This window comes from Micromesistius poutassou (assembly GCF_964030765.1).
Source record: "Micromesistius poutassou genome assembly, chromosome: 6".
In the NCBI taxonomy this organism is placed as follows: domain Eukaryota; kingdom Metazoa; phylum Chordata; class Actinopteri; order Gadiformes; family Gadidae; genus Micromesistius; species Micromesistius poutassou.
In genome coordinates this window covers 3,400,119-3,470,032 of record NC_140276.1, presented here as the reverse complement: position 1 = coordinate 3,470,032, position 69,914 = coordinate 3,400,119, and the positions used below count along the sequence as shown (strand labels likewise).

Genomic DNA, 69,914 nt, shown 5'->3' with positions numbered 1-69,914 from the left:
GATTTACGGAGGAATGAGGGGAGATTCTTGCGGTGGGACCGATTGCGTTACCTCTGGCGGAGACGGGGTCTGTGTTCAACCCACAGCTGTGCATACAGCACACGTCACGGGGGCATCACATCGCCCCCGACCACCTCCTTTGAAGTGTGCACCTTCAGAATTGTCCCTCCCCCGTCCCGTATCTTTCGCTCTCTCGTTCTGTTTTGGATTCTCTCTCTCACTCTCTATTGCTCTCGCTCTCCTCTCCACCTCTCTCGCTCTCCTTCACCTCTCGCCCTCCTCCACCTCTCACTCTCTCTCGTTCTCCTCCGCCTCTCACTCTCTAGCTCTCCTCCACCTCTCTCTCTCTCTCTCTCTCTCTCTCTCTCTCTCTCTCTCTCTCTCTCTCTCTCTAGCTCTCCTCCACCTCTCTCTCTCTCTCCCTCCCTCTCTCTCTCTCTCTCTCTCTCTCTCTCTCTCTCTCTCTCTCTCTCTGACCTCACCTCTCCCTCTCGCTCATATACTCTCACCTCTGACCTCACCTCTCCCCAGCCAACCTGTCCACTCCCAGACCATAAGGTCCATCTTGAACCCAGGCCACCACAGGTTTTTTTTCCGTGTCCAAGCCCAACAGAAACACGTGTGCTGTTGGGTCATGTTTGGTAACAGATGGTGCGTGCAGGTGTGATCTCGTAATGGAGAAGAAGTAAGTGTGGGATGGTGCAGAATTTCCCCTCATATATCTCTGTCTCGAAACACGGCATGGCACTATTCTACGGGGGGAAAAAAAAACGCCCCACCCTGGAGCTCCACCTCACCCAGCCCCCGAGTAGGTCTTCGCCGCTGTTAAACCTGTGAGAAACCGTAGCGAGGAAATCAGACACCGACACCTCCGCCGTTCACTTTGTTCTGCCCTCCAGTGGGGCTGAGGGCCCCGTGGCTCTGTTCTCAAAGAGCCACGCGTGAGTCCTATGAAGTGGGGGGGGGGGGGGGGGGCGGGGGGGGGAACCCTCCCTCAGGGGCCATGTTGGATCTGTCACTGTGGCACATGGAAAACACACCAGTTCTCCCGCACATGGAAAACCCATCGCATCGCTCCTCCGTGCTGCGTCGTTCTGACGGGGGCCGGCCCGCTGGACGCATTGGTGCACAACAAAGGGACGCACGGGCCGATGTTTCCCACCGACGCGACGAGCCTAACGTATGCAGAGATAAATAAAGACTCTTGTCTGCCCTGCTTGAAGAATCAAGCCATGATTCGCGGTCTGCGGGTTTGTGTTTTTCTAAACGGGCGGGAGCCCATCCTTGAAAGCAGAGCTGAGGAGCCGCGGCCCCTGCAGACTTGCGCGGAGACGCTGAGTGTTTATCCAAGGGATTTATTACCCCCGTGTTGGTCTAATGAAGGGCTCAGGGTCTTGGTGACACACACCCGTCATAGAGCGGGAGATGAACCCCCTGTGTGTGTGTGTGTGTGTGTGTGTGTGTGTTCCCAGGTCAGCTGCGCTCAAATTGGCTGTCCCCTGAATCGCCCCCTGAGGGCCCACTCGTCGACTTTCTTGCGGGAGTTTGTGTGTTTTTGCTAAGAGATAAAGTGTGTCTCTGGGCTTGACCTCGCTTCTGTTTCGTGCGCTGACGTTTTTTCTCTTTTATGGTCTCTTCTACCACTGCTACTACTATTTCTACTTTTGCACTTCGTCTTCCTCGCGGAGGTTCCTCTGTGCCGCTCTGCATTTCCTGTCGGGCCTCATCCAGCCTTAAAACCCCCGAGCTTCTGCTTTCAGAGCTGCCACATGCTGGGACCCCAACGTACACCTTTGCCTTCCTCTCTCTCTCTCTCTCTCGCGCGCGCATGCTCTAGCTCTCGCTTTCTCTCGCTTGCTCTCTGTCTCACTCTTGCTCTTGCCCTCTCTCTCTCTCCACTCTCTCTCTCAGTCTCTCCCTCTCTCTCTCTCTCTCTCTTGCTCTTGCTTTCTCTCTCTCTCTCATATCAGAATCTTCCATTCACAGCAGTCCTTCCCTGTCTTCTTAACCTAATGTCCTGGCAGCCCCGTACCTGTTCCCATTGTTGTGTTTGTTTGGGGTCCTGTAGATCTAATCTGGCTGTTGGGACAGGAGCACGACTCCCCCCTCCTTCCCTGATTAACAGTGTTAATTTAACACCCTGATAAGCTGCGTATTCAGCCTCTTCAGCCTCAATATTAGCATTGACTGACATCACGACCGTTTCATCAGCAATTAGTGGGTTTGGGTTGCAGTTGAAAACGTGTGAGTCTGTGCTTGTCTCTACGTTAGCCTCCCTGTGTTTGTGTGTGTGCTATGTTTTGCAGTTGCGTGCGTGTGTGCGTGTGTGTGCGTGTGTTTGTGTGCGTGTGTGTGTGTGAGACCCATAGCTCTTCTCTCGGTCTGTGTGTGTCTGGTGTGGGACGTTGCCTCTCGGTGGTGTGTGCCTCTGCGTGCGTTCACCATCACAATGGCCCCCGCATTAACATTCTTGGAGTTGTTATCACTGAGCGCCTATATCCCATGCTTGGCTGGCCTCCTCCTTGCATGACGTACTCCCGGGATCAACGCTCCCCGCTAATGGTCATGGTTAAGGGGGCCTGCATGCGCAGAACCAGGATCACCGCCGCTGACATCCTCCTGCTGCAGATTTATGCGTTGGCGTTTGATTTGAAATGTCTTTCCCATATTTTGGGTTATTTTTTTTGTGGGGGGTGGGGGGGTGGGGGGTGGTTTTGCTGAATTTATTGCGTGTTTCGCTCGCGCTGTTTTCTGTGATGGCTGCCACGGTTTCTGTCTTTGCAGAAGAGAGCGGAGGGGGTGTGTGTTCGCGTGCTGTGTCTTTGATTAGGCAGGTTTGGTTTTGTTAGTGTGTGTCTCTGTCTGTCTGCACGTCTGTCTGTTATTTTTATTTTTCTGTGTGTGTGTGTGTGTGTGTCCCACTGTCTGCCTGCCCGTCTGTCTGTCTTTTTATTTTTCTGTATGTCTGCACTGCGTGTCATGCGTGCGTTTGTGTAAGTGTGTTTGTGTTAGTATGTGTGTGTGTGTGTGTGTGTCCCCTTGGCCGGGAGGGGGCTGGATGGCCTGTCAAAACATCACACCATAGCAGAGCGTCTGCACAACCAGACAAGTTTATTAGTTTGCCCTGAAAATTCCCATTCCCCTCACCCCCATCCCCTCTCTCTCTCTCTCTCTCTCTCTCTCTCTCTCTCTCTCTCTCTCTCTCTCTCTCTACAACCTCCCCTCCGAGCTGACCCCTTCTCTGTCTCACCTCCCCTGGGGCCCGTGGTATGAGCCATCACCAACATGCAGCAGTCACTGCTTGCTCAGCGGGTATGAGGGCGGCTTCCCTTTCAAACGTTCCCCGTTACAGACAAACATCTGTGGATGGTTTTTTTTGCTGCGCTTTTATTTAGAGAAAAGTTTTTCCATTCATTTCAAACGGTGTCACAAGAAAGTTGGTCCGGAATGGTATGGTGGACACCCGCCCCTGTCTTGGTTTGGGAGGGGTTTCCCCGGGGTCGGTCAGGGCAGGACAGTCTGTTTGGGGCCAAGGTTTTAAAAATGTGGAGGTCCTCTGGCAGTCTCTAATTTAATATGCAGAGCATACACTCTGGGCTTATTGGCCGATACTTTTCGTGAAAAATACTTCTTCCGATTTTTAAAAATGTGCACTCTGTTAAAAATATAAATAATTGAATAGTCTTTAGGATAGAGGACATTTCTCCTGGGCCCGGGTCAATTACAAATTGACGTCAAAATGTCCTGTGGGCTCGGGCAATTTTCCTTAATCGTATATATTTTCAGTCGCCCGGCAACACAGAAAAGCTCCATTCATCGCCGTGCCGCTTCAGACTGTAGGAAAGACGTTTTGATTTCCAGTCATTTGGGATTTCCTCCCTCCCCTGTGTTGTGTCAGACATCAAAGTCCATTGGCTTGTAATGACCAACAGATTAGCTCATTGGAGCGCACCTGAACACTTTAATACTTTTGACACTGATTGCACGTGTGTGTGTGTGTGTGTGTTTATGTTTGACGGTGATTGTGCGTGCTGATGTAGGTGTGTTTGTGTGTGTGTGTGTGTGTGTGTGTGTGTGTGTGTGTGTGTCGGCATGTGTGTGTGTCTTCCAAGGCTCCTTCCCATGGCCCTGCGTGCCTCAGGTTACAGGAAGGACATTGTCTGGGGCCCCAGCGGTTCGAACAAGTGACACAAGCGTGCAAAGGCCCCGGCGTGCAATGCGAGGAGCGCGCGTTCGGCTCTTTGACACGTAATGACAGATAGTTTCAATGCAATCGGGCCAAAGCAAACACGGCCCTCTCTCCCGGAGAGTTGACGGGGGTCCGCCCACCCCAGGGCGACCCCCCCCCCCCCTCCCTCCCCTCTGGGCTCCAGATGCTCCCTCACCACCACCCACCCACCCACCCCTGACACGCACTCACCCCATCCAAAACCACACCTCTCACTTGTCCACATGATGGCTCCATTCAGATGGAACTAGTGTTTTTAAGGCCTGACTGAGGGCCAGATCCGAGCCAAAGAGGGTTATGAAGACGTAGGGTTTGTGTTGTGATCCGACAGGGCTTTTTGCATCCGAGCGGACAGCTATCTCACCGGCTTTTGTTTCTTTGTCTTGGCGGGCTAGCGTGATGTGTGGATTAAGGTCGGCGCCAATGCAAATAAAGGGTCTCTGTGTTTAGTATCGCTGGTGAGGATGCGATCACAACGTTTTCCCCCTGCCGGGGATTGTGTGTCCGTGGCAAAGCACAACACTTTCAATGTCACATGGACGATTCATTTGGCGCCCCCAAAATATTTGGGGGATTTATATTTAGATTAATGATATGTATATAAATATCAAGATACCGCAGTTCATTAAGAGCCGGCGTCAATGGGATTCAAACGTTTAACCTTTGACCTTTTAGATGCAATGCTTCAAGGCTGTTGGACGGAGAGCCAGGACAATTTTCACAGCATAAACACGACATGGAAGTCCATATTGGCTTGTTTATTGTTTTTATTCATATTATCTCAAGAATCTAAAAAATACAGTGATAGGAATACAGCCCCAGGAAGGAAGGGAGAAGGGAGTCGTTATTTTCTCTACTTTCATAGCTTTCCGACATCAGCTTAAATCAACCCATCCAGTGGTCAGCGAAATGCACCTTTTTAACGCAAAGTGTAAACCTCTCCTCCGCCACCTGCAGCCTCGGTCCATCTGCTGTGATGTCTCCCCAGGGGCCTTTACCCCCCCAGCCCCCCCCGCCCCCCCCAACACATTGCACAGTGTAGGGTTAAAAGGGACCCTACTGTTTGAAGCCGGTCGCAGGACACTTCCTGCATAAAGAGCAGTGCTCTCATCAACGCTCCCGGGTTCCTCCTTCAGGCCACAACCCCACCCACCCATCCCACCCACCCCACCCACCCATCCCACCCACCCCAGCCCCCCCATCCCACCCAGATCTGGGTGGGATGGGGGGGGGGATCACAGAGGATTACCTGCTCTGTATGAGGCCTCCGCCTTCGTTTCCACAGCGCAGCTTGTTTGTTTGTGTTGGAGTTTTGTAATGAGTTTGTGTATTTGTTGTCACAGGATCTCCTCCCTAGGAGGAGGAGGAGGATATTGGCTGTGCCTCCAGCTGTGTGTGTGTGTGTGGTTCTCAGATTACCACCTCCACCCCCGACGATGCATTAATCTACCTGTGTGTGTGTGTGTGTGTGTGTGTGTGTGTGTGTGTGTGTGCGTGTGTGTGTGTGTGTGTTCCTCCCTCGGTCAGGCGGACATGATGTTCAGCTCGGGGGTCTTCTGGACTGGCCTGGTCTTCATCCCCACCACCTCGCTGGTCTTTGACGTGGCCTACAAAGTGTGAGTATCCCCCCCCCCCCCCCCCCCCACCCCGTACAGGAAGGGGTGCATCATGGGAAAGCGCGCTTTTAAGGAGCTATCTAGAAAGGGTCCTATATATTTTCCTCCGTTCACCAGTGAACCGCGGGTGTTTTATGGGGTCAGGCGATGCTCTGATTCGTCTGTTGTTACTCAGGGGCACACAGGGAGTAATGGTTGGGATAATTCTCCCTGTCCTGTGTGTGTGTGTGTGTGTGTGTGTGTGTGTGTGTGTGTGTGTGTGTGTGTGTGTGTGTGTGTGTGTGTGTGTGTGTGTGTGTGTGTGTGTGTGTGTGTGTGTATAGTGTGAAGAAGGTGTGTTTCAAGACCCTGGTGGACGAGGTCCAGGAGTTGGAGGCGCTGTCTAAAGACCCCGGAGCCGTCGTCCACGGCAAGAGGTACGGTGCACTCTCTCTCTCCGCCGGGGGCCCTGTAGCGGTCCCCTCTTCGTGGGGGGGGGCCCTCTGATAGGGCCCTATGTCAACCGCATAGAAACTCAAAACACATCAGGTTTCATATGCCAAAGTCGATTTCGCTATACAATTATGTGTGTTTGTGTGTGTGTGTGTGTGTGTGTACATGGCCCTTGAGTTCAGAATGTTTGAGTTGATAAAGTGTCTGGGAAAGGGTTTCTTACTGTCACTAGCAATTTGCACCTAGGTGGGTTGGTGGGTATGGTTGTTCTATACGTCTCAGTGTTCCTACACATTCATACGCGGCCGTGCAGGCCTGAAACCGTATACTTACGTACACAGGGAGCAGGCTCTGCTTTTAAAGGATTGAACACGCAAACCATTTCAGTCAGAGAACCCCCTCCATTCGCACGACTCACTCAACTCGACATGTCATAAATAAAAGGCTCGGACGTAGAAAAAACGTAAACCGCAAACACGTAGCGCCTTCAAAGCGGGGGAATTGTTCCGCGAGACATCAGGTGTTTATTTTTAATAAGTTTATTTTTTTTCAAATAAAAGCCCGGGTCCATGTATCATTACCGCGGCCCCCAGCGCCCGGCGGTTCTCTTGGCGGGGCGGGGCCCAGGGCCCAGGGCGGGGGAGCCCCCGTGGCCCCTGCGGTGGGCATTAGCACGGGGGGGCAGATCAGTGTGAAATCTCCTGCCCGCTGAAAGTGATCCGCCAGCCTGGCGCTCAGCCCAGACCCAGCAGGCCTCTGGGCCCCGGCCCGCCGCACCCTGCTCTCACACATGCACACGCACACAGAGACACACACACACACACACACACAGAGACACAGAGACTGACACGCAGAGAGACACACACAGACACACACGTGCACCGCGCCAACATCTTGTGAATCCAGCATACGGTTCATGCAAGCACCTCGGCAGATGCTCATTTAATTAGGAGCGCGCAAACACTGTAAAAGAGCCACACGGACGCATAAATCCACAAGGCTTCCTCGTAGCGCACGCACACACACACACACACACACACGATGCACACCGAGAGCCGTGCTCCTCTGACCGGTTACCACGCACACGCCGGTAGCCATTCAGACATCACAGAATCACCAGTGTGCACGTGAGGACCAGTGAGGCCCGGCGTCGAGTCTCCCTACATGGTCTCTTTCTCCGCGGCGCCTGGCTGCCATGCCTTCCTCCCCACGGTAGTGGAGACACTTGATGTATGGATCATTAAACCTGACCGCAGCGCTCTGCTGGAGGCCTAAACTCACTGTGTGTGCGTGTGTGTGTCCGTGTGTGTGTCCGTGTGTGTGTGTCCGTGTGTGTGCGCTCCCCCAGTCTGACGGAGCGGGCCCAGCTCCTGAAGAACGTCTTCAAGAAGAGCACGGTCAGCCTGTACCGCTCCGACTCCATGCAGCAGAACCTACTCCGTGAGTTCCCCTCCTCCTTCCTCCTCGCTCTCTGCCTCGCTTTTCCTTTTTCTTTTCCTTGTTCCCTCCTTTATTTCTTTCCTTCTTTTTTTTATCTCTCTTCCATTTTACGTCTTCCTTTCCTTTCCTTTCCTTTAGTATCGTCCTTTACTTCCGTTTCCTTCCTCCTTTCTGGTTCTCCTTCTTTCCTTCTTTTCCCTCTTTCTCTCTCTCTCTCTCTATCCTTTTGTCTTCCATTCTGTCTTTCTTTCTTCCTCCCCTTCCTCCCTCCTCTCTGTTTGGTCGTTCCTCCTCTCACCGGACCACCCTCGCTCTGCTCCCGTCGCCCCAGGGTGAAGGCGTCCCCCGCCGTGAGGACCCCCCCCCCCACGCCGCCTCACCCCAGGGTTTAGATCTCTGTGATTAATCTCCATTCAAATCAGGGATGGGAGAGGGTGGAGAGCGGGGGGGGGGGGCGAGATGGGGGGGGGGTTGGGGTTAGCAGGCAGTCAGGGGAAACAGGAAGCGTGTCGTTATTCGTTGAGCACGCGCACACACATACCCCCCCACCCCCCCCGCCCTGCCGACTCTGGGGGGAGAAGAGGACATCTTCCTCCTCCTCCTCCCTTCGTGCCCCCCACAGGGCTGTTATTCGCTATGTCCCCCCGCGGACCGCTGCAGGAAGTGCCCATCTATAATCCTGTCCTCAAGGCTGTTGGCTCCGACGGTGCTGACGGCTCCCTGTAGCCCGGGGGCCCCCTCGGCCCCCCCCCCCATCCCCCGCACTAACAGGGCCTCTCGTAGGATGTGCAGTCGAACGCACACCGCATGGTTTGTGGCTTTAGTCGGTTTCTGTTGTTTTTTTTTGCTGTGTGTGTGTGTGTGTGTGTGTGTGTGTGTGTGTGTGTGCGTGTGTGTTGCTCTGTGTCTGTTTCTCTCTGTTCCTTTTCGTTGTTGCATTTGTTTTGTGTGCAGTGTGTGTTTTTCGTTGCGTGTCGACGCCGTAGTGTGTGACACAACTCTTATCTTTCCCAGTCATACCAGTAGAACTACACATTCTAACCCTGTCCCAGTAGCCCCCCCCACCCCCCCCCGCCCACACTCCATTGCTTTGCCCCTCCACTCTCCTTCCCCGTGTGGAGTGCATAGAGTGCAGTTTCCCTAAAACCTTAAAAGAGCCAGATAACACAACTCACTCGCTGCGCTGTTATTTCCCACAATGCACTCCTCTCAGCGGGCGACCCTTTGAACGCGCCCGCTGGCCTCCAGGTAGTGGCCGGTGTCATTTGACCACTGAAGGTGAGTCCAGGGGGTCGAAGGTCAGAAGGGCATCCTAGACGCTAGCCTGAGCTGTAGTGTGGACCCTATTAAAGGAAGATAGACGACAGGGCCGGCAAAAAGCCCTTTACTCAGGGGGATCCGGGCCGAGACATTTCATTGTTAATTTAATTTACTTCATTTTTTAATTCATGTCGTTGTTTTCTGTTCAGCTCTGTTTCCTTTTAAGTCCGGTTGGAATACATTTTAAATGGACGCTCTGTGTTTATTAATGTTAAGCTCATGTGTTGTCATGTCGGTTTTCCCCCTTGGTTCTGTCTTGGTGCGTCTCTATGCTAACTCCCTCTCTCTCTCCCCTCCCCCTCCCCTCCTCCCCCCTCCCCTCCCTCCCTCCGTCCCGGGTCAGACGGCTACGCGTTCTCCCAGGACGAGAACGGCGTGGTGTCGCAGTCGGAGGTGGTGCGCGTGTACGACACCACCAAGCAGCGGCCCAGCGAGTGGTGAGGGCTGCGCCCCTCCTCTTTTTCGCCCCCCGGTGCCATCTTTTAAAAAATAACAACAACACCAACAACAACGTCATCGACGGCAGTCGCGTTACCTAGCAGTGGTGGTTTGGGAGCGGAGGGCCCTGATTGGTCGGGGAAGAGTCGGCCCCACCCCCGACCACGCGATACAGGAAGTATCCGATCTGACTAGGCGGGCGGAGGAGGAGATGTGAGATCTGTCTTGTTCTACTTAAAAAAAAGAAAAAAAGAAAGTAAACTATGAAAGGGATGATTGATAAGGAGGGACATGTGTTGACTTGCGTATTCACTATGCTGTAGTTGTGTGTCCAGCAGACATAATGAGCACTGTGCTTGCACTCTTTGTTTGTTTTTGTTATGTTAGTTTGTTTGTTTGTTTGCTTTTGAGTCTGCGTTCTGAAGTTCCTGACTGTTGCAGCACCATTGGTCAGGGTCGACTCTCGCCTCCCATTGGATGAGAGGAAGAAAGGTAAACAAAATCATCAATGTTGAGCCAAAAAAAAAAGTTTAGAACGCCTCATCGGATTAAAGTTCGAATTTTTAGTAACACCAATGTACTGTTAAGTGTAAAAGAGGAAGGAAGAGAGAGGGGATGGGGCATTCTGTTTGAGGTCACACAGAGCAGGGGTCCTTTCCACGGATTGCCAAAGAGCAGTCGTATATACAATCACCTCCAAGTCTCCAACAAGGGAAGAAAGCGAAAATGAACCACCAATCTAAACCAAATATAATCCCACCCTCGAGTGTATTCCAGCCCTGAATGGACCGCTTCAGACCAGACGCTTTTGACTGTGTTTCACCCATCCCTCTGTTTTGTTTCTGCACTTCCAAAAACACGCCTCACAAGGCCTTACATACATCCACCACTTGTTTTTTCCGTTGCTCTTCTAATATGTTTTATTATATCATTATTATTATTATTATTATTTAGAAAAAAGCGTGTAAATACTGTGCCTGGTTTTAATTTAATTCTGCGTAGGCCTATCCGTTCCTGAGTTTGACACCGCCAACCTAGTTGACGCCTAGTTCCTCACTATGTTTTACACAGCAGGCTGATTGCTCGTGACTAGTAATTGCATTCCACACATTACTCGGCTGCAACAATCCCAATGGTGCCTAACCAGTCCTCTTTTCCCCTGTTAGACCACCTTAGCCAAGAATAGTTTAGCGTAGCCAGCTAGCGTAGAACAGTGCTCCACACACTCTCACACACACACACACACACACACACACTCTCACACACATACACAACTATTGAGTAGACAAAAGCCCCCCCCCACCAGAGTATTGTACTCGTACAATGTGACATGTGAAATACACATTGAGTGCCTTGTGGCACATGTTATAACAAAGGATAAAGGCTAACGTTTGTTCTCACAAAGTTGTAACTGGGAACGATGGGAGGGGAGGGGGGGGGGGGGGTGTCGGTCGGGGAGGGGGGAGGGTGGGGGGGGAGGGAGGGGGTGGTGGTGGTGGGGGGGGGGTCGTTCAATGGTCTTGTCGAATTTCTGTCTGCTTACATCGGTGGTGGCTCTCTATTTCACCATAGTGTTTCCCTTGACATGGATTTGATTCCTCCAACATAAGTGCCATTAGCTTAAGGGAGAGAGGAACGGTAGTCAGGAAACTCCACCCGTGTCAGCACTACTTGGTCTCTATAGTTATTTTGTGAATTTGTATTTTTATAATGGAGATGTATGGATTTTGCATCGACTGGCTTTGTAACGAATCGTTCTCCGTACGTTTTTTGTTTTTCTTCTTCTCTCTCAAACTGACCGAATGAGAAACCTGAGCTTTCTTAAATGTACCGTGGTTATTATTAATATGGATATAGCTTTGTTAATTTATAAATTGGACTACTTGTGTCTGTGCGAATGCTTTTTCTTCTCCCCATGGGAGATTGTTTTTTCTGAAGGAATGAGTGTGTGTCTATGTGTTGTCTGCATGTGCATGTGTGCGCACATAACCGTGTGTATGTATGTGTGTGTGTGTGTGTGTTAACTCTTCTCCTTGTGCATAACATATGTATGTATGTATGTATGTATGTATGTATGCCTTGCATGTCTGTTTCCTTAATGTGAGGCTGGGAACTGTGGACTTTTCTCTCTCGTGGCAACCTATCAGTGTATTTGTGTGTATTTGTTTTGCGCGCACGTGTGTGTGTGTGTGTGTGTGTGTTAATGAGTGCACATGTGTGTGCTCACGCCGGCCTGTGTGAAGACGCTTGCTCTTACTGTCTGTTTGCACGAATCCAAGTATAGGAACGGTGTACTGCTGTCCGCTGATGCAGGACCCATTTGGGCCTGTGTCTTTAGTGAGTGTGCGTGTGTGTGTGTGTGTGTGTGTGTGTGTGTGTGTTTGAACGGGAGATGTTGCACAATGCACTCAATGTAACTCCTCAGTAGTGGATACCTGGTATCATCTGGTCATGGGTTTTTCTTTGGTGAATATTTATTTATGTTTTGTGTTCCTCATGCAACGTTTTTTGCAACTTAACAAAATGGATTCTCGTTTCGCTTCTGTTGGGTTCTGTTTATTTGTTCGGCTTCGGGGCAAAGCAAAATAAGGATTTGTTATGCTACTCGTTGTTTCGTATTCGGGTCCGGCTTCTATCTGCCGTGGAATATCTCTAAAAATGCTGAATGTTGATCTTGTGTTTGTGGACGGGCTCGCACTCTTGGCTTTTTCCGGAAACATGAAAACACGTTACGGTCCCTAGTCCCCCCCCCCCTCGTAACAGTGGGGGGGGGGGGGGCCGCATGAGTGGACTAGGATAAAATCAGTTCCTTAGTTAAATGTGTATTGTACCACTCCAATTCTCACTCAAGTATTGGTCACTTTACAAAAGAAAATGCACTTTTACATTTTTTGGTGTTTTAATATTTCGTTTTCATATGCCATTTTGTTAAATGATTGTTCTGCATGTTGGGGACTGCAAACTTTTAAGTGTTGTCTTTTACTGCCATGGAGGACTCCTGAAATAAACTTTACAAACAACTACGCTGTGACTGTTGCGGCTAATCGTTTTTCTTGTCCTCCGCCAAGCGCATGCCGTGCACTTTGGTGCCCGCCCTCGTCGTAAAAAGCGCATGTGTGCGGTCACAAAAAGGACACACAGTGGCGTGCGAAGCTAAACAGGAAAGGCAGGGAAGAGGCGTAAAAAATAACCACCGCCCGGCTCACCCAACAAACAAGTCCAGCCAATAGTCTTGTGTTCTCTTACATTCCCATAATTACTGCGGTTGCATAATTATTTCCTGTGTCAAACTATGGTAGATGTCATGGCTAACATTAAGGTAGGATTTCCAACCTTTTCTCATAATGATTTTTTACTAGATTTTGTGTCTGGGATTTTGAAAAGAGTTGATCAATACTCTGAGCCTTTGGATCAGCAGAGGTAATAATACTGTTATAACCATTTGATGCTGCATTAAAGGTATATAACAGTTTGAGTAATCAAATTTTTTTTTTTTGTATTTAACAAACACTGCCCCACATACGCCCCGTCACAGAAAATCTGTACTCAAAGGACGACCGAACAACCTCACGAAACCACAGACTAAAAAAAAATCCAAAATCGAAACCCTGATAGCTGCTGCACACACCTCCCTAACCCTTCAAACAGGCGGTTTAATACCAGCCGGCCACACACAGATCGCCGGCCCACATGAAACCAGGGGGGTGACGGCTGCGTCGGCTGCAGAGTGAGGAGTAATAACAACGTCCAGGCCACTGGAATGTGGCGGCGGGTGGAAGCATCAGCAGAATGCTCTTAAGACAGCGATTGCCAGGTCTATTTCACACTCAAATAGCCGGGGAACAGAAAGGTCTTTGTGAGCCCATGGTGGCCCGGGGAGGGGTGGGCCATACCTGTTGATGCAACCCAAACCTATCTCTGGGCCCAGTTGTTTTAGACACTGTGGCCGTGCCATGCCCGCTGAACATCGACAATGACTGATCCTCACTGCTGCATTCCTGCACTCAAATCTGCCGAGAGAGTGAGCAGCAGACAGGTAGTGAGCCGGCAGTGTGGGGTCCGCGTGACCCCGCTGCCGTCTGTTTGCGTTGGAAAAGGGAACGAACGGCTTTGCTTACGCTCGTGACTTGACCTTTCGATGGTCAAAGAAGGCAAAAAAAAAAAAAAAAAGGGATGTTTCACGGTTGACCCCCTATCTTTATGACCGCATATGGTCATGGTGCCGTTTTATTCACACGTTTTGAGGAATAGTTATTACACCCTGGCTCTGTTGTCTTTTCTCTCTGTCCAAATACCGCATGGTATTGTGAAAGAAACGCTTGGGACTGCCTGTGTTTACTATTCGACCCCGACTCGATCTCAAGTAGTTCCCCTCCTCAAACTTTGTTTTGAGTGAATATAACACATTCGTATTCAGACATATTAGTAAGAACTGAGTGAATCATGTAGACCTTTTATAGGGCATCAAAACAAGAAGAGAGAGATGTAGGATAGATCTGGGATGGTTGAAGGTGCATACCATACAAAGCCACCGCTGTGTGTGTAGTAGTTTCACTTTTATTACAAAATAATAGATCCTGCAGCTCCGACACAGCGGTACAAAACGCTCGGGCACTCGGATCTGCGATTTCAAAGTCTTCCAAGCTTAAAAATCTGTTTCAGCAGCTCCATAATCCCGGCCTTTAGTCCCTCATACCCCCCCTAATTCCAGGGGTTTGACTGCAGTAGGCTGGCCCCACTGTCTCCCCCGGCCCCTTTAGTTTCTATTTGACCGTGTTATCCCTGCCGCTTCTCCCCCCACCCGCCGGAGCCCCATCAGCTCTGTCCGAAGTCCGCGAAGCCCTTGGCCCCGGAGTAAGGGTCCGGCGGCAGGGGGAAGTAGTACTGCCGGGGCAGCAGGAAGCCCTGTCCCTGGGAGGGGTGGGCCAGCATGGGGGCCTGGTGCAGCTGCAGCTGGGTCAGGCTGTGTCCGGAGGCCAGGGCGTGCTGGTGGTGCTGGACGCAGCCCGACGCGGCCGCCATCGCCGGGGTGGTGTAGGGCGGGGGCGGCGGCGGCGGCGGCGGCGGGGGCAGCAGAGTCTGGGGCGCGTGCGAGGAGGAGTGGAGCGTCGCCGACGACGACATGGTGGCCGTCACCAGGCAACCGCCGGAGAAGCGGCGCACGGAGCTGCCGGCGCCGGCCGAGCTGGAGCTGGTGGTGGCCGTGCTGGACTGGCGGGACGGCGTGCGCAGGCTGGGGGGCGCGCTGGTGAGGATCATGGGGATGGTCTCGCCGCCCTGGCAGCTGCGCAGGGAGAAGCGGATGGGCTGCGGCGTGGGCTGCTTGGGCCGCAGGCAGGTGCAGCAGTACACGGCCACCAGGGAGCCCACCACCACGAAGGCCACGAAGATGCTGCCCACCATGAGGAAGGGCACGTAGATGGGCTCTGGGGGGGGGGGGGATGAGGAGACAGGGGGTTAGAGTAAGGCCCAGTCCCAGTCCCATTTCTCTCCCGTTAACAAGAACACTTGCTTGGGAGTTCACTTAGATGCAAGTCAGCTACCGCGCTGGCTAGGGTTCAAGGGATGATTTTAAGGGAAAACGGCACTCCCCCTTGCTCCCGAGTATTGGGACACCCTACCCCTTCGCGGGAACGTGCAAAATCTAGGGTTAGGGCTCAAATCTAGGGGAAGGGGGAGAATTAGGACAGGGCCTAAGTCTCAGTGTTTCCTCTTGGGGATGATGGTTTAGCTAGGACGACGATTGAAAGAAGCTGAATTAATGTGGTGTTAACACATCCTTTTTTCAGGTACTGTGTGTCGGTCTATTTGTAATTCTTCAAATTTGAGGTTAGTTATTTTATTAATCAACATTTAATTCCCAAGAGAAGGTTAATCTGACAGTAAGGAAAGTCAGTTTTGAGATGTGTCATCAATGTTACTTTTTGTATTTGTTTTAAACATTGCAATGTAATTTCGTTTATCATTTTCTAATACAAATGTTTACATTATAAAAGTCTTCATAATTAGTTAATTTCACTTTATTTGTGTATTACAAAAAACAAATAGAGATAAATGAATAACAAACGATAATGTACTATTGCTTAGTGTTTCGTCTCGTAGAAAAAAAATTGTCTTGTCCTTAAATAATGGGTAAATACACTCATGTGCTGCCTATGTCCTTAACCTACCAAAATGTTGCTTTTTCCTAGTGAAATCCAGGGTGAATCTCTAAATCATTCAATTCAATAATGTGCCAAGGCATCTAATCATACTTTTGGACAGAGCAGGTGACCACCCATTTTTTACATAGCTTTTCCATATCTTGAACAAAAACATAAAAAAAAAAAATCCACAACATGGTGTACAATAGGTACTCTTATCCAACGTAATAGTTTAATGAGACCCAATGAGTTGAGTAAGTCAATTAAGTGTATATTCCACACAGTAGCAGCACTAATGTTTAATCTCCCCTCACACAACTTTTAACAAGAACAAGACCCAATGAGTTAAATAAGTAAATCATATATTAAACACAGAAGCACTAAAATGCCTAATCTCGCCCTCACACTGTGATGGATAAGCCTGGCGGCAGTAAGTAAACTCACGGGCCGCGAACTCGGTGTGGTCCAGCTCCCGGTCGTTGGTGCAGGTCCCTTGGTCCAGCCGCGCGTCCACGGCGGCGCAGCAGTACCGCAGGGCGCAGGAGCCGCAGCACACCGTGGCGTCCATGGTGTCAAAGTCCTCCGGGCACTGGAAGCCCTCGTGGTAGTTCCCATGCCCGTCCAGCCACCCGTGGCAGTACTCCCCCTGCGCGTCGGATATCCGTAGATTCCAGGTCAGATAGCCCAGCAGCAGCCAGGGGAGGACCCCCCTACCCGTCATCCTTCACTGGGTCACTGTGCCCCGCCGGACGCTAGAGTGTGAGAGCTGGTGTGGAAGTGTGGATCAAAACCATCTCATTGCGATCGATTCACGACCCGACCCCTCCACCTTAAAGCTCATCACTTGGGGATCGCCATCACGTTTTGAGTTTTGTTCACTTTAGCAAGTCGATTTTATTTTTGGTTTTGTCACAAATCGCACGTGTAAAACCACCCCGACCGGACTCCTCTTCACGGCTGTCCCGGTGAATAACTTCTCCAGTCCTCCGATGACATTATCGCTCTTCTCATAAAATGATGCCAAAATGATTCAAACTGTAAATGCAGACACACACACACACACACACACGCACACACACGACTGACTACTAAAGCGGTGCTCTCTCTGGAGAACGAGTGGAAACCACTTTCTGGAAGTAATCCATGGCGTTGTTGTGGTTCTCAAACTTCTCCTCCGGGTGAAGCCGCGGTGCGTATCGGTCCGCTGCTCTCGGCGCGCTGCAGTCCGCTCGTCGCCTCGTTTGAATTCTGTCGCTTTTGTTGATTGACTCCACGGGCGCGCGCGCACTCCATTGACCAGACGTGCGCGTTCACGTCGTGTGTCGACCAATGGTCAGAGCGCGGGGTTGTGGCTTAGTGAGAACGTCTGGTTCATGCAGACACCCATGGACTATTTGCAATTATCCAATCCCACGTTTAGAATTGTAAACTATAACAAAACATAAAAAACATTGAAATAGTAATATATAGCCTATATATTTATATATTTTATTTTTTTATTTTTACTTATTGTATCGCACCTGCACAGAAGTGTATATATATATATATTTTAGGAGTATAACTATTTACTCATTAGAGTTCAGTAAATATATACTTTAGTAAATACCTTGATAAATTGGAGCTGTCAACAACTTGGTGTTCCTTTGACGCCTTTGACGCCAGACACTTGCATAACCAATTGACCAGGCGCCCCCATGCGGTAGACTGCATGAACTTTCAACTCTAAATGCATCCACGTTTAGAAAATAATAAAATTAAAATAAATAAATTAAAATGTAAGCACAGAGACCTTAACCCACACAAGATCTAAAATATAGGGCAACTATTCAGTGGTTTTGGTATTTTAAATGCCAATGTCCGAATTTAAACACTATTTTGCATTCATGCCAATATGATGAGAATAATATCATTAACTTATTTGATTTGATTTGTTTTATTACGAGATCTCTCTTGTAAGTATAGGCTAGAGAGTCTTTAAAGGAAAACTTTCTGTCTGTTCGCGTGTACGTGCGCGCGCGCTTATGAGCGTGCGTACGCGCGTGTGGTAACTTATCATCTTGTGACAAACATCCTACCTCCACATTGAGGCTTATTAACTCGGGATAAAGTCCCCACCAGACCACAGTGTAACCCTGTCCCTCTCCGTAACCCCACAGGCCTGGGTCTGTTCTGCTCCCGCGCGCATTCACAATCTTCTAGTTGACGTAGATCTAGTAGTAGTTCTGCCCTAACTGGGACAACAGTGTGTGTGTGTGTGTGTGTGTGTGTGTGTGTGTGTGTGTGTGTGTGGTGTGTGTGTGTGTGTGTGTGTGTGTGTGTGTGTGTGTGTGCGCGCGTGTGTGCGTGCGCGTGTGCGTACACACGACATGCGTACACGTGTGCGTACACACGACAAGTGCAGCACCTGCGCCCGATGCGTGTCTCCCTTCACGTCTTCTGGAGATCATACACAAGTCCAGACACATCTTCGACACGTAGGCCTTTGGATGCATTTCAGTCTCAAAACGTGTTGATACATTTTTTTTGGGGGGGGGGGACGACACACACTGCCATTAAAAAAAAAATAGGAGAAGCCTTTTACGCAATTGATCATCACTTTGTTGTCCAATAGCCTGTGAGCACAACAATGAAATCGTTTCCAAACAAAATCATTTTAAACACACGCTGGCTGGCACGGAACCCGTGAGACTTGTGCAGGTGTGTGAGCTGCAGACTGTGTGTTGTCTACGGCAGCACCATTTTAACAACAGCGAGCAGCACGGCCACGCAAGTCCCGCCCGCATCCCCCTCGGCCCAGTGGTTTAATAGCAGCGTACCCGGCTAGGGATTGGAGCCGCAGCCTGTCTGTAGATGAGCCCACCCTCCGTCTACAATGTATACTGAGCAGGGGAACCGAGCCAGACGGTGACGAGAACAGGTCCTCGGTCATTATCAGCCGCCTGTCACCCGAGGAGGACTCCACAATAGACCGCCACCACGCACCGCCAGCAGACAGACGCCTACGCCGCGACACTCATCATAATCATAATAATAATAATAATATTTATAATAATAATAATTGCCCTAATAACCACCGCGATGGAAGGAGACATGCAGCCCGCAGACGAGGGGCCCTGCGCGCCCAAGATGTGCAGACAACAACAGCGGGGTCCGTGCAGCAGCCTCAAACCCTTCCAAAGTAAGCGCTCGGCGGGTAAGTCGCGCTTTGACAGGTCGGCTATGGTGGAGGTCCCCCTCTTAGGTGGTGGCGGCGGTGGTGCTGATGATGGTGGTGGCGGAGGAGGCGGACAGCATCACTTCAGTTACAACCCCGGGCAGCCGCATCCCTTCACCTCGTCGCATCACCAACAGAGGGTGCAGCAGCAGCAGCCACAGCACCACCAGACCACCGCCACTATCAGTAGTAGCCAGCAGCATCACTCGGCTCCACCACAACAGCAGCAGCATCGCTTCCATTGTAGTGAGAACAGGCCCAGCAGTAGAGCCGCGACGTCCACCTCGGCAGCGGGGAGCAGCGCGGTCGGCTGCCCCCAGCGGCGCCCCGGGAGCGGGGGCGGGGAGCGGGGAGCGCCGCGTCCCGACCCCGGCTTCTCACCTGGGAGAGCCGCTCTGGTCGCGTCCCCAGACTGCAGCTACGGAATCAGCTCAGGTACCCGAGACTTGTTGAGTATCAGTGATTTCAAGTGTTTCAAACAAGAGTGTTTCAAACGGACTGCTATGGTCAGAAAAATAGTCGTAATATCCTTTGTATTCTCTTTTTTTTTAATGTATTATGTTTTTTAATGTATTATGGTAGTGTAGCCTATATGACACTTTTTTTTTAAAAATGATTTATAAAATATAGGTCCTATTTACAGGACCTAACTATTTATACATAGTTAGAATTTGAGACTACACTTGGTGGCAGCATACTGGATCATATGTTTATCCTCCATAGCTATCATTATTTAACTGTAGTGCCTCCTTTGTCTAACGTTGCTCGTGTTTTTCCATCTTCTTCTCTGTTCGCAGTGATTGATTTTGTGGTGCTGGTGGTGGGGCTTGGGGGGAGTGGGGGTGGGGGGGGGGGGGATGGGGTTATGTTCCACTAATCAAAAAATGAGATACTTCAGTTGCATGTGCACGTCCCCACCGCTGCTCAAGAGCATTGTTTAATGATATACGTCTGAGTGGCCTGTGTGCGTGTGTGTGTGTGTGTGTGTGTGTGTGTGTGTGTGTGTGTGTGTGTATGCGGGTGTGTGTGTGTGTGTGTGTGTGTCAAAACGAACCCGCAATGAGAGATGAAAGCGATGGACCGAATCTCTGCAGTCACTAAATTAAACATTTGACGTCTCATCAGGCTAATCAGATATTAATCTCGTTATACCGTCAGCAGCTGCAGTGGACTGGTTTAGCTGGCGGTTATCCTGTCTCCGCAGCCAATCAGACGCTCAATCTACAACAGCTCATAATCTATATTAGTCTACACATGAGACGGGGCTGTGGGTGTGTGGAGCACAGTGAGATTTAAAGAAGAGGGGAGGCCTGTCTATCTTCTAGAGAGAGAGAGAGAGGGGGGGGGGGAGACAGACAGACAGACAGACAGACAGACAGAGAGAGACAGAGAGAGACACAGAGAGACAGAGAGACAAAGAGAGAGGGGGAGACAGAGAGAGAGAGACAGAGAGAGATAGAGAGAGGGGGAGACAGAGAGAGAGAGAGACAGACAGGGGGGGACAGTGAGAGAGAGAGAGAGAGAGACAGACAGAAAGAGGGGGAGACAGTGAGAGGGGGAGACAGAGAGAGGGGAAGACGGACAGAGAGAGAGACAGAGAGAGGGGGAGTCAGAGAGAGAGAGAGAGAGGGGGGGAGACAGAGAGAGAGAGAGAGGGAGACAGAGAGAGGGGGAGACAGAGACAGAGGGAGATGAATAGATGGATAGCGACAGAGAACGACAGAGAGAGAGACACAAACAGATTGACAAAGTAAAAAAGAGACAGCAAACAGTGAGTGATCGATAGCTATAGATAGTGGAGAGAGAGAGATAAACAGAGAAAAGGAGCAACAGAGCGTTACATAAGTGAGGTACGAATGAAGGATGTGGCGGTGAGATCACAGCGACGTGAACTACATTCAGAGGCCCCCAGAACTCAGAGAGTTGAGATTAAAATAAACGGGGCCTCTGCCGAGCATGTTGTTTTTTTAATGACGTTTTATGAGGCTTCAGCACATCCACCGAGCCTGTCGGAGGGGGGGGGGGTGGGGGGGGAGGGGGGGGGGCGGCAATATCAAACACATCTCGCTGGGAACATGGAGACGGCACGCATATTAATAAACACGGCACATCTGCGGCAGTCTGATAGACACGTCCCGACGGCTGGAGAAGCAGTCGACACGGTCTCTATATCTGTGTGTTATGTGTGTGTGTGTGTGTGTGTGTGTGTGTGTGTGTGTGTGTGTGAGTGAGTGCATGTGCGTCAGCGTGCATGTGTGTGTGTGTGTGTCTGCGCGTGTGTGTGTGTGTGTGTGTGTGTGTGTGCGTGCGTGCGTGCGTGCGTGCGTGTGTGTGTGTGTGTGTGTGTGTGTGTGCGCGCGCACGCACACGCCAGTGGTTAATACCTATGTGCCACCGACCGACTCATAATCGTTAGAGTGAGGTGGACTTGTGAGATCATCTCATTGGGGGGGGGGGGGGGGGGAGGGGGGGGCGGGGGGCTTCATGCTCAGTAGCTTCATGCTGATTTCTGCCCCAGAGGTTCACAGAAATTCATTTCCTCATCGTGATATGTCATATTTTAATTTTTTTAATTTTATATGAAGGAGTGACACAGATCTGATGGCTTTTCAGTCAAAGCAAATACAGCGAATAAAAACAGTTGAGCAGGCAAGATGGACTGGGGAGAGGAAATCGTTGACGCGCAAATCGCACTGACACCTAACCTTTGTTGTTGCTGTCGTTGATTTAACTGTGGTATTAATATGGTACAGGAAACCGACCTTCTGTGGTCTGTAAACACACCCGATGCTTCACATCCTGAGCACAGGTCACACTTTTTGCATGCAGCTGACAAATAAAATGACAGCTTTGTCATTTGAACAGCACCACTGCATTGTTAGAATATGTGTATAATAATGAGCAGGTAGGGGGTTTCAAACCGAGAACCTTATGAACGGCAACCCTATTAACCACTAGACGGTGGTCAGGCCTGACAATAGACATCAAAGTAAAGTGTGTAAAGACTGAAAATACACAAAAAGCAACACAAGACAACCCTGTTGCAGAGTAACCAGTGGCTCTTGTTCCTCCGTGCCTCCGTCCCCAGAGAACCGGCTGATCCTGGACGCCTTTGCCCAGCAGTGCAGCCGCGTGCTCAGCCTCCTGAACAACGGACGGCTGATGGAGCCCTCCTGCTCCACCTCCTCCTCCTCCTCCTCCTCCCCCCCCACCATCAAGCAGGAGGACGGGCCGGGGGGCCAGCCCCACGACGACCCCTGCCTGGGGACGCCCCGGGAGGAGAGCTCCTCCACCACCGACCCCGAGGGGGAGGCCCGGCGCAGCCAGTGGAACCAGCAGCAGACCTCCGCCTTCCTGCGCATCTTCACCGACTCCCTCCAGAACTACCTGCTCTCCGGGCCCAAGCCGCCGAAGAACCAGGGCCCGGCGGGCCAGCCGGGGGGCCCCGAGGAAGAGCAGTGCCCGGTGGCGGAGCCCGGCTCCGGGGTGTCCCCGCAGGGGCACCAGGCCCTGGGAGGCTGGAGCTCCCCGGCTCCGTCCGAGTCGTACCTTCACCCTTCGTCCACTCTGCCCGGGGAGGAGGAGGAGGAGGAGGAGGAGGAGAGCTGCTGTCCGCGCTGCCTGGAGTTGGAGCAGGAGGTGCTGTCTCTGCAGCAGGAGAACGAGGAGCTGCGGAATAAGCTGGAGAACATACCAGGTGCGGTGGTGTTGGCTGTGTTGTCTGTCAGTAGACCCGATGATCCCGTTGCTTCAACAGGTAGAGATAGGTCGGACCCCCTTTAGGGGTGTAGGTGTCCGTACAATTGACACAGAAAGGAAAGACAGGTTAGGTTGATGGGTTCCTACAATTCTACAATACAATACACTTATTAGATCTATAACGCATTCTTTCTTTCACCTCATCTTCTCATCTTCTCCTCTCCTTTTGCATGAATGCCCTGTCAAAGTGGAGAGACAATGGGACACATTCCCGCTGAACGGATCGTGGCTTTGGTTAGAGGAGAGAGGAGGCGAGAGGAGGATATAGGAAACGATATTAGGAGGCCCTCTCTCAAAGGCCCTTTTAGGGGAACTAGGTTGAGGAACTAGAGAGGGGACAAACGGGTCACGTAGAGGTGGACTATAGTTAGTAGAAATGTGAGACACTACAGTTCAAGTCAGGGTTAAGTCTCAAAGGGTTTCAAGGGCCCATTTCCAGTTCAATTAGCGGGGAACTCCTAACCTAAGGCTGAAAGAGCCAGTGGGAAAAGGAGGGAAACCCTGGAAATGAGTGATCCAATCTTCTATGGTGGCTAGGAACCTATTTTATACCGTCTATTTTGGAGACGATAATTACACTTTTATAATTTGGCGGCGCCTAAGGAATACAATTGGGGCGGTATTTGATACCTGGCTGCCATTCAATTCAGATTGGATGGTAAAATAATGTAGATTAATAGTATGTGTGCCCCAGACCTTGTTATCTATTTCATTATCTTCCTTCTTTCACTGTTCATTGGTTTATGGCACTCTAACACTAGGGTAAAAACTAGCATGCAAGCTAATGGGCCCCCTAATTAATTTCATTCCTATGCGTACATTTACAGTCAGCAAAACACATATTGACAATCATAGCAAAATGGTAAAAAAAAAAATCCTTGAATGAATAATAACCTAGGAATAAACGGTGTATTTTGATACAGCTCCATGTCAGAATGTTCTGGACTACTTCCGGTCGGTCCTGCAGTTCCACAACCAGCTGGTTCAGCCCATTCCAGAGGAGCCGCTGACAGAGGTAACATCAAGCATTACCTACCTCTTTCAAGCTTTTCCAAATTCATACCATTTTGTACATGGAATTGGACCACGTGCATTGATCGGGATAGTCTGTTGAAGGTATCTGGCTTATTTTTACAGGAAGAAGAACGTCAAACAGTCTTCGAGGTTGGTGTTTTATTTTTATTGAAAATCACTTGAATGAGAATGAGAAGCCCACATATTATTCCAGTTAAAGAGTTTGGTTCAAATTTAGAGTAAAAACATTGACGTTTGACAGTTCTGTAAACACATATTCATGCAAATTGAAATTGCAATCAATGTGGAGTATATAGACATTAGCATTTTATGTTATTTTTATGTACATACAATATAATTGTATTGGAAAATATAGTAACACAACATATTGATGGTTTTCTTCTACAAACAAAACTGCTTAGAAAACACAGGGACAAATCATTTTTAAGGACCATGAACGACTTTGAGCTGACTTCCGTCACACCGTTTCAAAGTCTGAAAGCCAACCGAGACTCCCTGAGTCTCTTAGAAATCCTCCTCTCACCGCCCCCCCTCCCTCTCACCGCCCCCCCCCCCTTCCTTCTTACCGTCCGCTCCCTTCCTCTTCAGGGCAGCAAGCAGCTCCTGGGGAACTACCCTCTGTTCATCACCAACAAGCAGTGGGACGAGGCCGTCAACTCCTCCAAGAAGGACGGCCGGCGGCTGCTGCGCTACCTGATCCGCTTCGTGTTCACCACCGACGAGCTCAAGTACTCCTGCGGCCTGGGCAAGAGGAAGCGCTCGGTCCACTCGGGAGAACCCGGCCTGGAACGCCGTCCCCTCAACCCGGTCAAGGTCAGCTGCCTCAGAGGTGAGGATGAGGATGGTGGTGAGGATGATGATGATGATGAGGATGATGGTGGTGGTGATGATGATGATGATGAGGATGATGATGATGATGATGATGGTGAGGATGCATACGATGATGATGATGATGCATATGATGATGATGATGGTGGTGGTGGTGGTGGTGGTGGTGGTGGTGGTGATGATGATGTAATGCTAAAGGTGATGGTGTTGCTAACCTTGATGATGTTGATAAGGATTAATTCATTCATTCAATAATAATTAGTAAGTACTCAAAGATACATAAATAAAAGTCCCAGTAGTAGAGTAAGTAGGGCCTATCAAACAAATGTCTATAAAAGTCCCAGTCGAACATTAGTAAGGTATATCAGAAAAAAAACAGAGATAGAGAGGTAAACATTAAAAGCTATTTAAAAAATGTGCGTCTTGCCCGATGTTTTGAAGGAAACAAAAATGTATATAATTTAAAGCTGCAAGCAGCATTAACCGGTGTCAAGGACGCAGCTTTGTGCAGCCGCCTGCTGCACACAATTAAGGAAATTGTGAATTAATTGAGTCTACTATACAAGGTCACTTTAGGTTATAACTCATAGTCGAATTTGCGACCCTTCTGCCTATTTTCTGAGTGTGAGATAGGACCCCCAATTAAGCCAAAGCGCCCCCACTGCTGGAAGTAGTCAACCTATGATGGTGATTTTATTTCATGCAATTTCTCAGACCCGACTGCTGAAAACGCAGACCAGCCCATTACAGCCAACGGCCCCAAAGTCAACACAGTGTGTGTAGTGCAGGACAGTGCATGGACAGTGCATCCTCTGCTGGTAGTAGAACACCATTGCTGAGTAGTAGACCATATGCTCAAGGATTGTGCCTTCACTGCCGGAAGCAGTAGACCACTGCTTAGTAGTAGACCATAGACAAGCTGTTTACTCAGACCATATCAGGTATTGGATGGGATTATCATTCGACCCATGGATCTTCTGCTTGCAGAAGTGTGCTCTAAACGCAGAGCTATTGATGGACAATTACCAGCAGTGGGAGAACAGTGCATGTTTTAGAAATGGGCATTTTCCCCACCCTAAGTTTCTTAATTTACTCTGGCATTCGTTTGGATTTCATGGCAAAAATGGGATGCATGTAGGGTGAGGTTGATTCTGTGATAATTTTTTACATTTTGAGTTTGCGTCCTCCAAAATGTAGGTCTTGTTGAAGCCGTCAAAAAATGAGGTCCCTTTTGGGATTAGATCTTTGACATTCTGCCTTTACGGCTGGTGCTCTACCCACAGAGCTATTAACAGACATGTCAAGTAAGTGTGTGTTTTAGTCAAAGACATTTTTGCAACGTTACAAACGAATGAAGTGAAAACCTATTTTATTTTGATCTGAATGCTAGAGGACATGGGGATAATCTCAAATCACTGCAGGCCGGCTGCAGCTTTTTTCGCCGCAACCCCATGCCGCGGTTTAAATTAATGGTTGAACGCATGGCACTCACACTGTCTGGTTTTAATGGAAATAATTTCCATGTAGGGTAAGATTGATTCAATGACTATTATTTTTATATGTATATTGATGTATTCATTCGTTGACTTATTCTCCAGGTGCCTTGATTTCCCTCGCTCTCTCTAACCCCACCCACCCCCTACCATCCCTCCCTTCCTCCCTTCCTCCCTTCCTCCCCTAGAGTTCATCCGGATGCACTGTGCCTCCAACCCCGACTGGTGGATGCCGTCGGAGGAGCAGATCAACAAGGTATTCAGCGATGCGGTGGGCCACGCCCGGCAGGGCCGCGCCGTGGCCAGCTTCCTGGGCGGTGGCGGCGGTGGCGGCGGCGGCGGTGGTGGCGGAGGTAGCAGCGGTGGCAGCAACAGCAGCACCAGCAGCCTGTACATGGAGGGCTACGACGCACACCTGTCCCAGCCCGACGAGCTCTACCTGAAGGGCTGTCACAACGGCGGCCAGGCCGACTAGAGGCAGGAGTCAGGGCGGATTCAGACCCAATCAGGCTGAGTCAGGCCGAGTCAGGGGCGAATTCAGACCCAATCAGGCCGAGTCAGGGGCGAATTCAGACCGAATCAGGCGATGTGGCGATTAGAGGAAACTGCTGCAGCGATGTGGGCGTGTCAGTTCATGACCTACTTGTGTGACAGTCTGTTGTTCGTAGAATGTTGTTATGTTGGGTACTTAAACCACTCCTTCACATCAGGGCTGTACGGCTCTGAAAAGGACAACAGGGCGGCGATCAGTCTCTCTTCCATCTTCACAGTTGCGCGGCGTGCTACAATGCTAACGCTACAATGTAAACAAGGTCCTTCTTCCCGTGGGCGTCTTCCGGGTCTGATCACCGGCTTACATTGTTGGTCCTCGCAACGTGACGTCAGGTTGCCTTGCTCCAAAAGTTGATTTGGTTTCAACTCTTGGCCTCAGTCGGCTGCATTTTATTTTTAGAACCAAACGCAGAACGCACTACTCGCAGTAGTGCGTTCTCTCAATTTGTATTTTTTTGCCTCAACGCCTGAGTTGAATGAGCCCTTTAACATCCTTGCTTTGCATTCACGGTTCTTCTTACGTCAGTGATTATGCACGCAGACTGCCAGACAAGATTTTGCGGTGCATAAATCCATTGCCATCGGGTGATTTTTATCATTATGAGAGGATGATCGGGTTAATCCTGCTAATTTGATCTACCGAACCAGATCCACAATGATCTCACTGCTGGCATGAATCAACCAGCAAACGTAGCCTGTGTAGCAGATGTCCCCCCCCCCCATCCATGGCAACCTTCCAGTGCCCTGCAGTGAGGGGAGGTGTGTAGAGAGGGCCGCATCAGCTGCAGGGACGCAGATGACTTTAGTCGTGTTCTTTAGTCGTCTTTGTGTGTTATTCAACACAGGAGTATGAATCAGCCTGTAGGAGTTGGAGTACACTTTTGAACCTGAACCGTATTATTGTATAAATAATGACCGTTATCTGTCACTTTACATGGGGGAAAGGGGAGGGTATCGTTGAAGCATTCCAGAGACACTCCGATCCAATGTATCTACTTTTACTGTTAAGAACTTTTCAAAGTTGTCCCTTTTTTTTTTTGCGTAATTTTGTACATTGGTATCTTTTTTTACATTATTTTGTTACAAGGGAGCCTTGGATTTTTACATAAGAAAGATAGATTGTCTTCCATGTGCATTTTCTTTCATGAGAAGTTGGGTCATATCAGTGTTTGGTAAATGTTTAACCGGACCAAAATAGACAAGTGAAACTGTTCAATCTATTCCTTTTTTCAGCATTTTAAAACTATGCCTTGAGAGTATTACAGTTCATAAGTCATCAAATGACTCAAATGGGAGTTGAGTTGTTTGAGTCAGTGTCATCCATCTGAAGCTAAACACTTACTGTAGACTTACACCTTCACTGAGCTTAAATAGCATTTGTGTATTCTCTCAGTGCACGATCCAGATGGCTTTGGTCGATTGACCTCCTCAGCGTTAGTGCCTGTGACAACTGAAAGAGCGACACAACATGTTTTCCTACCACCTACAGTAAAAGTTCAACATAAAACACGCTGTTATTTAGTTTACTTTTTATGGAACAAACACTGACCCCTGGAGGAGTTTAAGAAAAGTGCATAATTAGGTAGATTTGTGTCTTTATTATGGAATCAAAGAGAATAGGTTTGAGAGCAAAACTATCGACACTGCAATCAAATGTTTTATTGCAAGTAAAATAAATGTGATTAAAAATGTATTAATGGGAATCCAAAAGTTTTGTTTGCAAATCCAAAAGTTTTGTTTGCGAATCCAAAAGTTTTGCTTGCGAATCCAAAAGTTTTGTTTGCGAATCCAAAAGTTTTGCTTGCAAATCCAAAAGTTTTGCTTGCGAATCCAAAAGTTTGTTTGCGAATCCAAAAGTTTTGTTTGCTGTTGAGCTGAATCTCATGGGCGGGACCTACGGCGAAAGATGTAAGACACGTCTCTATTGGCCAGTCTCGATCGGAGTAACAGCTTGGCAACATCCACAGTTAGTAACGAGAGAGGGCGTTTTGAAGTCCATGATGAGACCGAGCGGGACTCGGGAGAGGAGTTGCCAAGCTGTCACTCCGATCGAAACTGGCCAATAGAGTGTCTTACATCTTTCGGCGTAGGTCCCGCCCACGAGATTCAGCTCAACAGCAAGCAAAACTTTTGGATTCGCAAGCAAAACTTTTGGATTTGCAAGCAAAACTTTTGGATTCGCAAACAAAACTTTTGGATTCGCAAGCAAAACTTTTGGATTCGCAAACAAAACTTTTGGATTCGCAAACAAAACTTTTGAATTCGCAAGCAAAACTTTTGGATTCGCAAGCAAAACTTTTGGATTCGCAAACAAAACTTTTGGATTCCCATTAATACATTTCTAATCACATTTATTTTACTTGCAATAAAACATTTTTTGATTGCAGTGTCGATAGTTTTGCTCTCAAATCTATTTTTTGATTGCAGTGTGGAAAGTTTTGCTCTCAAACCTATTCTGTTTGATTGCATAATAAAGACACAAATCTACCTCCATACAATTCCCTCTTGAATCATTCCAGTAGAAGGCTAGTGGAAAACAGATTTTTATGAATCAATGATAACGGGCCTCCTACCATTGTGTTACATAGACTTGAATAACAAAAACATTGTTTTATATACTGTGTGTCTTATAATAGTTAGTGTATAAGACATGTATCGGAGCTCTTTCACAATGATTGTTGAGCCCAGAAAAACAGAACTGGCAGTTATACATACGATTGTATTTCAGTTCCATCATTTAATATTTTATTTAAATAATTGTATTTTTGGTTATCATGGTTGACATTTGTTCTATTCTATAATGTATTTGAAAAGGACTGCAGTTTATATATTGCTTTGTTTTTATCACTGTGTTTAACCAAACTTAGCTTTTGGAATCTGAAATACCTTTTAGACTAGAGGTTATTGAGAATGTATGTGCACTCAACGCAGTTTGTTTCTAGTCTACTAGGATGCTAGTACTAGTATTCGGGACTGCCAGACTGTAAATTATTAATGATATTTGTTTCGGAAGTATTTCAGCTAAAGAAATGTGTTGCTCTGGAAACATGTATACTGCCCCACCACCACCACACACATCCTAAAGCTCTCTGAATTGTTTTATAATCGTTTGGAGAGAGCAAGCAAACAACACACACCACCATGGGACTAATTAGAAACAAGATGGTATCTTGTTTTTTACACCCAAATTTGTCCAATGTCTGACTGTCCCAGATTTAGTACTGGCCTTCATGCTGATAACATAAACCCATTTACAAGGGGAAAATAAACACCAGTTCCTTGTAAACCATATATATATATTATATTATATTATTGTGTACAGTGTTGCTGTATACTACTGAATGAAGTAGAAAAGTGCCACAGAACTTTTGCCGATTAGTTTCTGTAATCATATACTGTTCTGAATGTGAGCATTTATATGTGCTATCTTTTATTCTCCAAAGTTGCTGTTGTCAACACTGTGAAATGTCAAGTTGTTTTTTTACGAAACAATTTAAATAAGACTTCGATTTTTATTTATTCTGAAATAAAAATGTAATATCTATCAAAATTCATGGTAGGCTACACTGGTTATGTGATATGGGAGAATTAGAAAAAAAAGCTAGTATTGGGAATTGAGGTCCAGGGAGGTCCTCTTTCTGTCTATTTATTAATCCTACAGACATAACAGTTGAGCACCAACCATTGTGTGAAAATACAGGAAAGAGGTTTTAGGCCACTAGGTTTCTTGGCCACTAATTATAGTAAACAAGCAGCTCCCATGCAGTTTCAGAATGGCTGCTATTGCAAAGTACACTGTATAGGCCAACATTGACAAGTATAGTGTGGTGAATGACGCCAGAGGAGGGCCAAGGAAATTCGATTGGATCTACACGAAAGCGGTGGGGGGTTTGCAATCAATGCACAGCACGGTGTCCGGTTTATCAGGGCAAGGTCACCGGGTGGATGAGCCCATGCATGCATAGGCGAAACAGCGTCGCTCTCTCATAACGCGGTGCGATGGTTGGCCACCAGATGGCGCTAGAGCAGCGAACAGCCGCGGCAGCAGGGATGATACAGCAATAGTCTGCAGGCGCAGACAAGAAATTAACGTTAACATGTGAATGTAAACAAACATTGACGTCATGTTAACAAGCAATAATAATTTTGAGCATGCATTGTATTGGAAATTTACGTGTTACTCACAATCGACGTATTCGTTTTATTTATTAGGCTATTCTGAATAGATGTTATCTTCTTTTCCACAGAGAATTAGTCTTTTTGGCTTAGAGAAGATTGGCTTCTTTGGGGGGCTTAAGTTTAACAAAACAGCCCATTGTGTTGTTGTATACCTCTCTAATAACATATGTGATATTAAGCCTACAACTAAAACTTGCTCAAATGTCATGATTCAGACCTATGTGTAAGGTAAAATAAGAACACAGCATTGCCTAATATTGATGCCTTTGTTAGCCACACATGGCATTGAAATAGTTGCCATCATGGAGGGATGAGTTGGATAATGAGGGGTCCGCCCATGTACTGTAGTCACCCAATGATGCCCGCTGCCAACCCAGTTACCGCATTCTGTATCCCATGACAAACGGCTCCAACATTCCCAAACGCGTCTCCCCGACGAGGACTCCATGTCTCCTGCAGCATGCATGCTGCAGCACGACTACACTTTTCGGATAAGACTTTTTGGTGACGGTTCTCCGTTTGTTTCGCTTGCTCTGCGGCATCCATTGCAGGGCTGCTGCATGCGGGACTTATTTGGGAGAGGGGCGGGTCGGGCCATGCCTTAAACTAGTTTGAGGAGTGTATGTAAACTGCACACATGCGTGGATGTACCGTTCATGTTAAGTATTGACTTTTGCTTGGCTCTCGTCGTCCGTACTTGTGTCCGGGCGGGACATTGTATTACATGGGAGGAATGGCATGTGACTACTTAGACCGCAAGCAGGCCTTTCGCTTCTGCTGCTGGACTTGACGTCGCTAAAAACATCCCCAAATCGTGAGCTCCGTGTGTGTACTTTCGGATAGACATTCTGCGCAAGACACACGTTGACTTCGAGCGGACGGCAGGCGAGGCGAGGCGAGCCGAGGCGGGACGACACCGCTGCAACGCAGAGCAGACCCACCGATGCGCCACTAAAGTCCAGATCCGCAGAATCCCAGGTGCAGACGAGTCAGGACTTACACTAACTACAGCCTGCCTTCACCATGATGTCCCTCATAGACCTGGACGACGACCAGCGATGGGTACCTACGCATGTGAACGTCACCGTCCTCCGCGCGAGGGGTCTGCGGACGAAAGGCAAGCACGGCAGCCGCTATCTGTACACCATCATCCAGGTGGGCAAGGAGAAGTACACCACCGGCCTGGTGGAGAGGGCTGCGGTGCCCGAGTGGAACGAGGAATGCTGCTTCGAGCTGCTTCCAGGGGTGCTAGAGGAGGGGGGTCGCAGCGCCTACCCCCCCGGGAGCGGCGACCTTGTGCTCACGGTCATGCACCGGGTGCTGATTGGGCTGGACGTTTTCCTGGGACAAGCCTCCATCCCTCTGGATAGGATCTTTAACGATGGAATGTGTCCAAGAGATGAGTAGGTCACACTTGGCATTTCCGTCCACCTACATCACCTGCACACTCAATGTCGGTCACGTCACGTCCACTACACATTTAGACACATCAAATTGTCATTCTCATATAACAATGAAGGTCCTTGTCAGTGACTTTGATTGGTCTATTTTTAACCACATGTTTCTATAATTGCCTAATTTGCCCAACCTCTAATTGCGCAGCACGACTCAACTTCCCCCTGACATGGAGAGACTCATTAACTCAATGTCCAAATGCACTCCTCTATCTAGCAGAAGGGCTGCTGATGGTACTTACCGAAACACGTGGTCTATTATTTATTCACTGCATGAAGCAAAACCCAAATCTGGATTTGATGTCATGGGCTTCAATGAAAACTTATGTGAAGGGAAATGGTTCTGGTAAAATGGTTGTAGGCCTCCTTTAGAAATGTGCACTGCAGTGAGGGACAAATTGAAGTTGCATGAAGTGTAATTTGAGGTGAAATCTCCAACAATGCCATGCCTTACGCTCAGAAAAACAACTTATTGAGGTTTGCATGTGGTTTGCTTCTATATAAGTGTCCTCATAATAACCTTTATGGCTGACCATTTGTAGTTCACTGTGCTGTGGAGGGGGCATTTACACAAGCATGTGAAGAATGAAACACACACGCGCACACACACACACACACACACACACACACACACACACACACACACACACACACACACACACACACACACACACACACACACACACACACACACACACACAACCCTTTCACAAACTTCAGGCTCCAAACACAGGCAGGCATTGGTCCTAAAAAAGTTGTACGCTTCCTAATATCATTACCCAATCAACATTGAAGATTTATCACCTATTACTGCTTTATTTTAGGACAGAAATAACTTCTATTATCACTGTCACATGACAACATGATATTTACATGATACTTGACCAATGTTGGAACCAAATTGTACCATTTGGTAATGCCTGTTGGTTCACATAGATAGTAAAACAATGCAACTGTAATCCCATCTTTATCTTCAGCGCATATTGATGATTTTATTTAATTTTTTACAAACACTATGACTAGACAGATGGTATTATAGGAACAAATCTCAACAAGTTGTTCTCACCACTGAGCAATAGTCCACCCAGTTTAAGGAGAATCTAAGATGCGTTACGTAAGGAGTGAAAGGCCTGATGTTTTTTTTTTCCACAGCTTTGTAGGGACATAATATTAAATTGTAATAGCATTACATGGTATCAGAATAGTTTGTTTCATTTGTAGCCTTGTCTGTGACTTTTCTTCCCTGCTGCCAACCAGCTAATAACTATATCCCCAGGGCTCATTTCGTTTCAGTTTTAGGCTTATTAATTAAGTGTAAAAGCCTTGGCTTCATAAAATATACATTTTTCGGAGATTATTACAGGCTTTCATGATGTCTTGCATAAAATAGAGAGGAGATTGCATCAGTCTCTATGCGTTGCTTTACTGTGCTTTTATATTTCATGATTCTCAATTTATTTTAAAGTGGTAGGCACTTTCTGATTGATTTTATACTTTCTTTCCCCTCATCTTTAAGTGCACACACACACACACACACACACACACACACACACACACACACACACGTCAGCATGACTATGTCCTATAAGGAGCAGTTTTGTTTTGTGTTCACCCCCAGAGAGTCGTAAAACCCTCTCTTAGATGCAGTATTGAGCTGTTGTCTGAACCAGGGTGTTGCAATGCCAGAAATGCCTTGCCTCAAGGCAAGCTGGTTTGGGAGTGGTACCATTTCATATTGGCTGCGCCCCCCATACAATGTATTCATATAAAATGATCTCCAGCTCAGGGTGGATGCCGCCATGTCTCCTCTGTGTTTCTCATTGGCCACAGATGGATGAAGCTCAACTCCAAGGCGGGCAGGAAGGAGAAGGAACGTGGCGAAATGCAGGTGACCGTCCAGTTCACGCGCAACAACATGACAGCCAGCATGTTCGACCTCAACATGCAGGACAAGCCGCGCTCGGCCTTCGGCAAACTCAAGGACCGCGTCACCGGCAGGAAGCGCGGAGACGTGGAGTCCTCTTCCGCCATCCTGCCCGGTCGCTTCGCCGCCGTGTCGGGCAACCTGGGACAGCACGCCGGAGAGGGTGTCGGGGTGCAGTCAGGAGAGACAGAGGTGGCGGCGGTGGTGGTGGAGGAGAAGAGAAGCAAGGTGAAGGACTTCTTCAAGGGGAAGCTGCGCAGGTCGTCCGATACCAGATCCTGCTCCTCGCTGGCGTCAGAGAGCAGTGTGTCGTCTCTGGCCAGTGATAACCTTGGCCCGCCTCCCAGCCTGGACCTCCTCGCAGATCCTCCCAGCTCCCCCATTTATACAAGCAAAGTCAGAGTGGACAGCCTCTATGGCGAGGCCGACCTGGCTAAGAAAGGTAGGCTTTGCTGACGTTGTTAAAGGGGTAGTTCAGGATTTTGGACATCGGGTCTCATTTCCAAGTGAGCCAGTGTGTTATTTATCATTGGAGACCGTTTTCAACACTTTTCATTCAGTCCTTCTAGTCGCAGAAATCGCTGGTGCTAGGCTAGCGCAAGTCACGGGGAACTGCTAGCCTGCCAATAAAAACAGTTTTACCCACCCCCGAAAACCAATTATAATGCCCGACTATCGATGTAAATGTCTGTGTTGATAGAATAATGTTAGAAATAAACTTACCCTTGCATCGGATTGCATCGCAATCCCTGTAGTTGGAAGCAAGCTACGGCAGCGGCGGACTGATATTACCTGGAGTGTGCTTCTCTGTTTACCTTCTGCTATAGTGAATTGGTTGCTACACCGGAGCAAAGTGAAATTCTGCCACTGCTGAGAAAGTAGTCCCCCAAAATGTAATGTGATCATTGCGATACAAGGATAGTCTTATTTCTAATATTATTCAACTATTAATCAACACAGACATTTACATCGATAGTCGGGCATTATAATTGGTTTGCATCGGGTGTACTTTGGAGTGGGTAAAACTGTTTTTATTGGCAGGCTAGCAGTTCCCCTCGACTTGCGCTAGCCTAGCACCAGCGATTTCTGCAACTAGAAGGACTGAATGAAAAGTGTTGAAAACGGTCTCCAATGATAAATAACACACTGGCTCACTTGGAAATGAGACCCGATGTCCAAAATCCTGAACTACCCCTTTAATATGTGTGTGAAGGGCATGTTTATGCGTATCAAACATCAAAACAAACATCACTTGCTAACTTCCATCACTGTGTTCCAACAGTGCTCACAAGCCAACACACCACAAAGGTTCTCACCCACAAGCGGGCCTTCAGCGACGAAGCGAGCAAGATCACCACGTCTGCCGCTCGCACCTCCCCCGCCGTGGAGGCCCTGAGGGGCCACACCATGACCCAGTCCAAGTCCTCCCTTTGCATCAACGGCAGCCACGTCTACGACTCCGAGCCGTCCACGCCCCGGAGCTCGGCGGCCCTCCAGTCCAAGCTGGTCCTGCTGGAGAAGTGCTCCCCGCTGTCCCGCTCCCTGCAGAACCTCACCAAGCGCGGCGACCCGGCCACCTCCCCCGGCGAGGGCCGCCGCTGGTCCTTCGACAAGGGGAAGAAGGAGGAGAGGGAGGAGGAGAGGGAACCCGAGCCGGCGGCGGCGGCGGCGTCAACGGTGCAGAGCGCCCGGATGGGGGGTCGTCCCACGCAGGCTGCCACGGCGATAGACTCCGCGGCCGCAGACGGGAAGAGACAGAAGAAGGCGCTGTTTTCCGGGGGGAGGAGCGACTCCCTCCCTGCCAAGGCGGAGCAGGGCCAGGCAGGTGTGGCCGCGGAGGGGAGGCTGAGAGGTTGGTTTGGATCCGCTGATACCCAGAACAAACCAAGGTGGGTGAGGGCGAGATGAGCGATGCCTGTAGGGCTGCCCGTGGTGTCTGAGTACGTCTGCCTGGGGGTCGTTGGTTGCGAGTGTCTGCTTTCCCCCCCTGCACAGTTGGAATGGGACTCAATTAAGTTGAAACAGCGTTTTCTGCAATGCCATATCATTTCATGTTTCTCCCCTACAGCTTTCTCATCTTTGAGGTTTCTTTTCAGTTCTCAGTAGATTACAATGTCTGAAATGGGTTCACCCGACAGTCTGCATGATTTAAACGGGATTGTTGTACACTATTCTATTCTTCGCTTTTAAATGATTTGCAAGCACTGCATCTTTTGCTTCTTGAAATGATCTTCAGTTGCTCTTTCCATCCTGCTTTCTTCTTTCTTTTAGTTCACAACTTCAATCAAAAGCTTCACGATTTCAGTTGTGCAGCCAGAAAAAAAAGTCCAATCTTATATGAATGTCACCAAGCATTCGGATGGTCTTGTTTTTTGTTTGTGTGTAAAGAATTGCTCCCCATTGGTCAACCGGCACATTATTAACTAAGAAGACTACTTGTGCCCTATTTCCTTCACAGGCTGGAAGTTTCTCCTAAGGTAGAAAGCAGCTCAGATGTGCCCCCTCCCCTCCCTCCCCGCTCACCCATTCCCCAACAATTCCAGTTCCCCTCTCCCTCTGCCTCCCCCAATGGCCTAGTCTCCCCCGACAACGGGAATCACTCCTCTCCCTTCTCAGCCTCATCTTCTCCATCCACCACCCCCATTTCCACCTCCAACCCCTTCCTGACGCATATGCAGCGTAACCCCTTCTTTGAGGAGCTCATAGCCGAAGACTTGTGCAAATCCCCTCCTCTCGTGCCTCGCTCCCCTTCGGTCCGGGCCTCTTCCCACTCACCTCCCTTCAACCCCGTCCCGTCTCACGATGCGAAACCAAAGAAAACAGCCTCGGCCAGAAGGGAGCGACCGAGGCCCATTGCGCGGCAGATCTCCCTCCCTGCGTTGCTTCCAAATTCCCCCATTCCCTGTTCCCCCGACCACTCCGCGCCTCGCTCCGTGTCTGAGAGCCGGGAGGAATGCGATGACTTCTTTGATGCCTTCGCCTCGAGCAGGCTCAACTCCCCAAAGGGGCCTCTCCCCCCGAAAACGTTTAAAGCCATCCCAAGTCACCCTCAAAGATGCAGTAGGGCTCTTCTGAACAGTAATTCCTTTCACACCATAGAAGAACAGAAGGCAGATGATGTTCCGCCTCCGCCGTTGCCCCCCCGCAGGTTGCTCAGAACCCCTGTGAGCGATGCCGACACCTGGCTGCATAGAGGCCAGCAGTTAGCGGTCCAGCAGGAGGCCTGCCTCCTGTCACAGACGGGCGCCGCCTCTCGGCAGCGTGGCAGGGAGGCCGAGCGCAAGGGGAGCACACGGAGCGTCTCTCCGGACCACCTCTCGACCAGCGAGACTTCAGACTCCCTGAGTGTTCGAACGTCGCCGTACGAAAACCTATCGGCGCCGGCGTTCCAGCCTGAGGATAACCTCAAGAAGTTTAAGTATGAACCGTTAGAGGATGAGAACGATCGCTGGAGAGGGATGCTGTTTGAACAGGATTTGTACGGGCGTGTCGGCATTGGAAATAGTAGCGAGCCCAAAGTCAACAGCGCACTGGGCAGTATCGCTCCAAAAAATGCCAATCATTTGGAAAACAAGGATTGGATCGGGGACAAAGTGTGTCATGATGAGAAAAAGATAGTGTCTGATTTCTTGGGGAGCTTATCCACAGCTGTCATCAGGTCTAATATGATAGACATCGGTGACACTTCCTCCATACTACAGTCCACAGTATACACACCACCTGTGGATCAAGATCACCCGCCATGTCCAAATCATACAGACATATCTCAATCGCTCACATTTGAAGACCTGAACATGAATGTGAACGATTCCGATTTTACTTTCATTGATTCTGAAGGCTCATCCCCATCGGATATAGGTGACCCTGTCAAACATCTCAGAGGTCTCGACACAGTCTTCCAGCAACCAGCTGAAGACATGTTGCTGGCAAACTACCATATGGAGATGAGTATGCCAGATCACACGTTTAGCACAACACAGACTAATGTCTCTTTGGAAACCACGAGTAACCTGTCCAATGAACTGCTTATGGTGTTACCATTTGGGGAAGATGAGGGATGTGATCTCAGTCAACAGACACAACGAAATATCTGTGAGATTGGTTCTTTAGTCAGCCTTACATCTGCACAAGCTGAGTCAAATCCAGATACAACCAAAGATGCTTTGAACAAGACACTCAATGAGGACCTTGATGGCAATGGAAACCTCCAGGCCAGCCTAGTGACTCTCAATAAGAAGGACTCATCATCATTATCCTCATCGTCATCATCATCATCCAGAGTGGTCAGTGCACGTCTTAGACCAAGCGGGATGAGATGTCCGGCGAATCAAAGGTTCCAAGCGGAGGCCAGGGAACGACAGCATCCACATCAACCCAGTAATTCACATCAAGTCTTTCCACTGTCCCATGCAGATACGTGCGATTTTATTGAAACCAATATAGAATCCGAGACATCCTCAAAAGCATACCCGCATGCCATGGAGATCACACACACACAACAATGTGCCACGACGGGCACCAGAAGCAGCTTTGAAGAACTCCACGCAAAAGTTGCCCCTGAGAAGAGGACCCTTTCAAACCCCAAACCCTCCCCATCCCTCTCTTCCTCCGTCGTTCCCACTCCCGCAATCCCAGAGTCCTCGTGCAACTCCATCCACCCCTTGAGAACGCTACCTAGCACCGGATTCAACAGCACGCTGGCTGTGGCCCCCTTCACCTCCTCTCCCTCTTCCTCCTTCCCCTCTCCATCCATCACTGCCCAGCCCCCGATCGCTGTACTGCACACACTTTTGCCTGAGGAGATAGATCCAGCTTGCAACCTGCCCCGTCAGGAGAGCAGGTGAGAGACCTCACACTTAAGCTCCACAGGGATTTGTGCTACTAACCTCCACTTTAAAATAGGTAACACACGCGAGTTACAATGTGTGTCAGGCGTAGGAATTATACACAACAAACGCAGGCGCATCATTTGAATAGGGACTTAATTGGCTGATGTGTGCGTATGTTTCTGTTGTGCTCCCGTTTTGTACACCTTTATGTTGTCGTTTGTAGGATTTCAAGTGCATGTGAAGCTCTTCATTTGTGTATCCAAAATGAAGGATGACTCTGGCTGCACATTTTGCTTTGTTTCAGTTTCATTTTGCTCATTTCATTCATGTTTCAGTTTGATGTTTAATTGACATTCCAGACCACAAACCGTTCATTGTGATGAGAAGTCAAAATGGAAAATAGCAGATCTTCCTCATAGTTCCTTATAGCGCTTTAGTCAAACAAGGAGTACTGCATTGGTTATTGCTGTTATATGTCACATTTACATGATATATTCCTGTTGTATTAATGTATGTATCGCTAACTTGTGCTATTGCGCATTGCCTTAACCATTCCCTTAACAAGCATAGTCATTACATTTACACTGTATATTCCGGTGTATCAGTGTATGTAACGCTTACTTGTGCTAATGCTAATTGCTCATACTCAGTCATAATTCCCTGTAGTTTATTATCAACCCATTTTTGGGCTAGCGTGACTCATTGATACCTTCCTGTGTGATCTCGGTTACATGAAGGGTTGTATTTCTCCATCTTCCATTAAGCTGGAGATGCATCCATTTTCTCACGTGTTAGCGAACCCCAATTATTGTTAAATGTAGCATGATGGACCAGGAGGACTCTACTGTATTGACCACACAAGCCTGAGTCCAATGTGAAGGGCCGTCGACTTGTTGTGTTCCAGCCCCCATCCAGTGAAGCCCCTGAGCACCACAGGGGGCCCGTCGGACAAGAAGGACGGCCGCTCTGTCCTGGAGAAGCTCAAGTCCACCATACACCCCAGCCGCGCGGCCAGTCAGAGTGCAGCAGAGCCTGAGAGGAGTCAGGTAACACGCAGCAACGAGAACACCATCTCAAACCTTTGAAATCTCTCGTGTCTCAGTTTTTACCAGGAAAGGCACATTGAGACGAGCAAATCTATTTTTCCTCAGTGACAGACAGACACCAGAAAGTTAACCAATGTATACCACAAAAAATAATCACCATTTAAAAAAAACGACCAATCCAAGTGTATATTGGATTTGAAATTAGATTTTCTGAGATAATATCAGGTATGAATGTGTGTGACTTTTAGCAAGATGACGTTACAATGGCAATGTGAAGGGGGTGAAAATGTATGAGTGCTGGGTTGATCCGCCTGCTCTCTCTGTGAATCAGAACAACATGCACGTCAACATGTGACCCAGAACATTACACAGCTGTGACCTTTGAACCTTTCCATGGCCCCTCCTATTCTCCCTCCATATCTCTCTCTCTCTCTCTCTCTCTTTGTGTCTCTGTCTCTCTTTCTCTCTACCTATCTCTCTCCTTCTCTCTCTCCCTCTCTCTCTCTCTATCTCTCTCCTCTCTCTATCTCTCTCTCTCTCTCTCTCTCTCTCTCTCTCTCTCTCTCTCTGTCTCTCCCTTGCCCTCTCCCTCCCTCTTTTCCTCTCCCCTTCCCTCCCCCCCCTCTCTCTAGCTGCCGACTGTGGACAACACAGCCCAGTATCAGCAGCTGTCCAACATGGAGCTGATCGCGCTGCTGCTGCAGCAGGAGATGGACATGCAGAAGCAGCAGGCTGACAGCGAGCAGCAGGGGGCGCTGCTGGACAAGCGGGAGGCCGAGCTGAAGAAGCTGAAGCTCCAGGTGCGAGACCTCGAGGACTACATCGACAACCTGCTGCTGAGGATCATGGAGCAGACGCCCACGCTCCTCCAAGTGCGCGCCCGACACAAGTGACGTTGACCGACGCAAGACGTCGCTAAGGACAGAATATTTGTAACCTCCATGTCAAAGACTCATAGTCAAACGATAGATCGTAGTAACTCCCCTTTTCGGAAAGGATTTTTTTTGCACAGAGATAACACAGGTTCTGTCTGGGAGATCACTAGTTAAGACAACCCCCCCTCCCCACCCTCTGGACCTCCTTGTCAGCCTTGTCTCACTGCTTCTACTGCCCTGTCGATGTAGACACTACACTACGTAGGCTATTACCCCCCCCCCCGAAAAAACGGCATGCTTGTTACAACCTCTATTTGGTACGGTGCTGGAAGAAAGCACTGGCTACCAGGAGGTTTCTTCCCTTGTAGCTTATGGTCACGCTTATTGCGATACTACAATGAGATACATTGAAGATGATGCTACGCTGTTGTCACTTTACAAATAGCATACTGCTTCCACATAGACATACACCTTCCGATCTAATGTTCCAGGGTATAGGGCTATTGACGTTTGGTCATCAAATGAACAGTTGACGTTGTTTTTTTGCACATGATGTTAAAAACATGCAATCGTTGAATTTGAATAACAACTGGAAAGAGTTTTATTGAGGTGATGAAATGTTTTTTTTTTAAGATATTGGGAAAATAACAAATATAGGGTAGAGAAAATGCTCATACGTCACAATACATCATTAATGCATCTCTTTGTCATAAGCAACAAATAATATTTTCCCATCCTTGCATCTTGCTCAAAGCAGAATTATGTAGATATCCTATTTATGTATTTTTTTTTTTAGCAGTTCTGTCGTTTTATTGTCGAAATCTTTATGTTTGAGTATTGACCAAGACATCTCTGTTATTTATTATTCAAGAGTTAAAAAAATATAGAATTATGTAAAGATTTATTCAATTTACACTCTTCTTTTACATTATTTTGTCAAGAAATGATACAAACTGATCTCACTTTCAGTACCACTGTAGCCAATGGCAATGCTTTGCATTATTGCAATATGTTGATACATCAAAAATAAAGTGCACAGTTTAAAAATATTTGTTTCATAGTCTTTATAATCTAAACTTTGATAATTGTATAACCAAAACATTAGTCGAAAATTCATAATTAAAGTTTAGTTGGTAAGTAATAACGTCGTATCTGCTCTTGGGGGCGCTGTTTACCAGTGTCCCCTTACCTAGTTACAACAGCACCCTCTACAGGACGTTAGAGGAGGAGCACGTTGTACGGTTGTCTTGGCTACCCTGCTTCCTTTAAATCATCTCTCTCTTTGTATAGCTTCTTCAGTTGGACATTGGCTTGTTTTTTTGGGCAAACACCCCAAAACAAAGCACATCTCACCAGTACCCTAACTTTGTCTGCATGTGCATTGCATAAGCCAATCAGCATTGCGTACTGATATAAGCATCACTATGCCTATAATTAAAGTCTTACAATTAGTTTTCCAGTGCATCAACGGTGTCTCATGCAATCAAAGCCAGCGTATCAATACGAACAGTTATGTAACTCCCCCCCCTTGGCTCTTCTGGGCGGTGATGTCCTATGTTGTCTGACTTAATCTAGAAACTACACATCCCGACAGACGCTGCGCCTCGCTGCTCGACTACTTTCACAGGAGCTGTAGTTCAACTCCACTCCAATCTGTCCATGATTCGCCTCATTAACACATAGATCACTCGGTGTCATGACGGAGCCCGCTGTGTATCCTGCTTTTCAGCTAGGGAAACCGCAACACGACCAGGTAATTCGTTTTTTAACTTTCGTTTGCATGCATGTAATAGTAGAGTTGTGTTATTCTGCACACTCAAAAACACCCTACGCTCCTGGGTGCTCCGAGAAGCGATGCTGAGTGGCGAAAGTTGCCTTTGACGCGCGGTGTAACCGCCCTGTTTCTCGGTCTCCACGAAGACTGAGAACTTTAAAGTGACAATCCGTCCATAGCGGACCTTACTCTGGTCGAGATGGCGATAAAGACACCAGAGAAAGGATCCTCTTTATGTGATGTTATCGTCGAGATATCCACGTTGCCCCTCACTGAGTGATATTTCACCATGCTCATTCCAGCACCAAAACACTTCACAGCGGTCAGCGAGTTCAACCACTTTTCTTTATCCTGCAGGTCCTGTTGTTCATGCTTCCCCCCCCCCCCCTTCTACGATTTGTTGAAAATCGCCTACTGAATGTGTGCATGGGATTGTAATTAAAACCAGCCTTCGTGCATCCTGCATCCTGAGGCTGCACTGGCAGACTTTTTCAAAGCTATTATATTCCATCTAGAAGGAATTTGGGCAACTTTAAGATAGAAACGACCTTAGACATTAGGTCAAATTAACCTGGGAACCTGTAGAGAAATATCCATTATTATGGACAGGTGCAGTACACAACTTGTTTATCGCAGTCATTTGTGTAATAAAACGATGGGGAATTGTTCACCTGACTTGATCCGTACAAAGTACATTTACACACGTTATTTATCTATTGTTTGCATGGTTATATAACAACTACCACTACTATCAATCACTTGTTGGTTATAGTTATAATATAAAGTAGTAATATAGTGCTATAGCCTTGTAATAATAATAATTTAAAAAAAACGCTTGCTTGATTTCCAGATGGTACTACTTTCTGATTCCAAGTGATTTTCTATCCCATATATTAATCCTACTCAATCTCATCTAACCTACAATGGACCCCTTTTCACCTAAAATCCCGTATTCAGCCCCCAACACACTAAGTGAATAAAGAGAAGATCTGTAACACATATCTTCATTCCCTCCTCAAGGCCAAATGGAGAGGCTGAGACAAGGCTCTCCTTGTTGTTGTATCCACCATCAACCTAAAGCTCTGTGTGCCCGTGGTGTGCATGAAGCTCCATCCTCGCCAAAGCCTCCAATTCTCTGGAGAGCTGGAACACATACATAATTAAAAGAGTCTGAGTGCATGGATCTCTCTCTCTCTCTCTACCTCTCTCTCTCTCTCTCTCTCTCTGTATCCAATCTAATCTGAGAAGGCAGCATTGCAGCATGAGTAGAGCATATGGCCCGTGCAGACTGTATATAGGCCTTCAGACAGCGTTCCCTGTGACAGACTGCTGCCGAAGATAACCTGGAGACATTCAGAGAGCGACAGATGACAAACGGTTTCTCCTCGCTCCTCTCCTTTGCTCCAAAGCCAAAGAGATCATTGACGAGTTTGGGCTCATCAATAGAGTTGGGGGGTGCAAATTATAATGGGAATTGATTCAGGTTGAATTGATGACATGGCAACACACTCGTTCTCTTCTGCCATACACTCTTTCTTATGGTTGTCTGTACATTCCTATTGTTGGGTTGGCTGTACATTCCTACAGTTGGGTTGGCTGTACATTCCCGCTGTTGGGTTGGCTGTACTTTCCTACTGTTGGGATTCACTCATGGGGATCTGATGGGAGCGACTGCCTGTGTTTTAGCATGCTGATCTCGTCAACAAAAGGGAGGTGGGTGAGATGGGTGGGGGGGGGCCTTTGGCACTCACTGCCATGGGGCCTTTTCAGAGTGTTGGCACACATAGTTCAGCTGGCATGTTCGCGTCCAAAGGAGCGAAGTTAAAAGGAAAATTATAAAGCCTGGCTGATGATTAATGCAAGCATGACTGGACGCTTGGTTTCAAAGCGCCACTATTTTTGCAACACTTTATCGGAAGATGGTTTCAAAGCGATATTTTATCTGCCGTACATTTGAGTTATTTTCTACTGCCACAAAAAAGATATTGGACCAGACTGTCTGAACTGGGGACTGTGCAGGACAATTATGGGACATTTATTTCCTCTGTGACAAGAGGAACCTCATATGGATTTGTTAGAGAAAACAAATCCTTCATCATTTTATTTAGCAGAAGGGGGGGACCATGAAAGGAGAACCAATACTATTGATCAGAAATATTGATTTGGGGGTGAGTTTACGACCATTCACCATCTACCATGTTTTTTCTCCATCGACAGGGTTCGTTTCTCGGTCGACTGAGGCACTTTGTGGACATCATAGACCCCAGCACGCTGCTGGTGTCTGAGGTACGGTCAGCGTTTAAACACACGCAATCCAATGTCTGTGTGATGTAATCTAGTTGACATTCCCCCGTGGTTCTACAGCAATTGTCCGTCTTCCCCTTTTGCTTCTCCGCAGGAACGGTTGAAAGAATGCGTCAAACTCCTCGACGACTTCAAACACGACAGACTTCCGCCGGGGGTGTCCAACCAACAGGTCATCGTTCAGTCTTTCATACCGTAATGTTTCACGAGCGTGCGTGATGAAACGCGGCCCCATAATCACAGAGTTAGTCAATGGAGTCAACCATAACATCAATATGGTCATCAAAAAATGTCATTCATTGTCTCGTTGTCACATCTAATGATTCATCCTTGTTTAACCATTATGTGTTTTTTTCCCTCTTCTCGTCAGCTATGGGAAGCCCAGAAGGTCAAACAGGTTAGTGTGGTGGTGTCAGTGGATCCAGAGGTGACAGCTGGGGCTGGTTTGGTCTTGTGTGCTAGCCCTCGTAGCTGTGATCTTTTAATGACCTGCGCCCTTGTGGCCGGCAGCACGATGATGATGATGATGATGATGATGATGATGATGATGATGTCATGCTCTTTGCACACAGGCCATCATTCACCCCGACACCGGGGAGAAGATCTTCATGCCGTTCAGAATGTCAGGTATGACTTCAGATGAAGATCTCCCCCCCCCACCCCCCCCCCCCAAGCGTGGACTTTTTTTAGTTGTGTCTCAAACCATTTTGTCATAATCCTTCATGGTGAATATGGTTTTGTGGTTTGTCTGTTTGTTTGTTTGTTTGTTTTTGTTTTTGTTGCGCTACAGGTTATGTACCATTCGGAACACCGATTGTGAGTCATTTTTGTAGCCCATGATATCGCATATGCTTTCTTAATGCATAATTCAACTTTTCCACAAGTTGACTCCTCTATGCGGATGTCCATCTGCTCCGCATTCTAATTATGTGCATTTATTCTCATTATTAGACTCAAGAGGGAGGTCATAATATTTAATATCACATTTTGTGTAGGTCATTGGCCTTCTACTTCCAAATCAGACAGTGGTTTCTACCATAATTTGGCAGGTACAGTATACATTCATTCAGACATTATGCAGTTTAAAGATTGGAATACAGTGATGGCTTTAACTATATCTCTTTGTATTTTTGTAATGTACCTACCTACCTTCCTTCTTTCCTTTCCATCCTTCCTTCCTTGCATCCTTTAGTGGCTGAATCAGAGTCACAATGCCTGTGTGAACTATGCCAACCGCAATGCTACCAAGGTAGGGAGGTTTAAACCCGCTCACTTCAACGTTTTGTTGTATAATTAAGCAATAGATCACAACAGGCTGTGGAATGTTCTCATTATACCACAGTTAAGAGGCGTTGTTCGTCCTGACGCGCAGCAGAGGGACATCGACCCCCTTAACTGTGGTATAATAAGCACATTTAACTGACTGAAGTGATCTATTGCTTTTATAAAACGGTTAAATGAAATGAAAGTCATAGACACCCTCAATTTTGAAAAAGTATGAAAGTCGGAAAAGCTATCGAGCAGTTCACTCACCGTGTGCCTATTGCTTTACAACATTTCCACCCTCTCCAGCAATCAACTTATTTGTAGGCTTCAGTGAACTATGCTATTGCTTTTATATATAAATAAACAACAGTTCAAGTTAGGCACGGAGTGATACGGAACTCTGTAAACTGAACGGGCGTCAGTTGGGAACAGTTGGGAACCAATCAGATCGCTTGATTTAAGCCACCCGTTTTATAAAGATATGTATTTCACACACACACATATATATAAATATATGCTACAATTATATTATGTATTTGATGTGGTTATACAGCCGACGCCAACTGCTAAGTTTCTGCAAGGCTACGTGGGAGCTGTGACCAGTGCCGTCTCCATAGCAGTAAGTCCCTGGCCCTCATCCTCACTTCTGCTGCAGGTCCACACCGTTGGGTTTTTACATTTCAAGTGTGCTTCAAAAGCACTATCAAAAGGATTAATCCAGGTGGCGGTCTCATGGACCAATCAGTTGTGCGTGTTCAGTTTTAAAAGTAGTTGTAGTATTAATGTGTATAGTTCTGTATATAGTACTGATCTTCTTGTATTTAGAGGTATACATTTACTATTACTATAGAGTGTTATAAGAGTGCTACAGTAATATTAACTGTTAATTAACAATAGTTGTTAACTAAGGTATTCAATTCTAGGGTTAGAGTTATGGTTTAACCCAAACTGTAACCTATCATAACCTTAACCCTAACCCTAACCACTATGCTAATACTGCATAGTGGTTAGGGTAAGGGTACTACTACATAAACTAATGGTAATGATGAATGGTTCATTAATGGAACCTAATGGTAAAGTATTACCTATTGGTGTAATAGCAACTAATCGATGTTACCCAATGGGATATCTGCGCTGTAGGTTGGACTGAATGTGCTGATTCAGAAGGCCAACAAGTTGAGCCCGTCCACCCGCATGATCATCCAGAGACTGGTCCCCTTCCCAGCTGTGGGTACGTACTGATGTGCCGCTATGCACTGGATCCACTGGTAGGAAAGGGATTAAGACAGGGTTAGGGGTTTGATTCTTACTGGGATCCCCATGTACAATCAAGTAGTATGTATGGACTGTATCGAAAGGTGATTATTGATGAATGAGTGTCACTATAACTCCGTTTACCTCAATCGTAAAGGTGATATTTTACGATTGAGGTAAACAGAATTATAGTGACACTCGTTCATTAAAAGCACCAGCTGTGCCTCACGTGCTTCTCTAAGCCCAACTCCACTGTCTCTCTCAGCCTGTGCAAACATCTGCAACGTGGGCCTCATGAGGCACAGTGAGCTGACCGAGGGCATCGACGTGCTGGACAGCAACGGCAATGTGGTCGGATCGTCCAGAATCGCTGCTAAGAATGTGAGTGGGTTGGAGGTGTGGCTGTAAGATGGGGAAAAAAAACATTTTGCATTCACAGTTTCCTATATGTTAATTTAGGACGAGTGTTCATCCAAAGCCACTCCTTCAATAATTTGTTTAGACATAACTGTATTATCTCATTCGACCGGGCCATCTTCTCCATGCATGGTGAATTAATCAATTTGATGCGGTTGATTCTATGTGGTTTGACATTAAAGAGCAAGGTTGCTGTTGATTTAGGCCTGCCAATGTCGCCGTATCACTGCAGCCATGCATCTTGTTCAACATTCGATTTTTACTGCCATTTGTTCCTCCTCTGGCCAAATCGATTTAAAGAGAAGCAAACAAGTCTTGTTTGATTGATCCGTGCGTGGATGAGTTATATTGTTTCAGGATTCATACCTCTAAGTACCATGAGTACCAAACCAGTCAGGGTGAACAAACCATCGTCTGTACAACCATCTCTCCTGGCTGGACTTAAACATCTGTTGGTGGCTATATCATTTGTCAAACTGACTTCCTTGAACCATGCTGAAGAGTATTTTGCGTGAGAGCAAATTATATTGTTAATGGATGTTTGAGTAATGCCAGGAGAGACGGTTATGACCACTAAGACCGGTATTGTCCTTGAAGCATTCCACCAGACCAGTACTGGACCTTTGGAACGTCTTTTAATCTGCACACAATCAGTAACTTATTTACCACGTGAATTGTCTGCATGTCTCAACACAACCCAAATGAAGTTCTAAACAGAAAAATAAAGTTGAATTATAACTGGACGATGCAACGATTGTGGTGAAAAAGGGACACTGTATGTCTGCATGTGTTGCCTGGAATAAATCACATATATATGTCCTCCCGTTCTCCTGTCCTCCTCCAGGCCATCATGGAGACCGCCTTCACGCGCGTGGTTCTGCCCATGCCCATCTTCGTCTTACCGCCCATCCTCATGTCCTACCTAGAGAAGTGAGTGTACAGATATGTCTAAATGTACCGTGCGTGTTTGTTCACGTTTATTCCGATATGTCTCCATATACGTATGTAGATACAGTTTTAAAGGGCCAGTGTGTCGAATTTAGTGGCATCTACTGGAACAAACTACTGTATAGAGGGTCCTAGAGGTTTAAACCTCTCTCGGACACGGACATCAACATAAACGGCTCCACAGACGGAACAATAAATGTGCGAATGATCTTTATATACATTTTTGGTACTTTTTTTGTGATTGCCCTTGAAGACGGTAATTGAGATAAATGTTTTTTCTTTCGATTATGCACATCACTGACCCAGCACATCAGTGGCTACTTTCACTCTTATGTTTTTGGTGTTCATTCACCAGAGGTCTAATCCAACATCAAGCTTGCCCCAACTGCAGATGGCATACTGAGCGTTTCTCTAATGCAAAAGTAGACTTATATAATCATTATTACTGCACTCATAACCACAAGAGATAGACAAACAAGCAATGCCACTCCGCACCATAGCTTTGTAGAGGATTTTTCGACCATATTCACATTCACACCATATATATATATATATAAAATAAACCCTGAACAGATTAACTCATCCCGTGTTCCCACAGACTGCGGTTTCTGCAGAACCACCGCCGACTGCGTCTCCCCATCCACAGCCTGGTGTGCCTGGCTACGTTCAGCCTCTCCCTGCCTCTGGCCATTAGCCTGTTTCCACAGATGTCTCAGGTAGGGACCATGTTCCGGACTGCTCTTGTGCTGCTGAACGAACCGCGGCGGCTGCTGCTGCTGCTGCTGTAAGCGCTGACGACGCAGCTCACTCCTCTGTGTGCAGAAACAGCTGGGATAGAATTCCAATTACATGCACTTGGCTTGACAAGTACACCTCTTGCCCAACCCCCATCCCGCATGCCCCTTCATCGTCTAACCCCAGATGTGTCCTTCCGCGTCTAATTATGAGTCGCATCGATTTTCCACGGGGCCCAGACATCTCTTCTATCAGATGAAGGCAGCTCAAAGATTGAAGAAAAAAAATATTGAGTTCATGCTTGATTCGTTACGTGTTGTGTGCTTGTTGGTTTTTTTTGTGCCTTTTTTCCGCAGATCGAGGCTTCTCACCTTGAGCCGGAGATTGCCATGGCGACAGATTGCAGAGTGTTGATTTACAACAAGGGCTTATGATGAATGGTGTGTGTCGGAGAGTGCAGTGGATGGCGGGGGAGTGAATGGGGCTGGCTGTGAATAATTGTCTTGGACAAAGCCCATCGGAACACAGGCCAAGGACCCTCTCGCTGAGGAACAGGGGAGTAGATCACCACACACTAATCACACGGAGTGTAACGCTCACACGCGGTTCTGCACGGCCGATGAAATAACAAGACGACGACCACAAAACCAAGCCTACTGTGAAACATCAGATTACTGTACAAGGACATAGCTAATATAAATCTCAGAATATGTGTTGTATGCGTTAGCAGCAGTGAATGGATGTTTTTATGATATGATATATTTGACTAGATATCCCCACACACCAGGTTGTTTGACCCCAATAATGTGAATATATGAACTAACAACACAAACACTTACAGCGAGGGTTCAGGTATTTCTTTATCTTAAAGGTCCCATGGCATGAAAATTTCACTTTTCTAACATTAAGTTGAGTTCCCCTAGCCTCCCTATGGTCCCCCAGTAGCTAAAAATTGCATTAGGTGTAAACCGAGAAGTAGCTATCTTACTCCGTCTTTGAAAAAAGGATCGCTGAAACGCTTCGATTTGGCTTCCGGTCCTGTATGACGTCATACGGGACCAGGTTACCTCCCTTTTTCTCTGCTTGGCCCGCCCAGAAAATTTGGCCCGCCAATGAGACAATGAGCTATGACCGTGCGAGCGCCACATGTGTGTGTGTGAATACACACACGCAAGTGTTCTTTGTTATTTGGATAACCGTTCTGCTGTTGGTGTTATGGCGCATAACACGCAACACAATAACGCAAGTTAGCATAAAGCTCCCATTTGGTGAAAAGACTAGACTGCGTCAGGTTGGTTGAGAAGGAATTGGGAACCGCGACATGGACCGCTGCTGTGGAAGCGGGGCTGGGCGGGCAGCCCCGGGGGTGGCCAGCGGGGCTCCGACGGACCGCTGCCGCGGCAGTGGTCGTTTGAGATTCATAATGTCATCCAGAGGCGCAAACAGCTTTTGACCATGATAATATACATTAAATTATATAGATATCTAAATATAATATGATATTATTTAGATATAGAGCTCCAGGACTCCAGCCGGAGCACCCGGAGTGTTCCACTGTAAACACTAGCGCATGGTACCGTGGCCGCAAGCTGCTCAGGGCCACACCCCCACCCTCCACCTTGACCCGCCTCTAAAAACGGCGCGTTTGTGAAGAGCTCATTGTGGGACTAACTCGTAGTGGCTGTAACTCTGCACCAAGGCTTAATTTCTTGAACGTCTTCAAGTACTGTATTAGGGGCCCACTAATACCTATATTAAAGCATCCATAAAATAGCATGCCATGGGACCTTTAACATGTTCACTATCGCGCATTGTCCTTTGAACCATCTTCAACTCGCGGGAGGGAATTGTTAGCTAAATATTGACAGAGGAGGACCATAGCTATCTTTTGCACACAATATTAACTATTTTTCCTTGTGCTACATTATTCTGATTTAATTCATACTAAATGTTTGCTAACAAGTGACTTACAATAACTTTCTGTAATTTAAATTATGTAATAAATACCTTTACTGAATACTTTCAGGACGGAGTGTTTCCTGGTTCTAATGAGGCAACGGTGGTACTTAGCCTTGGCCTTGTTGGACTACTGTGTGTTGTTTCCTCATTGGTTAACTCCCACTCTTCCTACTTGAGTTAAAGCTGATATGGCCGAACCCAGATAGTTCCGAATTTGTTTAATGATAGGATATATAAAGACCACTATGTTTTCAATATTAACAGTGTTTTGTGTAAATGCATACTGTGTATGCAAAGAATAATCCAGTAAATCTACAAAATTCTACTGAATGTTCTATTAATCAATCAATTCAGTTATTAACAATTGAGTGAACATGATTGCCATATCATTTTGTTAAAGTGACATCGTAATGAACCTTCTTACGCAGAATGTTAACCCGCTAGATAGAAACATTTATTAATTCTGCCATTATAAATACATATTTGGTTGCCTGAAGGAAGTAACAACATACATTTTAAATAATTAAAAGTACACAAGAACGGCCAAAGACTTGTTTCCATTGTGGTTCTCTTCGGGGGTTACGGGCACGATGGGCAAGTGGCCATAAGGAGGATTAAAAAGAAGCAGATCTATTCCACCCGCTGCACTCCACCTAATTGAATTGACTCCTCCACGCCGATAAGCGATGTAGTGACTGGGGGATGGAGGAGAGTGATGGGCTGGGGCAGTGTGGTTGGACCCTAGGTGGACACTCCCACATGTGATGTCACTAAAGGGCCGATTATGGTTCCACGTTCACACAACGCAATGACCACGGAGACGCTTCGACGCAGTCGCGAACCTTTACGGTTCTGCGTCGGGTTTTAGTAAGCGGACCAATCACAGCCCTTGCTGCTGCGTCGCCTCGACGGAAGGTTACAATTTTTGGGAGGCGCACGTCAGGCCCTTGCGGTGGACTCAAGGAGGGTCCGCAAGGAAGTAAGGGGTAACCAGTGTGCGAAATACGGGGGGGTCCGGGGGCCAGCCCCCCCGATTAACCCATGAGACCCCCTGAAAGCCTCAAAAGCAAAATTTGACGGGGGTCTCAAATTTCGTCAATTTTTTTTATTGTCACTAATGGTAATTTAAATGTGTTTAAGCTCACCATGTCCAGTATTCAGAATTGTAAACATTTATTCACAAATATGTTCTATTTTTTGCCAAGCGGAGCCAGCCAGTCCTGTGCGCGTATGCAAATTAGCCATGTGCGCCAAACAGAAGAAGGGCCCTATCTTGCTCCCGGTGCAATTGACTTTCTACACCGACGCATGTGTCGTTGCTAGTTTGCACCCGGCAAGCTGATTTTCCCCCGCAGCAACCAGGCACCACTACACTTGCGCCTGGAGAGGCGTGTCGGCGAAAAGCAGGGGCGTGTTCCGGCGCAAATGATACTTGGTGCAATTTTAGTGATCTAAAAAATGCGCCAATGCAATTGCGCCACTGACCGAAAAATACCTGGTCTACAGTCTGACGAAAACGAGACGACAACTAAATACTAAATAAAAACGAGACGAAAATGTAAGCGGGACGATTTGGGAAGCGATCCAATCAGAACTAAGCTCTTTATGTGGGGAAGTACTGATCGTCCCGCCCGGTAGGTCAACTAGCAGGCACTTGCTGCGTCGCAAGCAATTGTCCCTTTGTAAACAGTTTGGCGCAACAATCACCGGTTAAAACACAACCAAATGAAGTCATTGGCAGACGGGTCATCCCAAAGTCCTCGCTAAAATTGGAATACAATACAAGCTGAAAGAAACCACCGCTGTCCTGTAACGGTACCGGAGCTCTGTGCTGTCGACACCACAGCGGGGCACAGAAAGGATTCACTGTGGTTTCTGTGACATGAGAAACACAAAAAATGAATACTAATGTTTTGTAAAGAAAGCTATCTTAGTGGGAAAGCCACGCAACAGATAGCCACGGTTACATACATAATGTTCTTATGACGGGAGATGAAAAGGAGCAGAAATATAGTATAGAGACAACTTGGAGCTGTGCTGTGTGTGCGCGTATGTTTGAGTGAGAGACGGGAGTGGATGAGAGACAGAAAAATCGGACCCCTCCATTCTACCTCACAGGTACAGAAGGCCTCCGACAAGGATGGGCCACTGAGTGCAAATAAAGTTAGTGCATCCCAGAACAACAACAGACCAAGGAGGACGCCAGAGCAAAATGCATTGTACACACAGGATTAGCAGTACCAATGATTGAAGATGAGGACTTTGATTGATACAGTTGATAGGAGGCTGACTGTTCCCCAGAAAACTAATAAGCATCCGATTGACAAACATTATGAATCATCATTGGTGTTTTTGCAATTTTTAATTTTTCTGCAAAGAAAAAGCAAGGCCATATTTCTTTTTTATATGAGACTTGGTTATAAGATAAAGTTGTTTCATATCACAGTTTAGTCTGTGTATGTATATTTCACTTAATTTTAGAAGTTAAAAATAATAAAAATGATAAAAAAAATATTTAAAAAATAAATTAAAAACAAAATTATATAAAAAAAATTTGACCTGCGCGAAATGTTCTTTTTTTTTACCTGCGCGCGCATGTTTTTTTTGGACCTGCGCGCATGTCCAAAAAAAAATCGAAAACGATAATGTATACAATACTGGTAACAAACGATGTTTGTTTATGTATTGCCGCATATCATTAAATAGACCCACAGTTGCGGCCATCGAGGACCGCGTCCGCATATGTTTTAAGTTGTCTTTGCCGCAATTTACATGACGAATCGGTGTTTCTGAAGTTGGAGAAGAAAACGCTATTCCAAGTATTAATTATGCCTATTATTTGGCCATAAACTGAGCCATTTGAAGTTTGAAATTCATGTGGTCATGCATTTGTCTCAGCGGAGACTGCAAACGCGCTGTCAAAAATCAACTCGTCAAGTCAAAATGCGCTGGCTCTTAAAGGGGATGGGAGATGCCACTCTCATTGGTTTATTGCATGTTACGCCCAAAACACACCTACGAGTTTCCATGCGGGTTTCAGCCCAACCCATTTTAGATTTGCGCCGGGCGCAAAGCTCATTTATCTCGCCGTCATAATAGCAACAGCGCCATAGAACCGCCCACAAACAACTACTTTGACTTTGCGCCTTAACGTCTGCTAAGTATGCTATAGGCCTACTGCATGAGAAAATTTTAGATCGCTATTGCGCAACAATCGGGAGATGGGGACCCCCCCCGAATATTGAAGGGTATTTCGCACACTGTCCGTAACCATCTTGCGTTGCATGAACGTGGGACCATAATCAGCCCTTAAGGCACATGGAAGGGTAGATTTTCAAACGGCTTGTAAAGGCTGATCATACTCACACCCGGGGGAATAATAGGGGCCCTTTAATTGAATAAGCTTTGTGTAAACTCTTGACTAGAAAGGTCTCCTTTCCTGTCCTCAACTGACAGTGCTAGGTCATTTTTCCATTCCATTTTTGTTTTGGAGGCCTACCACTTGATACTGCAATACTTAACACTCTTTTCATTCCAGCCAGGACATGTCCACCACTGCCCTGCTGTGTAAAATCTCTCCAGACATGACCACCTCCTCCTTCCCTTATCGATTGTGTATTGCTTGTCAACCGTCTTCCCATGTTGACAAGCAAGATGGGAATCAATACTTTGCAGTCAAGATGAAGAAAATATTTTTCATAAATTCAAATGCTTTACTACAAAGTAACTTTTTTTATTTAAAAAGAATCTGTTCAGATAAGGAACAATTATTGATTTCAACATAACATCACCAGCATACTGTTGTCAGGGCACATAACTTTTAACAAATGTGAAACAAAAAGTGGTGTCGCCTCAATCCTATCAATGTTCACATTGACGACTCACTGAGTAGTTGGAAGATCTTCAATTTCACGTCATTTTGCTTCTCAAGTGGGACCTTTTCCAGCATGTCAGCGACCACAAGCCCAAACCTCCCACTTTCAGAGTTTTGGCGTCGCTGAGGAGCTCTTTTCGCCGCTGTACCCCATTCCCTCTTCACTGTGGCATCTTCATTGTGTTTTCTCCTCTTCTTTGGTCCTGGAATAGTGGTGGGAATGGCCGCTGAAGAGTGTTCCGCAGGAGTGGGAAAGGCAGAGGGGTTTGGGAGGGCAGCGCCGCAGATGGAGCTGAGCTCTGATGCGTTGGACCAGGAAGACGACAAAGCCTGGGGGATCATAACAAGCTGCAACCCTGTTGCCTCCACAGCCACCTGGAAACACAAGAATGGGATGAATTAAATACTAGGTATTTCAGTGTAGTTACCCATACTACAATAGTATAACTATTTAATTGTTATTGTCAAAGAAAGCAGTTCCAAGGACAACATTTGTAAGACCCAATAGCTTATTCCACCCAAATAGTGTTGAAAAGTTGATTCCATCCAAATACTACATTCTGTCTAAGTACTTAGTTTTAAAGGTTTATTCCGCCCGAATACTACTTTCTATCCGTGTACTTAGTTTTAAAATAGTTGATGTACTGGCTTCAAACAGACCATTTGCATCTGTGCACTTGAGGTGGTTGGCCCAGTGAGAGATGCTGGTGTTGGAGCTGGGATGATGGGGTCTGTGGAGGCTAGGATGGTCGGAGCTATTTTAAAGGGCCTCTTCTTGCACACAGACAGATGTTTAATGAAGTCCAGTTTACGTGAGAGCATCGACTGGCAGTGGACACAGTGGTAATGCCAACGTTGTCTGCAGTCCAACCCACATCTGTGAATGGTGTATCCTAAAAACATAACATAGAATTAGAGTAACATAGAAGAGTGTAATTATTTTAGGATTGTTGTGTTTCAAAGTGGAAATGATGAACACTACAATCAGAAACTAGTAGCTGGTCACCATAAACAAATCAGAGAGGGACTCATTTTGATTCATTGCTCAAAATAGAATTTAATAAAACATCCAGGAAGCCTTTCATGCATAGACACATTGGAACTGTATTTGCATATCCCGAGAGATTGTTGGCAAACTTTACCTTCATGGAGAACCGCTCGGTTGAAATGGCTCTCTAAATGGGTTCTGACCTTGCTCAGCTTTGTTGGGTGGAACACGTTTGAGCTACAGAAGGGGCAGTGGAAGTGCTTGCAGCATGTGGTGCATTTTTCCAATTCCGGCAGGGACCTCCCCTCTTGGATTGACACATGCATCCTGAAAAAGAGAGCCTTAATTGGTCAAATAGAACATTTTGAGATCACTTCACCAACATAGATAAGTCCTAAGCCTAGTGATGGACCCAAATACATTTTGAATCGTGTCCTAGATTGAGCTTCTTTTTAATGGTTAGGGTAAGCTTAGGTATTAGGTTCGAGATAGTAAGGTGTAGGGTAGTTGTTAAGGTATTTTTAGAAATGGGTAACGTTAGGTTTAGGTTAGGTATTAGTATTGAGATGGTTCAGTTTAGAGTTAGTTTAGGTATTAAGGTTAGAAATGGTCATTTGAGGTATTGTGTTAGGGATGGTTAAGTTGAGGCATTATTTTAGAGATGGTCCCAGAACTGTGGTCCTGAACATGCAGCTTCCTCTATTGCAAGACCATAGTTCCACATATATTGGGATTTTCTTTTGCCGATTTCCTGAGGATTCTCAGTTTACATTTGCGATATATTTTGGATGGAAGCTCACTATCACTTCGGCTTTCAAACGTTAACTTTGCACTTCGGCTTTCAAACGTTAACTTTGCTGCCCAATTCCTGACACATAAACTGTTTTTGAACGTTTAACAACTATAACTTGATTCACATTCAGTACTCACACTCTAGAAATGCGGTCCTAGGACTACGGTCCTGAAATTGCAGCCTCCTCTATTGGAGGAACATACCACTGGCATCGCGTGGAAACTCCATTTGTAAACAAAGATGTTCTTCTGTATTGTGAAACTAAACGAATAGCTGTGCGTTTTCGAAACACTGCCCCTACAGTATGGAAAAGTAGCGGGGGTGCGTGCATATTGTTTTTTTGTTTGCAAAAATGCACGATCGAAAAAATGTAATGCATAGATTGACATAATGTTTCTTAAATCAATAACAAGGACCACTCACTCTAATTTAACACACCAATCTAAATGTGCAACAATCTGTGTTGTAACAGTCTGAAGTGTATTGTGTTATCCTGTAGATCCTCCTTTCTTGCCTTAATCAGGTTCCCCCTCTTGTTGTTTCCCTCGACTCTCCGTCTGTCTAATGGTCGTCTGGACCTTCTACTCTTTCATTGTTTGCCCTGAGGTAGTAATGAACACATCATCTGTTCTTCGCCGAGCCAATACATGTACAACTTCATTAATGTAAAATCAAGTTCTTCTGAAACGTGACATCATCTAGATGGGAAAACGTTATTGCAACACTGCCCCCCGCAGTTTGAAATAATATTGTTTTGTAGCAGTGTGTGTGTGTGTGTGTGTGTGTGTGTGTGTGTGTGTGTGTGTGTGTGTGTGTGTGTGTGTGTGTGTGTGTGTGTGTGTGTGTGTGTGTGTGTGTGTGTGTGTGTGTGTGTGTGTGTGTGTGTTATTAGGAACCATGTGCAAAATGTTTGATTACATTTGGGCTATAACAGAGGAGGGAGATTGTGATGCCCTCAACGCTTATAAAACAAATAAAGATTAAACTTTTCTGAAACCTGATTTGTCTTTTTATCCGCCACTAGAGGGAGCCCTCTTGCATTCATTCATTCACCACGTCGGTGCAGGGTTGAAAGGGAAAAGGTTACACAACTAAACATGGCTGCTCCCCAAGATGACATGTTTTCTCTCTGCGTGGATCCCGGCAAAGTTAGCAGTTGTGTGGAAGTCCGATTTATTGACAAGATCAAGGTAGACCCTCTCGCTGCTTGGCGGTGACTCGATTGTTTAAATTGCCGTGCTCGAATTGACGCTTAAATCAGACATTAGCTCTACATTAGCAGATCCACGTGAGTGGACCATGATGACATGATCCCACAGCAAACCAGCAGTAGGCTGTCCATCCCTAGGATCTGATGGGAGATTGCGATCAAAAGCGATATCGGATTGCATCCCTAAATGATCTCTGGGTAGCGTGGCAGAGACTTAACGTCTAGCTAGTTTTCATCCTGTAAATTGTTTTGTCATGACAGTCCCTTGTGTTAATGTATTCTACAAACAAACTAATGAAGAACTTCCACGTTGCAGGGGAAAGGCCTTTTTGCCAGGAGGAGCATCAAGAAAGGAGACACTATTTTTGTTGAACGTCCCGTTGTTTCATCTCAGTTCCTGTGGAATGCATTATATAAATATAGAGGTGAGATATCTTGCACATTGCAACAGTTTGCAAAGGACTCTAGCAGTTGGCGCTATCATTCATGTGGTGGAAGGATATGTATTTCTGTACATTTGTTGTAATGTATGAAATAATTTTCTGGATTTAAATGTGTATGAAAACATCTGATTCTAATTATGCCTGCTTTTTCTCATTGTATCATCATCTCATCTATTGCAGAAACGATATTTTCTTCATAAATCACATATAGCCTATTTCAACTTTATTGACTATTTGCAATCCGACCTAATAGGTCAGATTGCAAATAAACTCCCTCTATAACGGCCTGCAATCTTGCTTCTGTCTGTCTGTCTGTCTGTCTGTCGCCCTCTCTCTTGCTATCTCGTTTGCCTTTTTCTCTCGCTCTCTGTCTGGCCATCTGTCTGTCTCTTGTCGGCCATTCTCTCCCGCTCACCCTCTCCGTCTGTTTGTCTGTCTCTCAGCCTGTGAGTACTGTATGCGTGCTCTGGAGGGAGCGGAGGAGAATGCCAGGCGGCTTAGTGGGAAGCCTGGGCTCAGCCTGCCGTACCCGGAGCTGTGCCGGGTGCAGGCCGACCGCCACCAAGCCTGCCCACACTGTCAGGTGAGCTCTTGTTGCCTGTTTCTGCGCCGCATCATGGCAGGTAACGCTCAAAGCCTGATTGTATGAAACGTGTGCATGTCGTTATAGTATCACTTGCAGTATACACTTTGGGAATGAGATATGGCCAACTGGTAGTCGGCTTGTTGTATACCTGCAAATGTATACCAACATTAATTGTATTAAATGTGTAGGCATTTGGCTTGAAATTAAAATTGACATTGCCCTATTTTTCTCCTGTGCAGATGTTATAATGGAATATTTTATGGAGTAGCACTGATTTCCTTGGTTGGAAAGAAAAAAGATGACCTCCATATCCCAAGATGGGCTATGGAAACTGTGCCATGTCTATAAGGAAATAGTATTTGGCAGAGTGACAGAGTCTACCGATTTAGGTTGTCTCTCCAGGTGCCCCATATAAACCCTTTCTCTCAAAAGAGGAAATACAAGTGTGTCTTTGTCTCCCCCTGCAGGTGATGTACTGTAGCAGTGAGTGCAGGCAAGCTGCGGCGGACCAATACCATCGGGCTCTGTGTTTAGGACCCTCCCATGAAGACCCAGACCATCCAATCAACAAACTTAAAGATGCCTGGAGGTTATTAATGCCATGGCGTGTATAACTGCAGAGGATCTTCCCCGCTCTTTGTTCACTTTACCTTAACCTTGAGTCATTTGTGTGTTATCCAGGAGTATGCATTACCCTCCTGAGTCCTCCAGCATCACATTAATGGCCAGGATGGTGGCCGTTGTGAAGCAGGTGATTCTCTCCCTATAACTCATAGGTTAAACTTTATTTGCGATTTTTTTTCCTATCATTCTCCATTTGGATGATTGCAGAGAGTTGGTTTTAATGAAACCATTGATGGATGACACTCATGTTACAAGATGATAATAATGTGTATTGCAATCATCAGTTAGGAGTAGATGGGTCCCTGTCATGCCCCCCCCCGTATAAACATCACAGTCGGTAATGAGGGGTCCAGAGAAGTATAAGAATTATACATTAAATGCATTGGTTCTTTTGACAGCGTGTGCCCATTGCACATCATATAGCCGATTGTAGTAGTCAAATATTGTGTATTATTTCATTGTTTCCCAGGCCAAAGACAAAGGACGATGGCAGAAGCTCTTCTCCCAGTTCTGCAGTCGCACTGCAAACGAGGAAGAAGAGATTGCCCATAAGCTGCTTGGGGAGAAGTTTAAAGTGAGTGTCCTACTCCTGTTGGAGTGTCAGATTTTTTTTTTTGTTACTGCTATTGTGTTTATAAAAGCATGTCATTCAGATTTAAATTCCCTGTTTGATATTCTCCTTCCTAAAATCTGTTGTCTTATATTCACCCGTCATGTTGCTAGTTGTAATTATGGCAAACTTGCAAAAATTGAGGTTCACAATTACATGTGAATGCTAATGATTCTTTTGGTACATATTTCCAAAGGGGCAGCTGGCGTTGCTTCAAGGCTTCTTTAAGTCGGCACTTTATGAAGATCACCTCAGTCGAGTAAGTGACGACAGAGCCTATTGTTTTGGATTGTCTTTAAGTCATCCTACATTCATATTGTAATAATTATGTGATTACATATATGTTTTATGTTTCATGAATGTATTCGAAAACAGGCATTTGATTTTCAGGTCTGATGAAGGAAGCATGTATGTGTTACTTCTAAGGCTTTTTATTCATTATCTTACATTTTCAGAAGTTGTGTACAGTTAGTCACAGATTTGGACGTGATGTTCTTTTTTTTTTATCAGACCTGTTATTTTAATCAATATGCCAAACATTTTAGGTCACTATTCTTAAAGAAATTTCTGATTGGGGGGGGGGGGGATGTAAGCTGGGGATATGGGATGTAAGCTTCATAGCTTGTGTTTATGTTCTGAAAGCCTTTTCTTAAGCTGAACATTTAAACGGAGCAATTCAGTGAATCAAATAACCCATAACAGAATCCACTAACACACAATGGTAATTCATCTATAGACTGAAATCTGATAGAGTTCTCTATTGTTTGCCAGTGCTTCAGATATCAGTCGGCTTTTATCACAAACACAGAGGGTCACAGAGTGCACGACAGTACACAAGAGCACAGCACCAGCCTCCAACCAGCAGGGGGAGAAGGCATTAGGGGGGGGGGGGCCCTCATGTCCACAAGCATAGGGGTAGCGGTGAGAATACCAGAACTGCATCATATATTGGAAATATTTCAGGAGGTCAAACCAGTCTCAAAGTTTTACAATACAGATGTCCCTCTGAGCAAAGCACTACATTGTTACTCCTCTTTAGTAGATCATGTCTGTTATGGAGAAGAGAGTAACATGTTTAAACTCTAAGAGGCGCTGTCTTTGTGTTCCAGTGGTTTACTCCTGAGGGTTTCCGCTCCCTGTTCTCTCTGGTGGGGACCAATGGACAGGGCATCGGCACCAGGTGATCCCTCCCTCCGGTTCTCTTCCATTTCTACCCCCATTTTATTACCAAAGGCTTATAATTATTTCATATAATTTTCTGTGATTGAGGGTTAGGGTCATTTGAGTGTAATTTTTTCAAATTGCCATAGCCATTTAGTAGTATTATTAATAATGTCATATTTTTTTTTCTAGCTCCCTGAGTCAATGGGTACACGCCTGTGATGCACTTCAGCTCCCTGCACAGCAGAGGGAGCAGTTGGACTCCTTTATCGACCAGCTGTACAAGGATATCGAGAAAGGTCAGGATTTTTTTTTTCTCTCTTTAATATTCAGACGTGTCGGCCTCATCAGTGCTGATTTGTCACAGCTATATTGAATTAGAAAAGGGGAAATGTGAAACAAGTGCATCAGTGCAATCGTACGTTGTGTGTTGCCGGGCTGTAATCTTGATAAAGGTCACTTCCTATTTCTTAATTATTTATTTTCCTCCCCGTCTGTAGAAACGGGAGACTTCCTGAACTGTGAGGGGTCTGGGCTCTTCCTGCTCCAAAGCTCATGTGAGTGCAGACATCTGAGGGCTTTGGGGGGGGGGAGAAACCACACCAAACCATTCTATTATTATTATTATTGTTAATTGAATTTATATAGCGCTTTTCTAGACACTCAAGACACCCAAAGCGCTTTGCAGTGAAGGGGAGACCTCACTAACCACCACCAATGTGTAGCACCCACTTGGGTGATGCACGGCAGCCAATCAGCGCCAGAACGCTCACCACACAGCAGCTTGATTCTGACCTGTACAGACTCATTACTTGCATCATGTTCTCCTCACCTGCTCAGGTAACCACAGCTGCATACCAAACGCTGAGGCCGCCTTCCCGGACAACAACTTCCTGCTTCACCTCAGTGCCCTTAGTGACGTCCAGCCCGGAGAGGTACGCCACGTGGTCCGTGGGCTGCATTTAAAGGTCCCGTGACATGCCACCAGGTGTGAGTGTTATTAGCCGTTTTGAGCCGTTTTGAAAATCGGGCTCTTCTGACATCACAAGTGGGCATGTCCACCTAGATGTGTGACGGATAGCTGAGCAACGTGAGCCACTCAACACCTGGTGGCATGGCATGGGATCTTTAAGAGTAGGTGTGTGGGGGGGGGGGGGGGGTATATATTTGAGCCTAGATATAGGACGGCCTCGCGCTCACTCTCACACTTTGTGTTGTGACATGGTATTCAAAACAGCGTCAGGCATTTAGAACAGCCCCCCCCCCCCTCCCCCTCCCCCTTCCCCTTCTGAATGCCACGCCCAAACAGGAGAGCTTTGAATGACCACTGTCAGAGACATGCAGCGGGGGGGTTAAGGGAGGGCCTCTCTCTGCATGGGGGCTGGAGGGAGGGCACTGCCAACCTATGATGCAACGCTTGAGATGTCGTGAGATGTGTTCTCCAGCCATGCCAACTCATTCCCCCCCCCCCCAGGAGATCTGCATCAGCTACCTGGACTGCTGTCAGCGCGACCGCAGCCGACACAGTAGACACAAAACTCTGAGGTAAACACTGTGTGTGTGTGTGTGTGTGTGTGTGTGTGTGTGTGTGTGTGTGTGTGTGTGTGTGTGTGTGTGTGTGTGTGTGTGTGTGTGTGTGTGTGTGTGTGTGTGTGTGTGTGTGTGTTGGAGACCCCATTAATCAACAAGCTGTCGATCTGGCCATTGATTGTGTACCTTGGGGGGCAAGGGCTTGTTAGGATTGACATTTACTTTTCATGGGCAGGGCGGGGGGGGGGTGCAAGGTTCACCGCTATATCAACTATGGGGGGGGAGGGGGTTATGGGCAGATGTGGGATTCCAGATCACTGATGGAAATGCACATTATTAGTCTTATGGGGGGGAGCAGACTTGGAGCAGAATGGATGTGTTGGGGGGGAGGGGGGGGGGGGGGATGCTGCCAACGATGGGCCAAAAACATCTGATGTGATTTGCTCAGTCTCCGTGAAAGGACAAGATGTACGCTTATGCAACCCCTCCTCTCTCTCTCTCTCGCTCTCTCTCTCTCCCTCCATCACCCCCTCTCCTCCTCCCTTCCCAGGGAGAACTATCTGTTTGTCTGCTCGTGCGCCCGGTGCACGTCCCAGGCCGACGAGGCTGACCTGACCTCGGAGGAGGAGGAGGACGACGAGGGCGAGGTCGAAGGAGAGGCGGAGGGGGATGAGATGGAAGACGAGATGACGGACGTCTAAATGGGAACACTGTTGAAAAAAAAAAAAAAAGAATAAAAAAGGAAAACAAGGGAGCTAGACACTAGAGACTTGACCCCCCCCCACTGGGAGGCCCTTGTGTGACCGGCATGATGCTTAGCCACCAGTACCACACACCCACGCGCAGGCACTGAGCCCAAGCCAAGCCCTGACCATGATTTCCCCCAGCGCCACATCTGTCATTGTTGGTTATGTGATCAATAAAACCGACATTCATACAAACTTAGTTCATTCCTTTTTTTTTTCATGTTAGAAAACCTTTTCCAAGGAAATCTGTACATTATAGAGAATGCAATGCAACAATGCCAAAATTGGTTGATAGAAAGATAGAAAGAGTTCCCAATGTGTAACAGCATAACAAATAAAAATGGAAGGCTTTAAACTTGAAAATGAAGATGTAACTATATATACTGTAAATCTGTTTTTTAGCTTTTAATATACCTGGGTAAACTAATAGAATGATAAATAAATGTTTGAAAAAGTATATCTGTGTATATATATATATATATATTCCGCAAGCCAATACCGTTGTCCATTTTGAAATGACTTCTCATTTACATCAGCAGAAAGGGTAGACGCCAAGCTTGTTGGTGAAGGACAGCTGGACAGATGTCAGCTATGGGGGGCCGTTTAACGTTTTTTGTGCTTGAAAATGTGCTTCACTTGTTCCAGATTTAGCTCGAGCTTTGCTTCCCTTTTCCCAGATTCAGCTAAATAAACCCCTCCAAAATGCACTTAAATTTTTTTTTGTGCATTTTGGAGGGGTGTTTAATTGCTAAAAATTAAAGCGGTGATATTTTGCCACCAATTGTGAGTGTGATTAGCCATCACAAGCCGTTTAAAAATCCAGTCCACTGAGTAGGCTGGTAGACGGATCTATCCACCATACATCTAGGAGGAAGTTCACACCTGTGATGTCACTAAGGCACAGGGAAGGGCTGATCTTCAAGCAGCTTGTAATGGATAATCATACTCACACACCTGGTGGCAAAATATCCCCCCTTTAAGCAAAGCTCGAGCTAAATCCGGTGTGAATCTCGTGAAGCACGTTTTTTCAACAGCAAAAGTTTACAAACCGCCCAACCATAGCTGTCGGTTTGTAATAGACTACCTCGCCTCTTTTATTGACAATATGACATCAGCAAGCCAATAATGAGCGAACCACACCAAGGTGAATAATTATGAGTTCGGTTTTCAAACATTATTGTAATGTATTCCAATCCACTTGGTCTCGTTATACAACCTGGGGCAACGTAGTAACACATACTGCTTGTTTATTTCACCACTTAGATCTTTTCTATATCTCTGTACTGTACCTCTGGCAGTAAATAGTTGATTTGTGCAATTTGTACCTGGTGGGGGTATCACAGCATAGTTAAGAGTGGTGTCTCATGTTAGTTGACGTTCATTTCTTATTCTGTTTCAGTTCTACCATGGGGGAGATACGAACAATCAATTCTTCACCACCAGACTATAAGCTATTGCATATGTACTCAGTATTGAGGACACAGCTACATAACTCTCATTTCAGCTGACATACAAATCAAACACCCAACCGACTGTAGCACACTAACAACTTTAAAAGCCACATCTTCATAAACGATTTTTGTGGTGTGAATTTTCTCCCAGTTTGGCTTTGTTGGTACATAATTGTCTATTTTGTTTCTTCCAGGCCCTTTTGAATATAATTATTTATTCAATCAATTCAGAAAATGTTTGTGGCCAGCCTGACTCAACAATTTGTCTGTTGGTGCCAAATATGATTTGACAGCAGATGTTAGCCAACTAAACAACTTTAAATTTGTTTTGCATTGCATTCATAAAATGTACTAATGTCTGTCTTTTTGTATTCAACATCATAGGTTGCTATTCGAATTATTTCATGACAATCCTTTCATCCACTCTCTGATCACATATGAGTATAAATTCACGACATACCTTGAAATAGAGTGATATAAGGTATGCTGTTCTATTTGATGGTATGATAAATAATTGAATAATTGTATCTAAGTTTAAATTATATAACCTGACAAAAACGTCAAAGTCACAATTATCACATATGTCTCTAATCGACTTGTTTGCTCCCTCACTCAATCACCTCCACAGGGGCATGTACAGCGCTGTGGGATTCATCGGGTTGTGATCCATAATGTTGTTCATGTACATGGATGGATTAATTAGTGTACCCTCATTAGAACACGATGATGATCGATGACACACTCTATGCCGCCCAATCTCCTCCTGCCGTACCAACGTATTTTCCAACCCATCCGGCTCTACTGCTTATCCTGTTTCTCTTACTAGCCCCTTTCACAAACAAGGGTCAAACTCACATGCATAACAAAACACTGCTGCCATGCTCATAGCTCTCCAAACTCCCTACCGCTCAGAGCTCAACTGGAAGGCCATTACACGCATTGCAAATACAAGAGCACTGCACTTCCCGCATCCACTCATTAGCGGCATTAGCGGCATTAGCTCAGGAGGTAGAGCGGGTTGGCTGGTAACCGCAAGGTTGCTGTTTTGATCCCCGGCTCCTTCTAGCAGAGTGTCGTGGTGTCCCTGAGCATGACGCCTCACCCTAATTGCTCCCGACGAGCTGGCTGTCGCCCTGCGTGGCCGACTTCGCCGTCGGTGTGTGAATGTGTGCATGAATGGGTGAATGTCAGTCAACACTGTAAAGTGCTTTGGATAAAAGCGCTATATATAAATGAGGACCATTTACCATTTACCACTCATTGTCACTTCGCTGTTAGGCCTTCTGTGGGCGGGTGCAGGACCCTGAGGTGCAGGACCAGGACCCTGAGGTACAGATACAGGACCCTGAGGTACAGATACAGGACCCTGAGGTACAGCTACAGGACCCTGAGGTACAGCTACAGGACCCTGAGGTGCAGATACAGGACCCTGAGGTGCAGATACAGGACCCTGAGGTACAGCTACAGGACCCTGAGGTGCAGGTACAGGACCCTGAGGTGCAGCTACAGGACCCTGAGGTGCAGGTGCAGGACTCAAGCTCGCTTTGGCAATCGCCTGATACCCACAGCCATGGCGGCGCTGTGTTATAGTTTTTGTATTGTCACTGTCTGGTTTTGTTGTGTGATTATGTGTGTGAAGTTCAATTCAATTCAATTCAATTCAATTCAATTCAATTCAATTCAATTTTATTTGTATAGCCCTTAATCACCATTACAGTCTCAAAGGGCTTAACAGGCCAAGTATTTATGACACCCCCCTGACCCAAGCCCCCACACGGGCAAGAAAAAACTCCCTTAAGCAAGAAAGAAATCTTGAGAGAAACGCACAGTGGGGGATCCCTCCTTCCAGGGACGGTCAGGAGTGCAATGGGTGCCACAATTGACATACATAAATACAGGCAAGACATTAAAATTCATGATGGGGTGCTGGCCGGTTAACCATGAGGAGAATCCAGGCATCCAGTCGCAGTCACCGCAACACGCTAGAACAGAGAGAATAGTGAATAAGAAGGGAAAAAGTACATAGTGGAAACGTATACTGCTACTCATTTTAGTAACTGCATTAGCAGGAGCACGAACAAACACGCAGCGGTCTTCGCATCGCGTCTGTTCATCGTTTTAGCCTTTGTCTCATACTCAAGGCTGTAGAGGTGCGTTTTAAGCTTTGCTTTGGATAGCTCCACAGAGTCAGCTTCCCTGATCACAGATGGCAGACTATTCCGTGAGAAGGGGGCCCGGTAGGCGAAGGCTAGGTGAAGTGTGCTGTTGGTTCTCCTTGTGATGTGCAGTTACTGTATTACTGTTGTGTGATGACATGTGTTACGTGTATTGTTAGTTTCTACTTGTACAGTGCATGTACAGTCGTCTTGAAAGTAATTGAAACCCGGGGACAATAAACTAACTAACTAACTAACTAACTAACTCTTGACTGCATGCATGCATATGAGCCTCATCACACACAGTACACACACCGACACTTAGAGCGTATGTTTCAACTGAATGTGTGTGTGTGTGTGTGTGTGTGTGTGTTTGTGTGTGTGTATAGATCTTATATAAAGCATAAATGCTTTTGTGGGGTTCCATTGCCCCCCCCCCCCAAACTCATGTCCACAGCGTGGGGGGAGGTCAATAGAGCCATTTTGGGTGGAGATGCTGGTGTGGTGGTGGGTGGTGGTGGGTTGAGAGGGAAGTGGGTCAAATTGTCCCTTGTTGAGGGATGAAGGAGTGGATTGTCAGTCCAGTGTTGGAGAGGGAGGATGAGGAGAAAGGGAAGAGAGTCTGTTCGAAGGGCAGATATTACTGTGTGGACAATGAGCTCATTTGTTCAAACGCAACACTCAACAAATTGGCGGTTGAAACATGTTGAAACATGGCAGCAGCAGAAGGAGGATGTCAGAGTCTATTATGGTTGTGAACGGAGAAGGCGTGCAAAATCAAAAAGCATCCCTGAGTTTGAGGACATGTAGCCTCTTTAAAGATAGGTGTGTTTTCTCTGAGTTGGATTCTGCTTTAATGATAGTTTAGTGATGGTGTAGGGCCTACGTATAAACCCCGTGATAATGAACAGCATGTCGACTTGAAATTGGATAAATCCACACTTTGTTGCTGGTGTCCTGCTGTCAGTTTTAAGAAGTGATTTAAAATGTAATTAACGTAGACAATCCTGTGCTGTCAGCGGTGTGATTCTTTCGCAGGCTTTAATTCACTTATTTGTTCACTTATTTGGCTGGGAGGGTGCCGACCAGACGTAAATGTCAAGAGCTTTTTCATTCAAGTGGCAGTTGGAGAATGACTAAGGGCTTCTAAAAGTCAAAAAGTATTTTTCTCATATCACCGTTCTCTATTGAGCTGTCATAAATTAACATATTTGTAGTTGTAAGACCTCAAAAGAAACAGGATATTGTATTCAGGCAAGCACTCAGCGAGTACTCCTTGATCCATTTCAGTGCCACTATATCGTAATATAGTTACCAGATGCGTTTTTAAACCACCTCGATGGTTGTTAATTTACTCACCGCAGGGTTAAAGGTGGACCGTTGTTTACGTTGAGTGGGTGTGATATGTGTCCCTCCTTCTGTTTTCGCTACATGACTAAACGGCCACGAAACACCAGGCTAATGGCCAAACGCATGGACTCTGGGAACCACGGCGGCATATGGGAACTATTTTGAACCCATGCATTAGCGCTGTCCGGTTCGGTTAGCGTACAGGATACCATGGTCGCCTAGGAGGGGCGACGGCCCGGGTGATGGACGACCGCTTCATATGAGACCAGCCACGCTGAGGCTAAGCAGTCGCACCGCAGCTCTGGGAATGAATCATTGTAAAACAAACCAACACTCTCTGAGAAAACATACACAGCCACAAACAACGAGCGGTTGTTTGTTTTGATTGAATTATGGGTGTTTCGATGCTGAGATCACCGCAGAACCGTTTTCCATGGCAAGGTTAAAATAACAAAGAATCGAATAACGCGTTCTTCCTCTCATTGTTTGATGACGTAATATAGTTTTGGTTACTAAGGAAGCCTTGTTGTCTTTTTCCTTGAATATTTTTTTTGTGAGATAAAACAAAGAAAGGGGGAATCAATTGAGTGTCAGGTCAAGTCAAGATCCTTTTAAAAATCTGACCAAAGCAATAATCGGAGAGAGGCTTCAGTACTGCCTCGGAAAATAACGTTTTGCTGAAAGTTTCGTAACAGCAACTGCAGATTACATCCCTTTACGAACCCTTCAAAACATGATCGGAAAGACTGAAAGAACTATTGCACAACAGCAAGACAGAACAAAAACAGGAGACACAGAACAAAAACATTATTTTCTGTCATTCAGTCCTCTACACACAATTGTGTGCGGTCACCCACACAAGGATAATATATATTTTTTCCTTCCTGGGCATCGTGCAAAGTCAGTTTGTTTTAGTCGGTTGCACAACTG

The 69,914-nt window shown here is 46.7% G+C and overlaps 7 protein-coding genes across 9 annotated transcripts in view; 5 read left to right on the top strand and 2 right to left on the bottom strand.

Moving 5' to 3' along the window:
* atp8a1 (ATPase phospholipid transporting 8A1) overlaps window positions 1-10,895 on the top strand; it is a 102,705-nt gene extending 91,810 nt beyond the window's left edge. For both annotated transcript variants that reach the window (XM_084469966.1, XM_084469965.1), the window contains 4 exons: window positions 5,756-5,844; window positions 6,168-6,260; window positions 7,625-7,716; window positions 9,380-10,895. In XM_084469966.1, the coding sequence (XP_084326092.1) occupies window positions 5,756-5,844; window positions 6,168-6,260; window positions 7,625-7,716; window positions 9,380-9,477 (372 nt within the window). In that variant the 3' untranslated portion in view covers window positions 9,478-10,895. The remainder of the gene's footprint in view (window positions 1-5,755; window positions 5,845-6,167; window positions 6,261-7,624; window positions 7,717-9,379) is intronic.
* Window positions 10,896-14,289: 3,394 nt separating this feature from the next.
* Window positions 14,290-16,338, bottom strand: shisa3 (shisa family member 3; the record flags this gene model as incomplete). Its single annotated transcript, XM_084469204.1, has 2 exons — window positions 14,290-14,900; window positions 16,062-16,338. The coding sequence occupies 2 exons, from the start codon at window positions 16,336-16,338 to the stop codon at window positions 14,290-14,292; spliced, it is 888 nt and encodes a 295-aa protein (XP_084325330.1).
* Window positions 16,339-18,695: 2,357 nt separating this feature from the next.
* bend4 (BEN domain containing 4) lies at window positions 18,696-26,421 on the top strand (the record flags this gene model as incomplete). Its single annotated transcript, XM_084469596.1, has 6 exons — window positions 18,696-19,266; window positions 21,920-22,528; window positions 23,514-23,605; window positions 23,728-23,754; window positions 24,214-24,454; window positions 26,135-26,421. 6 exons carry the CDS (start codon window positions 18,696-18,698, stop codon window positions 26,419-26,421), a joined length of 1,827 nt encoding a protein of 608 aa, XP_084325722.1.
* Window positions 26,422-31,662: 5,241 nt separating this feature from the next.
* rab11fip5b (RAB11 family interacting protein 5b (class I)) lies at window positions 31,663-40,973 on the top strand. The gene is made up of 7 exons (XM_084469098.1): window positions 31,663-32,080; window positions 33,962-34,497; window positions 35,338-35,944; window positions 36,514-38,086; window positions 38,819-38,895; window positions 39,789-39,930; window positions 40,563-40,973. The coding sequence occupies exons 1-7, from the start codon at window positions 31,701-31,703 to the stop codon at window positions 40,821-40,823; spliced, it is 3,576 nt and encodes a 1,191-aa protein (XP_084325224.1). The 5' UTR covers window positions 31,663-31,700; the 3' UTR covers window positions 40,824-40,973.
* A 1,528-nt stretch (window positions 40,974-42,501) lies between these two features.
* sfxn5b (sideroflexin 5b) lies at window positions 42,502-49,973 on the top strand (the record flags this gene model as incomplete). 2 transcript variants are annotated; one of them, XM_084469487.1, is made up of 14 exons in its annotated part: window positions 42,502-42,558; window positions 44,797-44,865; window positions 44,978-45,055; window positions 45,254-45,280; window positions 45,456-45,510; window positions 45,674-45,699; window positions 45,879-45,932; window positions 46,076-46,132; window positions 46,703-46,768; window positions 47,290-47,380; window positions 47,669-47,784; window positions 48,665-48,750; window positions 49,367-49,484; window positions 49,860-49,973. In XM_084469487.1, 14 exons carry the CDS (start codon window positions 42,502-42,504, stop codon window positions 49,935-49,937), a joined length of 978 nt encoding a protein of 325 aa, XP_084325613.1. In that variant the 3' UTR covers window positions 49,938-49,973. The 2 variants fall into 2 exon arrangements, with proteins under 2 accessions (XP_084325613.1, XP_084325612.1); XM_084469486.1 differs by having other exon boundaries at window positions 45,456-45,558.
* Window positions 49,974-55,304: 5,331 nt separating this feature from the next.
* LOC311345016 (uncharacterized protein) lies at window positions 55,305-57,331 on the bottom strand. Its single transcript, XM_084469378.1, has 4 exons — window positions 57,255-57,331; window positions 56,479-56,651; window positions 55,997-56,229; window positions 55,305-55,711 (listed from the first exon to the last, which is right to left on the bottom strand). The coding sequence occupies exons 2-4, from the start codon at window positions 56,648-56,650 to the stop codon at window positions 55,331-55,333; spliced, it is 786 nt and encodes a 261-aa protein (XP_084325504.1). The 5' UTR covers window position 56,651; window positions 57,255-57,331; the 3' UTR covers window positions 55,305-55,330.
* An 883-nt stretch (window positions 57,332-58,214) lies between these two features.
* On the top strand, window positions 58,215-64,216 carry smyd5 (SMYD family member 5; the record flags this gene model as incomplete). The annotated part of the gene is made up of 13 exons (XM_084469040.1): window positions 58,215-58,307; window positions 58,644-58,752; window positions 59,214-59,353; window positions 59,824-59,945; window positions 60,038-60,107; window positions 60,450-60,554; window positions 60,787-60,849; window positions 61,700-61,770; window positions 61,944-62,050; window positions 62,252-62,308; window positions 62,592-62,686; window positions 63,226-63,296; window positions 63,832-64,216. The coding sequence occupies 13 exons, from the start codon at window positions 58,215-58,217 to the stop codon at window positions 63,980-63,982; spliced, it is 1,254 nt and encodes a 417-aa protein (XP_084325166.1). The 3' UTR covers window positions 63,983-64,216.
* Window positions 64,217-69,914: the final 5,698 nt, after the last annotated feature.

Excerpts from the sequence above, each read along its gene's own strand:
- LOC311345016 (XM_084469378.1), bottom strand. The coding sequence starts at position 56,650 with ATGCATGTGTCAATCCAAGAGGGGAGGTCCCTGCCGGAATTGGAAAAA. Across the intron at positions 56,230-56,478 it reads CCGAGCGGTTCTCCATGAAG|GATACACCATTCACAGATGT; the intron begins GTAAAGTTTGCC and ends TTATGTTTTTAG. Across the intron at positions 55,712-55,996 it reads CAAGTGCACAGATGCAAATG|GTGGCTGTGGAGGCAACAGG; the intron begins GTCTGTTTGAAG and ends TTGTGTTTCCAG.
- rab11fip5b (XM_084469098.1), top strand. The coding sequence starts at position 31,701 with ATGATGTCCCTCATAGACCTGGACGACGACCAGCGATGGGTACCTACG. Across the intron at positions 32,081-33,961 it reads GGAATGTGTCCAAGAGATGA|ATGGATGAAGCTCAACTCCA; the intron begins GTAGGTCACACT and ends CATTGGCCACAG. Across the intron at positions 35,945-36,513 it reads GATACCCAGAACAAACCAAG|GCTGGAAGTTTCTCCTAAGG; the intron begins GTGGGTGAGGGC and ends TTTCCTTCACAG.